Genomic DNA, 72,089 nt, shown 5'->3' with positions numbered 1-72,089 from the left:
TGCCCGTGTTCCCGCATGCTTTGTTTCTGTATATCTTCTTTTGCGCAGAGCAAAAGAACTGAGTTGATATCCACTGCTAGCCCTGTGTGGTCTCTTCGTTGTCCCGTCTCTACCGCGCTATTTTACATTGTTTCACCCCCCCCCCCTCCCAGGATGCGCCAGCTGGGGCTGCCTTCGCGCTCCGTTGAGGTGCTCTTTAAAACCGCTTGCTTTTCTAGTGAATAGAAGTTTGAGCTTGGCAATGCTACAAAGAAATGCGTATAAATGTAACTGGGTTCATGCAGTAGGTCACCAACCTTGCTAACGAGCTCAGTCACGTTTTCATTTTCTTCTCGGACAAGCCCTTTGATCTCAAGATTCGACCTTCGCGAGTACTGCTCGCATTGAGCAACTCGCCTCTGCAGTTCCTCTATGACCGAACCATTTTTATTGCACTTGCTACGCAACTGTTCGTTTTCTTGCTTAAGTTCATCACGCTCGACGCGTGCCTCATCAAGCTGCTTTTTCATCTCCTCATATTTCGCGTTGAAAAAATTCATGCTTTCTTTCATCTGTCGAACTTCGGTCCGAAGCTCTCGAAGGTCGCTACGGTTATCTCGGTCCGTCACAGCTGTTGGCTGAGTCATACTCTCAGCCAAAGGAAGTGGAGGGTTTGCAACAGAGTGGTTCACCAAGAATCATCAATGAACTGTTCGGCAGCAGCGACAGCAATACAACATACAAGACCGTTTGGCAAAGAATATACACCAGTCTGCAGTGCGAAAATGCAGATTACGCGATGCGTCGAGTGTGCTGTCACAGCTGTCGAAAGCTGGCGCCTAGGACCGACCGACACATCCGCCCTGGTGTCGCAGGCCTGTCTCTGCGTCGCTTCCGGTGCTGTGTCGCTTCCGACGCAGAGGTCTCGCGCAGAAGGGTTTCCACGTGCAGGCTGTACTGTTGCCGATCACGCAGGTCCGGCCAGATTCCCTGCAGTGCGAAAATGCAGATTACGCGATGCGTCGACTGTGCTGTCACTGCTTCCTAGGCGGTTTCTGTTGACAGACAGATTTCCGGCCCAACCCGCAGGCATTTCAGGCAAAACCGCCTTCAGGCGGGGTAGTCCTGATAATTGGGCGTGAACGGAAGTGGCTGTTTCCGTTCATTAGCGACGGCCACCAGGAAAGGACAATAATTTTTCTTAACGCCCCAGCAGACGGGTGCCCATGTCACATGAATGAAATTTACTCCTCGCGTTCCTCCTCTGTACAGCTATATATATACATAGACCATATGGGTGTGGAAGTGCAAGTAGACGTAATAAAATAACGTCGCTTATCCACTGGGTTTCAGAAATGTGTCATGCAAAGCATCAACTATGTCCTCAAAAATTTCAGATTGCGTGTTTCCGCGATCGAAGGAGCGCGCTCGGATCGTATACCCATACCGGAGATTTCTGCACCTACATTCGGGATTGCCTTTCGGCTTCGCCTTGTCCTCCTCTAAAAAAACACCTTATTGTGCAAATAAAATTACCATTATTATTATTGGTTGACGGTTGTTTTGTCTCTCACTCAAGTAAAGCACCGTTCAGTGAAAGTATAACAGCACACGTAAACAAGACCCCAGTGATACGCTAGGCATGGTAAAATGTTTCGTACATTTGTTTGTTTTTAATTTACGAATTATATACGCTCAAAAGAGCCGATCTGCCCAGCAATGTCTCGCGTAAAATATGATCGACTGACTAAGCATACGAGGCAAAACATATATCTACGAAGCGGTATCCGATTCCGTGATCGAACAGAAACCATAGCAGCCACAGCTGGCTTCCAAGCTTCCCACCACATCGCCCTTATTTGTACGCAAAAACCGCACCCCTACTTACAATTACGCATCAATTTTACTTGCGAACGTCCGAAGCTATCTTCCCAAAAGGGCAGCTTTTGAGGCCATCTTGGAGGGTAATGCCTCCGACATTGCAATACTAACGGAAACATGGCTAACTACTTTGATTAAAGACGAAGATCTACTGCAGGATAACACATCATTCCACGTGTACAGCCTTGACCAGACCGGGCGTACGGGTGGTGGTGTCCTAATCTTCGTCAAAAGTGATTTGCCTTCGTTCCATGTTAAAATTGACACTAATCATGAAACTCTTTGCGTAAATATATCCTTTCCTTCTAGTACAAACATTCTTATAGCGTGTTACCGAGCTCCTGACTCCGATATCTCGTTTATTTACGACCTTCACTCCGTCATGCTTGATGTTTACTGTCGCTTTCCTCGTGCCATTTACTTCCTATGCGGTGATTTTAATTTTCCTGACATCGACTGGAATAACCTTTCCGCACCATCCCGTCATTCAAAAGTTTTTTACTGGATTTCATGCTAATGTTGAATTTTACCCAAGCAGTCAACATGCCGAAAAGTGGCATTAACACTCTGGATTTGGTTTTTTCTTCGAAGCCTGATCAAATTCAATCGTTATCGTGCATAAATGTGCTAAGGGACCACAAAACTGTTTTGTTCGACGTGGGCATACTGATTCTTTTTCGATTACCTTGTAACAAATATATTCGGGATTACAACAAAGCAAACTTTTGTGGCATCAACACCGATCTTGAAAACTTCTACAGCTTTTTTAAGGTTTCCGCCCCTCAGAGGACAGTCGAACAAAATTGGCTACTTTACAAACATAAAATTGAACAGCTAATCGAAAAGTATGTGTCCCTTATTAGTATTCGCGGCGATTCCAATCAACCATCGTATTTTAATGCCTTAAAAAAACTTTCGCAAAGGAAGACACGCCTCTTTCAAGAGGCAAAACGCCGCACTACTGCAGCCAAGTGGATAAATACTTCAAGTGCCTGCACGAATACACGCGTCTTCTGCGACGCTCGAAAGAAAAGTTTTATCACCATGACATGTTAAACATTTTACGCGTTAACCCCCGTAAATTCTGGAATCTCCTAACTCCGAAGAACAACCACACACATACAAGTTCTTTGAGGAATTCCGACGGTTCGGATGTACCCCAAGACCAACGCTCTGACGTCGTGAATACATATTTCCTGTCCGTTTTCTCCCGTTAAAATGACTTTTATAGCCCCGCTTTACCCGTTCAACATTTCTCCCAAATGCTTCCGATTTGCATCACTGCCTCGGGTATCGCTAAACATAGAGAAAAACAAAAAAAAATATCTTGTGCCCCGGGACCAGACAAAATCACAGCTAAAATACTTAAAGGTACGCTAACGGTTTCCAGCAAAATATTAAAAATAATATTCACGCAAACGATAAAAGACAGTACGATTCCGCATGAATGGAAGCTAAGCAGCATATCTGTAATATTTAAAATGGGTAATCGGTCGGATCCTTCAAATTATCGTCCAATTTTTTAACTTCTATACCTTTTAAGCTGCTTGAGCACATAATGTACTTTAGCATGGCAACCCATCTTGAAAACAACTCCTTCTTTTTTTAAAAATCAGCATGGCTTTCGCCCAGGTTTTTCCTGTGAATCACAACTTTTTGTGTTTACGACGGACCTCCACTTAAACCTCGACTCTTCATTTTAAACTGATCTCATCTTCCTCGGTTTTTCTAAGGCGTTCGATCGCGTTCCTCATCAACGACTTATGTTTAAACTTTCCTCCCTTAACCTCAACCCGCTCATACTGTCATGGATACAAGCCTTTCTCAGTAATCGATCCCAATACAGAGTCATCGGAGATCGCCGTTCCTCGACTACAAATGTAATATCTGGAGTACCTCAAGATTGCGTCCTTGGCCCTGTCCTCTTTCTAATTTTTATAATGACCTTCCCTCAAGTGTTACATCTTCCATACGTCTTTTTGCAGACGGTTGTGTCGTTTACCGCCGTATACGTGGCAGCTCTGATCAATTTGCCCTCTAAAATAAACGTAATTGAAAATTGCTGTTCTATGGGGATGATGCAACTTGATATTTTTAAATGTAAATATATGCACGTTTCCCTTAAGTGTTCCAACATAAATTATACTTATTCCCTGCAGTCTCACCATCTCGCTCTAGTAGAATCGCACCGATGCCTGGGCGTACTCATCAACAGCAAACTAACATGGACCGACCATATCGCACAGCTTACGGCCGATGCCTCCAAAACATTAGGTTTCATCAGAAGGTCCCTGCCCTGCTCACTGGTCTCAGTTCTTAATTTCGCCTACGAAAGCTACGTCCGTCGTAAACTCAAATATGCTTCTCCAATTTGGAATCCACACCAATCCTATTTAATCGATGAAAAGGTGTCGGCCCTCAAGGTAGTCCGCTATCTATGCGTATAACTTGCCCCCAAAGCCATGATCTTCAAGAGGAGCAATAATTGCTGTGTGGAGGACTGAATCAAACGTGGCCTTATGTCCAGGAAAATTGCGGTTGGTGTGCATCCAGAACTAAGTGATTCTTCGAGTGAGGACACTACAGCAATGATATGGTCTATCGCTGATCTGTTCTGACGAAAGCCATTCATTTCCTATAAGCCTTTCTGCTCTCCTCTCGAGAAACCATGTCATCTTGGTATGTATCCTATTTTACGCTTACCGATACAGCTGAGCAAGGCGATAGGTCGGAAGAATGCATAGCTGGTTGGCGCTTTCCCAGGTTTTAAAAGCGGCACAATTTTTCCAAGCTTCCACTCGGCGGGCACTTTACCTTTTTGCCATGTTGAATTGTAGGATTCCAGCAGACGTAGTTTAGAGGGCCGAGATAGATGGGCCATTACCACTCCGGAAGGCTCAACTTCGCATTACGCCGTAGAAAAACGTATAATACAAGGTGCCGTACTAAGTCTGTTGCTGTTCAACCTGGCCCTCATTTCACTCGAAAGAATCCTTCCCCGTGGAGTGAAGATCACGCTGTACGCAGATGATATCTGTGTGTGGTGTGCTTCTCATTCATGACGATGTACGCAGCAGCGAATACAGAGAACCCTGTACAACATTTCTAACTACCTTGCAGCCCAGATAAGAGCCCAGATAAGAGCGTGGCTCTGGCCTTCACAAGAAAAAATATGGATCGCTATTCATTGATACTGGGCGGGTGCATAGTTTCGTATGCACGAGTTCAACATTTTCTAAGAGTTTTAATAGACCGCAACTTGACCTGGTCACTCGAAGTCAAACGGATACGGAGCCGCATTTCATCGGCCGCTCAGGTCTTTAAATATCTTGCAGGTCTGCGATGAACAGTGATTTCCATTCAATAGTTATGCTGCACAAGAGCTCTGTGGATGGAGTGCTGCGTTACAGCCTCCCTATCCTTCATAAAATATCTGAGACAAGCAAGAAAAACCTTGAGGCAGCCAGAAACAGCAACCTACGCACCTGTCTTGGACTTCCCAAGGGATCTTCGAGCGTTGGAACCGTGGCAGAGGCACGTTGTTTGCCTTTTGAAGTTATTAGACAACAGGAGACCCTTCCAGTGCACTTGAGGCACCTCTACACGCAAGATATCATTTCCTACGTCGTGGCCCCTCAAACTGCAGCAGCTCCGGATTCGCCCAGACCATTCATAACATACCACTGTCTGTTCCAACCCAGCCCTCACCAATAATTCCGCCGCATTTCCCTCGGTGGAACCTTGCTCCTCTACAAATTGAATGTGGTATCGCAGGAATTGTCCTCAAAAAGGCATCCCTCACTCAGAAATCTTCCACATCGTTTTAGACTACATGTATAAGGCGCATGCAGCTAGAACATTCATATTCACCGATGGTTCATCAGCCATGCAAAGCTCTTCTTCTGGTCTATACATACCACAACCTGGTGAAATGCTTTGATTTCGTCTGGAGCGACAAACATCTTCGTCAGCAGCTGAGCTCTACGCTCTGATGGAGGCAATCGTTTACATCCTGCGCCATGAGCCGCACCAATGGAGTATCTTCACGTACTCCAATGCAGCTCTGCAAATTCTATGTAGGAGAAGCAGATTCCCTCCCCCCTTCCCCACTAAATCGCAGCCTGTGATATATCATACCTTCCCCATCGTGCCTGGTCTGCTGGACACAACATTAAAATGAAGTGGATACCTGGACACAGTGGCATCAAAGTTAACCAAAAAGCCGGCGAAGCTCCCCGTAAAGACCTTCTTTACCGAAAATACCGCAAGGTGTATTTCACAAAAACAGAAGCTTCTGCCATGGCTCACCACATTGCGGTGACTGAAAAAGCCGTGTATGGAGCAACTTACAAAATAATCGCTGCTTTTTGCACAGTATTGACCCAGAATTAAAGTCAAGACTCCCGACACAGCTTCGTCGTAACCTGGAAACGTTGTACCATCCTCTACAGCTGAACTGTGCCTACACAAATAGCTACCTATTTCGTATTGGAGCGACGCCAAATCCGCACTGCGACAATTGTGCTTGTTTCGAAACAACTGAACACATTTTACTAGAATGTGCGGCCTACATGGAACCAAGATCCCACTTCCTTGAAAACATTGAACGTCTAGAACAGGGGCCAATTACTCTCAGAATTATTTTAGGACCTTGGATTCACCCGTCAAAGCAGCGCCAAGCTCAGCGGAGTTTTTTCTCTTATTTGGATGAAATTGGCGTAATTTTAAAATTGTAAATTATGTGGCCCTCGCACAGAACACAAATATGCATGTAAGTCTGTTACCACGCCAAGTCGACGAAAGTTTTTTTTTTCTTTTTCGTTTCTGCCAAGTTCTTTCTTGGGCCTTTTAAACCCCATCCCCAACCCATAGAAGAGAAGCATGTAGGCGTCTGTAAATGCCAGCAAACCTCTCTACTTTTACAATAAAGAGCCTTCTGTCTCTCTCTCTTATTTAATCGACGCCCTTGAAGCCATTCAGAATCGCGCGGCTCGATTCATAACCTGCCAATACAATTTCCGCACAAGTGTTACTACTATAAAATTATCACAGTCTCTCAACTCCTTGGATCTTCGACGAAAAACAGCACGCCTCTCTTTGTTTCACAAACTGTATTTCAGTTTTGCTTACTTACATGGCTTCCTGCTTCTTCCACCAATTCGAAGTTCGCGCCGTCGTTTTAATTCTTTTAGTGTCCAAAATTTAAGGTTCAACTAACGCTTTCAACAAATCTTTTCTTCCACCCGCCGCGGTGGCTCAGTGGCTAAGGCGTTGTGCTGCTGAGCACGAGGTCGCGGGTTCGATTCCTGGCCGCGGCGGCCGCTTTTCTGATGGAGGCGAAAAGCAAAAACGCCCGTTTGTAGGAGATTTCGGCGCACGCTAAAGATCCCCAGGTCGTCAGAATTAATCCGGAGACCTCCACTACGGCGCGCCTCATCGCCTGCGTTGCGTAGGCGCGTTAAACCCTACAATCAAACAATCAAAATCTTTTCTTCCGTTAGCAGTTGAGGATTGTAATCGGCATCCAAATGCAATAGCCAATTAGTGTAAAACTCTAAAGTTTAAACCTTTACTCGAAACTCATTTGACAACCGCACGGTCGTAATTTCTGTGTATTATTTTGGTAAGCAGTTGCTTTTTTCACATTTTTATGCCACTTTGAATCGTGCTATTAGTTGTGTAATGAGTTTTTCTATTATTATTGCCCTGTAATTCCAACTCTTGAATTGTATCCTACTTTATGTTCTTGGTCTGCAATTGCCTTTGTGTAGGCTTGTTCGACCCACCCCCCTTATGTAATACCCCGTCAGGGGCCCTTAAGGGTAAATAAATGATAATGATAATGAAAAGTAGGCCGGCTGCCACGCGTACCCGTCCTGCCAATGGCCGCTTTAGCGATATTCTGATATATGCAATAAAAACAAAGGATCTAGTGCTCACTCTTGCAATGCATAAAGGATCTTTTTGTTTTCCGAGGGAAGCCTATTTTACACGTGTGCGCTGATCCTGTGCGTCACATGACAACCCAAATGATTACTGCTGGCTGTCACGTTCGCTGCTACACCACGACTTTATTGCCTGCCAGCTGCGAGCTGGCGGACGTTCATTGGCTGAGCGCCGTCACTTTTGTCAGTTGGATTGTGATCTAGGTGAGTCGCATCGATGTCCTTTCGATGAGCTGCAGAAACTTCGCGTCCGAGGTCATAGATGTTTGCCATCAGCCATTTACGAGTGACCGTAAATACGGAGCCATATGGGTGAACGCTGTCCAGCGTGAAAATTGAGCACCAATTAAACAAGAACGCCTTCATTTCTTGGCAACAGCACTTTCACGTGGTAGCATACCATTTAGGGATTAAACAATAACTCTTGAAACAATAACGTGCATAGCAAACGGTAACAAATAGGCGACTACCGCGCTTGGTGAGCTAGTACAAGGTTTTACAAAAAGTAAGCGTGCACTTGTTGTAAAGTGTTTGCTCAGAACACGTTGTCTACTCTGCCTACACAAAATGAAAAGAAAAAGCGGTCTTAATCGGACATCACCAGCATACGAAATCCTTTAGATGTGCTGTTTTGTAAAAAAAAAAAACGCGTTCATTCGAAATTCTCGTAAACACCACTCGAGTGTATATACTTTATTGAAATAACGTTCTTACGTACACTTATGTAATGTTCTTTTTTATCGTGTGTGCCCCAGGTTACTTCCATCTAAATTGTTCGCACTTTCATGAGCCGTACCACAAAAACTAGCAGTTCGGGGCAAGTGTTCCCTGAATTAATTATGTGCTCCTTACTTTTTGCAATGACAGAAAGGCATTTTGCGATGGTATGCGGGACATTCGGAGTTAAAAATGGTTTGAAAATGCGACGCCAAAAATTTGAAAACAAAAAATTGGTCGCCATTAAGCCCTGCAAAAGTGGATGTCCAACACAGCTGTTGTACAAATGGTAATGGAGGAAGGTATGAAATGTATCCCGGGCTTGTTGCTTGCGCTCGGCTAGTGTCATTAGATAAGGGTACAGAGTACCCGCACCCTTTCCTCCTATTGTTCACTGCCGCCGCCTTTATGATAAGTCAGTTCGCATTCCGTCACATTTGCTTACGTTGCGACGATTCATGGGCGACGCCATTTTGTTGTTGCGTTTTAGTCGGTCAGCTCTGGTAGGCTTACCTTGCCCTCCCATCTCTGCGGCTGCGCTCGGCTGACGTCATTCTAAATGCGAATTAAAGGTAACGCGTGCAACAGCATTTGAGCAGCAGAAGTCTCTCTAAAGATGCCGTTTTGATACATTCCCGGAAGGGCCGAAGTTAACGGTGCGGCCGTACATGCGGCAATCTCGCGTATCTGATGAACGTGAAAAAGGCCGCTGTTGCTGACTTGCGTGCCTCAGTGGTGGTACTTTAGCCACGGCTAGGTCAGCTGGTATACCCCCCAGGTAACCGATAATTGCGCCACTAGCGCCAATTTGTCCCCTGGTGCTTGGTAGGCCACACTTTCAAACCAAAAAAGCAACAAAAAAATCCCTCATGCTGTTATGGCAACGCTTTCGTTGATGCGTGAGAGGAAACGCCGTGCCGCTTATCGTCTGCTATGGGCTGAACGAGCGCGACAGTCTTTGTGTGCCGCAAGCTTGTACAAACACGACTTGAATTTTGCTTTTCAGCTTGTGTTGCTGCTGCACATTTTGTTTTTGACAGCTTTCAGTTGCTAATTTGCTTGGACTCCCAGCACGTTCACAGAACATTTGTTTGGATATCGTTCTTAGTGGAATACGCGCGAGCCAGCATGCCCTGACGCGTGAGAATTTGTTTAGAGCAGAAAAAGTAGTAGGTGGGAAATGTGGTTTATTCACTGATTTTATTAGCAACGTATAGCTAGCGAAGTTCAATACATGCCACAATAGAACAGAGCTGTGTATCTCGTATAGTAAGTACAAATGTCCCGATTCCGTGTCGGTTACACAAACATAAGAGACATCCTCGTACAATTCATCGTATACAGAAAATTGCTGCAGATGTTACCAGGTTCCTTTGCTGTACGCCACACAATTCTACAGAAACGATGTTTCACAAAAACACGCGTTTGTGAATAATAAAATGATTATGAAGTGAGATGACAAGCTCATTTCGCCACCATTACCATCCGCTCCATATCCTTATTCCCGTAAACTTGCTAGCCGAAAAAAAAACCTTTTATAGGGAGCGAATTTTCTTCGTACTTTGCCATGCGTCACACCTAGTAAATGGAAGAAATACCACCAGGGATATCAATAAAGAACACGTAAACGCGAAACAAATATTGAAAGTGCAAACAAGGTACAAAAAATGTTCCAAGCACAGGTTGAAAAGCGAAGCGCAGCTCGGCCGTCGCGCAGGTAACTCGGACTTCTCGTAACACAGAATGCAAGCGGTCAGCTGCCACGTAAATAATTTTGGGGGCTTCTTTCGTGTTGATAAGCATTCCAAGGTGGTAATGTCATTATAAGAAACTGATCATCGGAACGCTCTAACGCCAAACCAGTTCGTCGAAGAAGCAATTAAGCACATAAGGCGAACATAATTTACAAGGTTTTCTCTGGTGGGAAAAAAATCAAGAGCAACCGCTCACCAAACCGAAACCGAAGCGAAATTTCCGTCTGCGTGTCCGCCGGCATAAATCGGCTAATGAGAAACTGTCGACAAGTAGCTTCACCTGCTTACAACATAACTGACAGAAGCGTTGTACCAAACAAAAAGAAATTCACTGTAAAGCAACATCTGAAGATTTTTTGCTTCTCCCTGCAGCTTTTTCGATAGGGATAGCGCTTGCTTCTTTATAACTTTGACTGAATAAAAAGTGTGCTGACCTGCCGTCCGCTGGGAAGCGGAAAACTTCGCTTTGCTATTTCTTCCCGAATTGTCGCACAGCACAGCATCGAAGGACGCGTTCTGTCCTTTTCACAGTTTCTCTGAGGTTTTGAGCCCGTTCGCACTCGCAGACACAAAAATGTTCACCTTCAAGGCATACTACAAAAGTCTACACCCGCACACAGTGAAAGCGGCAAGAGCAGACGGACAGGATGGCAGCAGAAGAGATAAGAGCGAAAGAGCCGCCCGTCGGCGCAGCGAATGAAGGAACTAAATAAATAAATATGGTGCCAAGAAAGGAAACAGCCAAGAACACATTTTATTTCTACACATAATGGAATCACTTTCCTTTATTGCTGCGTATGTTGAAAAGATAAAGCCACATAGGCAAAATGTGTGGAATTTAGATAACATTGATAACCGTATTTCGCGACTATTAAATGACATGATTGTTGAAAGTGTTAACATAGACAGTATTTCCATATCCGCAATAAAGCAATATTTTATAAATTGCCATTCTTGAATTGTACATAAACATTGTGGTTAAGAGCGTAGTGACACGTGAAGAAATGTATGTGCTTTAATTTTGTTGTGTTTTTGCTCGGTTTTTCATTTCCAATTCATAGCTTTACTTGACTGAGTCGTAGGCTGCTGTCACATTATTTCTCGTTGAACATGACACGGTTCGTATTTCGTACATTATAGTGTTGTCTTATGTTTCAATATTTTGGGCTACTTGATTTTTCTTTTTTTTTTTTGCATACTTCATTTCTTTCTTTCTCTCCTAAATTGTGTCACTGCAGTAATTGTTTTTTTAGAAAAATGCAAGTTATCGTGTTTTTTTTGCATTCCTGTAGTTGATGTTTTCTATCATTGCTGTTTTCAGTAACGTTACACAGTCTGTTACTCTACCAAACAAAGTGTTTTTCATTCCATTAAGTGTTTTTCATTCCTGCCTAGCTCACTGCCTTCTAAGGGGAGATGGGACCCCGTCAAGCTGATATAGCATCAGCTTTCTGTCCCCTCTCCCTGCATATTCTTTGTGCTATGTAAGAAATGCAAATAAACTGAAACTGAAACTGAAACTGAATTTTCGCTTGGCTACCAGCGTCATGGCGGCACTTTATTTTGCGATACCGAAACTAGCCGAAGTGCCCGGTCTCTGCTTTAAAACCTCATCTTCTGACACTACGCTCGGCTTCTCTAGCGGCAAATGCTGGGTCCTGTCTAGACAGACGCATGCGCTCGTCGTCTTGGGCAAGAACTAGACTTGCCTAGCCTTAAAAGATAATCTGCAAACGTAATCTTTACCACTAACACAAGGTGGCGGAGTCTGATTGCTCACAGGCGCCTTACCATCCTTAATGCGGTTTCGATGCTTGTTTTGTGGTTTCCTTAAAGGAGCCATGAAGAGAAAACACAAGTTTGGTTCATTCAAAAGATTGCCTCGTTAGAATCATACTGACACCACTTTTAACGTAAACTTCGCTCAAATAAGCTACATAATTAGGAAAAACGGGAATGGCCATGCGACCCACCAGCTCATTTCCCGCAACAGAACCTATGATGTCATTCGAGCCAGCTCTGCGATTGGTGGAGGCCGGCAGAAGCAGACGCAAATTAGGTAGAGCTAACAAACTAGGCGAACGAGCGATTTACGCTTAAATTTAGGGCATATTCTTTACAAAGCAATAAGAATGATGGAACAAACAGTGGAAGTTACGAAAGCACATGTAAACATTGAAGTACTGATGCGTACTGCTGTTCGTACTGCGCACAGCATGCTTGATTTAGCTGCACAGCACTACGGGGCTTGGGGTTGTCTCAGACGACACTGGCCGATTGACTTAAGCAACGGTGTCTTACGTGACCACATTTGTCGAGCGAGCACTGTTTCAGGGAACGAATATTTTCTCCCAGAACAAAAACAAGCCAGGTTTAAATGAGGGCAAAAACAAACCAAACGCTTACCACGGTATGGTGGCGCCATCTAGGTTCGGGCAACCTAAATAAACGTGGGAACAAACCAACACCGCTGTACAGGGTGGAGACAACCTTTGAACGGTCCCGTGCCGCCGCAATTGGGCCAACGGGCTCAACGCGTTGTTCTTTTCGTTTCCCACGAGACCTAGCGACGCGAAACAGACAATGTGAGTCAAAATTCTTCAGGAAACCGCGTTGCGGCGATAATTTTAGCGTTGTTTTGACACAATGACTTGCTTCGGTGGCGAGCGAGCGACCCAAAATGGCGGCGCCAGCGTATACGTGTCTCTACCCTGTACGGCGGATGCGTGAATGAAGGTATTCTAGGCTGCAGAGCATGGCTGCAGAGCGGTCGGTTCCTGTGATGTCATTGCAGACCCCGAAAACAAACGATTTAGTGGGAAAATCAAAATTTTAACCTAAGTTGTGTAATTTCTCAGTGAATAAAGCATCGTTTGTATCCGGACAAGCGCTGCGGCAGTATAAAACACGAAATCTTTGGAATAAAACCAACTTGCATTTTCTCTTCATGGCTCAAGTATTCTGAGCGCCATGCTCTATGCCTGATTAGCCTGACGCATGCGTGCCGCGTCTTAGGAGTTGGCGCCTTGACGTTCTTGCATACGGAGATGAAATCATTGGGGTTATAGGTATACGGCTTTGCTGTAATAAATCAGTTAAGGTCCGTCAAGGTGTGCTTCGTGTACAGCGGAGCAACCGATGAACGCGCGAAAGGGTTCTGCGCAAAGTACATAATGCTGTGAACACTTTACTGAATGAAGTCGACAGCATGACGGAATCCCGTCTGGCCGGGAGAGTACATTCGGAACTGAAAAGAGACGCCGACCAGTTCGAACAAAACGTACTGACATTTAGGCTTCCATCATGGAAGCCTTGTTCACAATGAATGCATCACCAGAAGTGGGTGGTTTAAGTGGGCTTGGGTACTCGCTGCAAAGAGCATGCGTTTCTTCTGGTTTAGATTTCCGTCGTTACGATTGACTGTCTTAGATGTGGTCTGAATGATTAATGATTCCAGATGTAGCCGTGATGCTGTTATTTTGTCTGTTGCGAGGATTCTTGCGGTGTCTTAAACAATCTTGTGGTCATTCCCGACGGCGTGTTCAGCTAACGCATTGTTGCGGACGCTCTTATTCTTTTTACGTCACGGGCGTGCTGCTGCAGACGATTCTTATAATTCCCTGATTGTCAGATATAAACACTGCTGCAGCAGTCTGCGCAAGGTATGTCGTATACCACACCGGGAAAACGCTCCTTGGGCAAGCGGATCTTGACGCTCAAGAGCTCATGGCGCATCTTTTTGACTGGAACGGGGGCCATCTTCTCCACGTCATATTCCCGAAAGACGTGTGCCAAATATTCGCTTGTTCCTGGAATGTATGTTACAGGAGGTCGCTTCATTGGGGAAGGAGGCGCGTCCAATTGTCCCCGTCAGGTCAGTTGGCGTCCCTTTGCGCTTAGAAAGTGCCTCGGGTAACCGCAGCTAGCCAGGTCGCCCCGTACCTTCGCCTTGGCCACCGCCGCGTCCTCGGGCTTCGAGCACAATCTTGTAGCACGCTGCAGTAGCGTGCTAACAACAACCCTCTTGTGGGAAGCGGCGTGCACGGAGCTGAAGTTCAGGTGGCGCCCTGTGTGTGTTTCCTTACGGAACATGCTGAAACTTAGCCTCCGGCCTGGCCGATACACGAGAACGTCCAGGAAGGGAAGTTTGCCATAGGCCTCCTCTTCTAACGTGAACTGAATGTCACGTTTCATACTGTTGAGGTGGGACAGCAAGCTGTTCGCCGCGTGTTTCTGAGCGACGCAAAAACAATCGTCGACATAACGGAGGAACACTTTCGGGTGAGAGGCAAAGGAGGCTAGCGCCCATGCTTCCAGCGATTTCATGGTCAGGTGTGCCACCGTGACCAAAATAGCGGCACCCATTAAAGTCCCCTGCCTTTTCTTGCAGAAATGGTCCATAAATACGAAGTACGTATTGTTAAGGCAAGAATCCAGAAGCCTCCGTAGGTCTGGCACATCGATCAGGGATCTGTGGGGCAACGTCTCATCAGCCTCAAGAGCAGCGGTGCATACGTTGACAGCCAGGTCAATCGGAACGCTCGTGAAAAGGGAGTTCCCGTCGAAGGACACCATCAATTCGTCTTCCTCGATCACGGTGTTGCGAGTCTCCTCGACAAAATCGAAAGAATTACGAACGTGGGTGGTGAATTGACCGACGAGCGGGGCCAGAACTTGGTGCAGGAACTTCGACAGGCAGTTCAGGGGAGAACGTGTATAATCAAGAATGGGGCGCAATGGGACGTCTGGATTATGGATTTTTGGCAGTCCATAAAGTGCAGGTGCGGATCCATTGTGGCTGAGCAGCTTATAGTAGAGGGCTTTGTGGTTCTGGGAAACGGTGAGGAATACGTCGGCCAGCAGCTTTTGGAATTCTCTTTCTACCTTGAGCGTCGGATCCTTCTTGTGGCGGATATACGTGTCACTGTCATTAAGCCGAAAATGCATCTTCTTCTCGTAGTCGGCCCCATCAAGAAGAATGGTAGCATTGCCTTTGTCGGCTGGGAGGATCGCGATGTAATCGTTTTCACGAAGACTGTTGATTGCTTCACATTGCACACGTGTCAGCGCTGAGCGGGCCGGTCCTCGCTGAGCAGCGTTAAGGACGCCAACCAGGTGCGGGCCGCTTCGCGACGAGTGTTTTCGACATGCCTGATAGCATTTTCCACCCCGCATACTAGTTTCTTCTCGTACGGTGCAGGTCCTAAATTGAAATTGAATCCTAAGCTCAGAACACCTTCCTCGTCTTGGTTTGGCCTGTATGACGAAACGTTATGCACAATGGCTTTAGAAGGCGTCCTCGTTTTTGAACGACTGCTCGGCGAGAAGGCTGGCCAGCTTATCGTCATGGACGAGCTCGCACATCAAACGCTGATGCTCCGAATTCTGGTTAGAGCGCAGCTTTATGCTGGGGATCTCGATGGGGCACTGGTATTCTGGGCGGCGATGGGCAAAGAAGGCATTTTTCTTCCGTTCGCCAATTTTCTCTTTGCAGTCCAGGATACTGGCTTGCAGTAGCAGCCTCTCCACTTTGCCGACCACGCTGTGACCGAAAGGCGTACACACAGGCCTGTTGAGACGCAAAGAGCGGAGAGCTAAGTTGCGGGGAGCTAAGTATTGCCTCGTTTAAAAACCACCTGAAGTTCAACCAACGTTCAAAGCCCGCAACTGCATGCATGTATGCACCGCTGCTCTCGATGTTTATGAGGCGTTGCCCTAGAGATCCCCGATCGATGTGCCAGACCTACGCAGGCTTCTGGATTTTCGCCTTAACAATACGTACTTCGTTTTATTGGGCCATTTCTACAAGCAAAGGCAGGGAACTCCAATGGGTGCCGCTATTTCGGTCACGGCGGCGAACCTGACCATGGAAGCGCTGGAAGCACGGGCGCTAGCCTCCTTCGCCCCTCACCCGAAAGTGTTCCTCCGTTATGTCGACGATTGTTTTTCCGTCGCTCAGAAACACGCGGCGAACAGCTTGCTGTCCCACCTCAACAGTATGAAAAGTGACATTCAGTTCACGTTAGAAGAGGAGGCCTATGGCAAACTTCCCTTCCTGGACGTTCTCGTGTCTCGGCCAGCCCGGAGGCTAAGTTTCAGCATGTACCTAAGGAAACACACACAGGGCGCCACCTGAACTTCAGCTCCGTGCACGCCGCTTCCCACAAGGGGGTTGTTGTTATCACGCTACTTCAGCGTGTTAAAAGATTGTGCTGGAAGCCCGAGGAAGGCGAAGGTACGGGACGACCTGCCTAGCTGCGGTTACCCGAGGCTCTTTATAAGCGCAACGGAACGGCAACTGACCCGACGGGCAAAATTGGACGCGCCTCCTGCCCCGATGAAGCGAGCTCCTGTACCAGACATTCCAGGAACAAGTGAATGTTTGGCACACGTCCTTCGGGACTGACCTGCAGATGGCCCCCATTCCAGTCAAAAATTACACCATATTCTCACGTGAGAACCCTGGGGGGCTGCAAAGCCGTGGAGTAGTAGCGTGTTAATTGGTTGTTAGAGTAAAGACACGTGTAGTAGCGTATTAAATGTCTTCTTTATTTATCGAGTAGTGGGGAACATTTTGCGGCTTCTCGTTCTAGAAGCGAGGAATCCGCTGTTCGACGCTGGCGTTTCGAAACGTTGTCACGTTGCCGAACGCCATCTGAATTAGCTACTCGCCGCTGGCGTTTCAAAGCGGCTTCTCGTTCTCGAAGCGAGGATACCGCTGCTCGGCGCTGCCGTTTACGTTCGGCGTCGCGAGCTCTCCTCTGTGCAGCCTTGTCTTCGGAGGTGCTCGCGGTTCTGACAGTGTGCTGGCTGGCGCAAGTTGAAGGTGTGCCAGCCAGTTCGCTGACGGAATCGTTGGCGTCCATTTGCAGTCATTGGACGGCGCAGTACCGAAGAAGCAAATGAGCGGAGCGGGGACGGGTTTATTTGCAGAGCAGAGGGAGTGGAGAGGAGGAGCAGCGCGCATGCGCGTGATTGGACAGCTGGTGTGCAGACGTGAGAGGTTGAGCAGCGCGCGCTAACGCACAGGTGGTGTGCGGAGGAGGAGGGGGGAGAGAGAGCGGCGTTATCACAGCTGTTGTGGAGAGGAGGAGAGGTGCGGATGCCGGATGACGGAGGGTCGACTAAGAGATGCTTTGCATCTAAAAGATGCGCCATGAGCTCTTGAGCGTCAAGGACCGCTTGCCCAAGGAGCGTGTTCCCGGTGTCGTATACGAGATACCTTGCGCAGACTGCAGCAGTGTTTATATCTAACAAGCAGGGAATTATAAGAATCGCCTGCAGCAGCACGCCCATGACGTAAAGAATACAAGCGTCCGCAACAGTGCTTTAACCGAACACGCCGTCGTGAATGACCACAAGATTGATTGGCAAGAATCATCGCAAAAGAAAAAATGACAGCCTCGCGGCTACATCTGGAATCACTAATCATTCAGACCACATCTAGCAGTCAATCGTAACGACGGAAATCTAAACCCGATCTACGCACGCTCTTTGCAGCAATTACTCAAGCCCACTTAATCGACCCACTCGTGGTGAAGCATTCATTGTGAACATGGCTTCAGTGCTGGAAGCCGAAACGTCAGTACGTTTTGTTTGGACTGGTCGGCGTCTCTTTTTAAATGCGAATGCATTTCTTAGTCGGGGGTTGTCGTGCTCCGTTGGCCGGCGTCCGCACGCAGGTGTTATCTCTCCGCGCCCCTAGCAACAGCTGTGGCGCGCCTAGCAACCGGAGCAGGTAGTAGCTCGGGCGGGAGTAGCGGAGGGCAAGGGGAGAGGAGGAGCGCGCTCGGCGTGTGAGGGCGCTCCCATCGCGGAGCTCGGGCGGAGAGAGAGAGAGCTCGCGCGCGGGCTGGCGTGTTTCCGCGTACCCCTCTCCGCTCGCTGCGCTCGGACATATATATATAAATGCAGTGGAGCGCGCGCCTCTTTCCGTGATGACTGGTGCCTTGAGAGAGAGAGAAGAGAACAAGACTTTATTATCACTATCCGGCGTGTGAGGGAGTGGGTCATGCCGCGCAGGGCTTTGCCACCCCTCTGTCTCGCTAGACCTCTATGTTGCCTGACTCATCATTGGCTACTAGGAGGAGTCTCCGTTCGCCTCTGCCGGGCCAGCGCAGCATCGAGCCGCTGGATAGCTTGGAGTTGCATCGCCTGATGGGGCGACGTGACGCACTGTTCAATGTCCGGTGGAAACGAGTCCCAGGTATTCCCCTGCACGGGAACACCACACCCCCACATCAAGTGGGCTAAGGTAGCCGGTCCGTCCCCGCACGCACTGCACATTACACTCGCAAACAATCCGGGGTTCACATGTCGAGCGAGTGCCGGTGTGAGGACAGTCCTGGTTTGTAGTTGTCGTAGAAGGACACCTTCTCTTCTGCTTAAACCTGGATGAGGCGTGGGTAGTTGTCGGCGGGTCTCCCGGTACCAGCCGAGTATCTCTCCGAATTCCATGAGTGGTTCGAAGTTATCTGTGGTCGTTTCTTCCGCTTCCGAGGGGCGGGGGGGCGTCGTGCGGCACGCGAGCTCACGTTGGTGCCTTGATAGCGATGGAAGTCGGTGAAGTCGAATCCCTCGCGGCTAAGATACCGCAAGCAAGACGTGTAACACAATCCAACCTGAGCATACACCTCTCGCTGGCGGTGACGTAACTGCAGCTGTGACGGGCGTATGCTTTTCAAAGACCCTTTGACCGTGCACTTCAGCGACCATAAGGCGGTGATTGTGGCCGTCAGGTACAACGATAACACAAACAGGTGCTGATGAATGAATAAATGGTTACGTCACACTCTCGTCTCTCTTCATTAAGTACGCCCTTAATAATAATTACTCGCACCGCACTCATCGTTACTCGCACCGCACTCATCGGTGCACCCAATGCATTCGCATTTCCGCACGATCCCCTTCGGGGAGGTGGGGGGATTTTTTTTGTTCCGAATTCCACACGTAACTGAACGACAACAACGCAGCGATATGCAGAAAAAGTAGGGAGGGCTGCGCTCACCACGGAATATATTCGCAGCTGGCTCCAGTTTTCGGTCTCTGTCGAGTGAGTACTGCGCTCAATGTGATGGTTGCTGCAGTAACACTGAAATGAAGATACCTGCATCAACAACATAAACATTCAGGGACGATGACTCGGCAAGCCCACCGTGTATAAATCTCCTTGGGTACACGACGTTTTGCGCAGCTGCAACTCACACCTTTGTGAGGCGCCAGCAAAATAAAACTGGTCAGGCGAAGTTCACATGAACGTAGAAAGGTTGTCTCGTAAGCGAGAAGGAAACATAGGGAAAGCGTAAAGGTGTCCTGTGAAAAAAAAAAAAGTCGCGCCAAAAAAGTGGTGACGCCGGAAATTCTGATGTGTGATTAAGAATGAACCAGGCTATCCCGAAGCGACTGTAGCTTCGCTTTTAAAGCAAATCTTTACTAAACTGGTCGAGCGGTTTCGCCATCGCGGTAAATTTGACAGCAGCTGGGTCGTACCCTTGGCAATGCATCACGTGACTTGCAGGTCCGAGCTCCACCGACGATGGCCGCGTTCTCTGGCCGCTGCCGCCGCCGCCGCTGCCGGGTTGGCGCAAGCGCTCTCCGTAGCTGGTTCGCGCCTGACCACGAGACTTGCGGCGCGCGTGCGAGCTTGGCCATGGATGAGGGCGAGGCCGGGACGTCTTTTCTTAGCGTTGCGCGGGAGCTGGAGGCTCTGAGCCGTCTTCGGCGAGCGGCGTCTGGCCATCCCGCGGATATCGCCTGGTGAGTCGTTCGGCTCGGAAGCGCCGAAAGTGTGACCATAGCCGTGGACAAATCAGAATTTGGACGAATAGTATTGTAATTGGAGTAAATTAAACGTAAACAAGACGTAACCACGCTAAACGAAGGTTTCGCTTTGCATATCCACGGTTAGCTGAGCCAAGCCGGAACCTTTTTTTATACGAAGCTTCTATGACTAGGATCTGGGATTCTATGGCGTCCGCGTGCACGTGGAAAAACGCAGTGTGGGAGTGCCAGCTTACAAAGAGCAAGTCTACCACCAAGATAAAGGAATATTGCCACTCACTCTCGCCTAAAATGTGAGAGTGAAAGCGCCCACTTATCAGAAGTATGCATGTTTCAATATAGACGTAGTGATTGACGCAGTTTGCGCCAGGTGGAGTGACCGAGCGTGAAGCGTTGAAAAGCGAACGTCTGGGTGCGTGATTTATTGGAACGCGGTCGCTGCCATTGCGACGCGCCATTAAAAACGCGATTTCACGTGGTTCCACTTAACATTATTTATTTATTTATTTATTTCCATTTACCGCCAAGGCCAGAGGCGAGTGAAAAGAGGGGAGTGAATACAAAAATACAGGTCAAATACAAGATTGATTGGACGAGTACAGGCTTGTTAGGTTCCTGGATATACAATATTAGCTAGTGCGGTACGAAAAAGTTGGTGGTCGACAATGGTAGCTGTTGGTCCGGGAAGGTGGTTCCATTCTTTTGAAGTGCGTGGTATGAAGGACTGATGGAAAGCTCTTGTTCAGCAGGGCTGGATTCCACCTTTATGAACGTTATCAATTCGTCGGGAACTGTACATTGGTGGACAATGTACAAAATAGACCCACCTAATTCTCTTGTGTTTGCTTGTATTCTGTTTGCGCTTTCGGCCAATTATCGACCATCTTTAGGCGATGCAGATGCCGGACGCTGATTTCCGATTAATACGGTGTTGTAGGTTTTTGCATTTAAAGTGAAAAAAAAAACTCGAACAATGTTCATTGTTTACTTAACAAGTGCATTCACGTGATCGTCTGCCTAATAAAAGTTATAAAATGATCATCCAGAAAAAAAGCGAAATTGTTAACGTTCGTTTATTCCAGGGCCCTCCTACGATCCACTAAAAAGTGCTGAGCCAACCTAGCCATCAGAAGTCGATGACGGGCGAAACATTGAGGTACCGAGCTCCTCCTCCAGCATTCCCCGTCTTCTTTTCCGTCTTCGTAATACCCCTGTTCCGCCCGGCGGTGTACACGTGATAGGCGGGAGTGTTTGCTGCGTGGCCTAGAAGAATTCGTGTCCAAGGATTCCGCACAGTTTACTCTTGCAGACCAACGCTCAGGCGTCCTCTCTTTATCTTGAGCCGCACGAAAGCTGCTGCTTCGGGTTCCTTCTGGTGTTTGATTTACAGTTGAGCTGTTGTACGCTAGGTTTCCGTACATTTTACGCGGCGCTTATATTTATTTATTTTGGTATCTTCATGCCCATGGGGCGTTACAGAAGGGAGGGGTTTTGGCACAAGTAGTGCCAAGAAAAGAACTACATAAAAGGGAAATTGCGCGGAAGAAATCCGAAGCCATTATTAAAAAAACCAAAGACATAACTCACTGAAAATGTATACAAGTACATAGGATAGATAAAAATAACACTCTCAAGCAAGGGCGAGAGTGCCATAAGCTAGGAGAACACGCACCACGACAGTTGTGCAAAATATCAAAAGAAATTGTCAATGCCAGGAGAAGCTAACCTATAGAAACACACAAAGCAATGTATACACGAGAGTACACTACTATAAGGACCGGGCAGCTGCACGGGTGGCGCCACCACTCGGCTCTCCCCTCGTCAGTGGAATGAGCCGGTGCATCGGGCTACACAGCCTCCCGTTGTTTTTGTCGTGTTTGATTCGGTGCTTTGTATGTTTTGGTGGCGTTGTGAGCAGACATGTGAGATTAAACGAAGTCTAAACAGATGTGTTCGGTTCTTAGATGCAGTAATGACTACGTAAACTTGTCGGACGCGTCTAAAGTTGGGTATCGGCTGCAATGGCATAAGCGCTTTTTGCAGCGACCTGCACTTGGCTCCACCCGTTCTGAGTACGAATAAAACTACTATTATTAGTATTATTTTCTTCTTAAATGCACTCACGGCTACGCAAACTTATTGGATGCTTGTAAGGTTGGGGAAGGGCTACATTGACACGAGCGCTTTTGCAGCGCTCTGCGCCTGGCTCCGCGCGATCTGAGTAGGAATCAAACTATTAGCAATATTAGAATTCATTTCTACCACTTTCTTCACTGGTTTCAATGACTACGGTTTCCACGCCAGCCTTAGCGCTGGGATACCTCGATACATGTGCTTTAAATAGAAAGGCACCTGCATATGAGATGGATTACCGTGTAGCCGTAGAAATGTTGCGGTAGTTTACACTTTCTGTAACCGTGAGCTTTGTACCTTCGGTTTTGGTGAGCGACACTGTGACACCATGGGAGCCTGAAAGCCGAAGTGGAAAACCCACGTTTCTGGTGGTCATTTTATCAAGAGCCAAAGTTATTCACCAACTCAACAGCCCAAGCTACCAACCATCCCTCCTGCCCTTCCCGTTTTACCCCCTGCGTAGAATAAAGGCTGGCACCGATAGTTAAAAAATGTGGCAGTGTTAACGTCAGCCGGTGTTTTTTAATGCTTAAGTATTCTTTACAGAGTACCTAAAAAATCGTGTGATGCCTGGTGAAGACACCAAAAACGCGCGATTAGTTGCCTCAAATATGGGTGCATGAGCTCGAGTCCTCCACCACAGACACAGTTCCGACACACCGGAAAAAGTTGATTTGGAGAGGGGGCATGGAAGTTCAAAATTAAACAGCAAAATCATCTAATGATTATGATGGTTGAACACAAAGCTTTCTTCGTGCGAAATCGAATGGGAAATGGTCAATGTCAAAGACGCTGCGACCAAAAGACCAAACTGCGTGCTGGTCAAATTCGACGCTTAACTAGTCAAAGTTTAAATCCAGAAGGCAACCAAGGAAACCCATACGATAGAGCTCAGCGATAAACCATCATCGTCGTTAGACGGAGGTGTGCATGATTTTTCAAGCGTAGGTGGCAGCTTGTAAAGCGACCGCAGCATTCAGGCTGAGTACAGGTTTCGGGTACCCTCCTGTCTTGCGTCCTTCAGTCACGCAGGAATTTGTTTTTGAAAAACAATTTACCAACTAGCCAGAAACCATTGCAATTCTTGTAAAACAATGCTTCTCCACGGCAAGCTATGATGCGGTATTTATTCTATCAACGATTCCCGATGACTGTAGTAAGAGTATTTCTGTGAAATTAAGCACGTTTCAGCCGTAGGTAATGAAGATACGGAAGCGTCATCCGTCACAATTTCTGTTTTGAGGTAAATCTTCGAAGACACCCTCCAACTTTGTCTTTCGCTTGTGCACGACGTCGGCGCCGTTTCGCCATCAACTGCCAAAGGCCTGCGCCGCAGCATTCCTAGATCGGTTTCGCACACCGGCTTTGTGGGAGCATTTAGCGGGAATATGCTCCTCGATTCGCAAAACTGCATGCAGGCATAAAAAAATTGCATGAAGCAACGAATTTTCACTTCCAGCTTGACTTCCAGCTTGGCGCATTGAGCGTCGTCTGCTATTTGTAAATACTGAGTATGGGCGTAAATAACACATGGCATACCTTGTAAACGTCACATCCACACTGAAGATTTACCGATCTGAAAAATGCACGTGTGGTTACGTTCGCTTTGCAAGCCGCACCGCAGAAAAACGACAGAAAGCCATGCATAACTACGCTGCGCTAACCGCCACCGGCATTCCACTGACGAGCGGTTCGCCACGGGCGGCGCTGTTCGCTGAAACGACGGTGCTGCCATACAACGGCCGCCCGGTCCCTATAGCACATTGAACTGTCGTTCAATTGCTGCGCGAAATTCGCGCGAATCAGTGACCGCAGCTATCGTGCTTGGCAGGCGGTTCCAATCGTCCGATGTTTTAGGTATGCAGGAATGGAAACGCAGATTAGTACGACGATGAGGGATGTTCACCTCGAAAGGGCGATCTATGCGCGACGACATGTATGACGAACGGAAAAGAAGTTCATTTCGCAGCTGTGGATTGAAGTGATAGGTTGAATTACATAGGTTGAGCCGTGACAGTTTTCTGCGAGGGGAAAGAGGCAGGTATTTGGTTTGTTTTATTGAAGATATACTCGCCTTGAGAGCGTATTAGGTAGGATAAAGCGTGCACTGCGGTTTTGTACAGATCTAAGGCGTAATAAAGTAGTCGTGCGCTGGGTCTTACACTGAACACGCATTTTCGAGTTTAGGGTGGATTAGTGTCTGGTAAAGGACTATATTTAAGTCAGATGGAGCCATAAAAATTACGTCGCAGATATGTTCAGCTTGCATTTCTGATAATATAATTAACATGTGTTTCCCAGGATAAGTTGTTAGATATCTGTACTCCTAAATACTTGTCAGTTACTTTTTCAAGTTGTCCCTTAATCTTGTATAGTTCTCTATAGTCCTGTATAGTGTCGGTAATGTTCCAGCAAGATTAGTTCGTCGCGAAATTTGTATCATTTACGTGCCAGTTGTCACACCAATTTGCTACTTCATTAAGGCCAGACTGTTGTCTGACTGCAGACTGCCGTGTTGATGATTCAGGTCAGACTGCAGTGTTGATGATTCAGCCCTAGAAGAAATTACTCCGTACAAAACGCAGTCGTATACAAATATTCTGATGTGAATTGTTAGGCAGGTCGTTCATGCAAATTGATGCAAATAAAAAACAAGAGTGGGCCGAGCACCCAACCTTCGGGACCCAGGAGGTGGCTGGACAGAATGATAAATCATAATCATTGGCGGTAACAAACTGTAATCTGTCGGTTAAAAAGTTTTCAATCCAGGCAAGAATACGGGGGTCGATGTGCAAGTTACGCAATTTTTGACACAGGAGGAGAGACGAGGGCAAACGTTTTGGAAAAGTAAAAAATTTCAATCAATAAAACGCGAATCAAGAGTGCAGAAAAAGTCATTTGTGGAAGAAATTAACTGAGTTTCGCAAGAAAACCATTTTCGAAATTCGTGTTGACATGGTGAAAAAAAGGAGTTATTTTTAAGAAACGTACCCAGGCTTGAGTAAATGATATGTCCAAACAGCTTGCAAGGGACGCTGGTCAAGGATATAGGGCGCTACTTAAGAGGTTTGTGTGCATCACCAGACTTGAAGAATGGCACCACTTTGCCAATTTTCGAATCGTCAAATAATACACAACAATTAAGTGAATTAACAAAGTTGCAGCAAAAGTTATGGAACAATAAATGTCTGTGCGTTTCAAGAATTTTGAATTTATTCTCTTTACCCCTGACGATGAACAAAACTTTATCTTGGTGATTAGCCGTGTTATTCTCACCCCGTCTACTACTAGGTATCGCAGTTATGAATGAGGATGTGGCTGACGCAGTAGGAAAACTTTTTTGAATGCTTCATTAGGCAGAATGCAGCTTTCAGATTGGGGTACAACTCGTCCTTTTTGTCAACAAGAGATATTAAATTTGTTTTCGTGCCACCAACTATGCTCCAGCACCTTCTGGTGGTCTGTACAAGCAAAGAAGGAAGGTTATCATTGAAAAAGACACGTTTTGCACTTCGAATAGCTTTTCGAAATTCCATGTGGCAGCTACGATACGCGGACCACGTTGTGTTGTTATTGCTCTGTCTTGCCTTGCGGAACAAACTTTTCATTTAGCAGATGTTTGAGGGTAATGTAGAACCACGCGAACCGATAATTGTAAGAAATGTCTCGTAAAAGTATATACGTTTTGATTGAAGACTGTACTTTGTCTTTGTACAGAACCCAACCAAGTTGTTGCGACAGCTCGTGCAGAAAATGCGGTCATAAAATCATAACAAAACACCTCAAAGTCCCCACTAATAGATAAAAAGACAGCTTTTCGGTAATCGCTAACGTACTTTGCCTCACCACGTGTTCTGTTTGCGCTCGCCTTAATAGAAAAAGTGAATGAAATAGTGGTCACTAAGGCCTGGAGTGCAAGCGAGTGAGCAAACAAGATCTGAGAAAGTGGTAAGCGCTAGATCTAGCACATTGGCGCTCGTTATTGACATGCGAATCGGTTAAGTCACAAGTTGGGAAAAATTAAAGGTTGAACACAAATCAAGAAACTCCGAGTTTCTCGTGACGAGGCTGAAACTCCAGGACAGCTTGGCGTCCAAACTATTTTGAGGTAATGAAAATCCCGCAAAAGAAAAAAAAGTAACGATTTGGGAAATACTATTCTAAAGTTATTAAGCACGTCATGAACATCATACAAAATGATGATGGGTGTTTGGTTGTCTGTAGCAAACACAAAATATTGTGTCACGGTGTGTTATGCAAACAGCTGCCCAAGCCCAAACTATTTCCAATGAGATAAAAAAACGCCACCCCTTCGGAAAGCGTCGTTTCTAGGTCCGAAAGCACTTCCCGAATTTTATTTTCGGATTCAGTCTGATGGAGGCGAAAAGCAAAAACGCTCTTGTGTGCTTGTGTGCGAGATTTCGGCGCACGTTAAAGATCCCCCGGTGGTCAAAACTAATCTGGAGCCACTGCCTGCGTTGTGTCGGTGCGTTAAACCCTTCAACCAATCAATCCATTTTCGGATTCCGCCCATGGCTCAGTTTGACCATCGGGTAGCCCATGAAAAATTAAAGGGACACTGAAGTGAATTTGTCAAGCTCCCGTTTTTGCTTGCACTGTGTAGACTGGCTCAAATTAGCACACTTTTCATCGTTTTTACGATTGACAAATCGGTAATTAATTTACAAAGCGCGAAAGAAGAAAAACTACCATGCGCGGTTTGCGGCGGCCGCACCAACTAAAGCTGTGACGTTAGGAGGAGCGGGCACCGTGATTGGACGATGCCCAAGGTGAGCAACCAAACAAGTTTCGGTTTCGGTTCTTTAAAACACAACCGGTGGCGTTGTTGGATGGGCATTCTCAATGACTCAGTAATCATCGTACCGCGCTTCTGCCATGTTGTCAGCTGTAAAAATGCATAAAGATAAGCCTCCTAGTACGGCTTGGAATCGTAGCATTCACTAGCCGAAACCTACGCAGTGCATGAACGCCCTCCGCGTACCCGTAGACGCCCAAATGTCATGCGCTTTTCCCCCATAATTGGAGCTTGCCTCCCTCATGCCTGTATCGTAAAAAGCGTGTTCGCACCAGGCCAAGGGTCTGTTCATTCTGGCCTGTGCCCACTGCCTGCAAGCAGTCGGTGCTTATGGCAACAGCACGCCAACGAGAACTCGCTAGCGCGCCATGCATGTGCCAGCCTGCGCGCGTTTTGTGAACTAGTTCGTGTAGCCTTGAACGTTGCAGCCCAAAAAAAGGTGAACTCAATATAGAAAACATCGGCGGAAAACAAAAAAGTTAACTTACAAAAAAAAAAAAGCACGTACCCGCGGGGATTCGAACTCGTGACTTGCAAAACATTTACGGTGACATACCCAGCTCCCCAGACTACTGCGCCACGGAGCGGGACGCGGAGGCCTTGCTAATATAGGGTATACGCCTCGAGATTCGCGATCGCTGCGCCGCCTGCCGCCGCTTCTCCGCGGCGTTTGCGGGATTAGCGCTGCGTGGCTGATAGGTGGTCATGCAGTGTTTTGGTTCTTTTTCGCTTCTCTTTGCATTTCCGCGCACTAAACAACTTGTTAAGGTGACGTCTGTAAGCTAACTGCACCTTTAGGGCGCTTAAAAAAAACAGCGGCGTCTTGGTAGAGCGCTCGAACGCCAACAAGAGCTACCCGGGGAGGCGGTTCTGCGCGCTTCTTGGCCGCTCTTGCGGGCGTCGGCGACGGCAGCGGCATATCACCGCTGTCACCTTCAAACACGTCAGCACAAGCGAATTCTGTTTATTGTCACCTCGTTTAGACCTGATATTGGCACCGTAAGAGGTTGGTTCGTTTTGCAGCGCAGACAACAAATGCCGCTTTATTTGCTTCGAATGTACGTCGTAGAAAAATATGTAAAAACTTGTACCTTTTATGGGAATATAAGCCACGCGAAAATGTTAAGTACACTCAAAGGCTGCGCATTGTCAGATATGTGCCCACTCATGCCTTATGGTAAGAACCAAGGTATATGTTAATGACCACGGGAAAATGAATGTTCTGCAAGTCAGGAGCAATAAATAGAATAGTCGTACGGGAATAAAAATAAAAAAAAACCCGAGTGCAGCTTCTGAAATGCTAAAGACGTTTGTTTGAGCAAGGTAGTATTCACCAGACCAACTAGATGCGAAATGCGAAATGCACTGATATTTCGCTAGACATGGGGGGGGGGGGGGGGTGAGGAGGAGGACGCTCAACTGTCGTTGTTTACAAATGCGGAGCGTAATCAACAAATGAACGTTTTATTAATCACACACACAAGCTGCGTGTTCACTTTTCGTTTGTTTTTCGCCTTCAACGAACGGCTGATCATTCGGCGGACGCATTTTTTGAAGAATACAGGGTAAGCAGTTCACAAGAAATACGAGGTGTCGTTGAAAGAGTTGATTGATTGATTGATTGCAAGGTTCAACGCGCCGACGCAACGGAGACGATGAGGCACGACGTAGTGGAGGGCTCCGGATTAATTTTGACCACCTGGAGATCCTTAACGTGCGCCGAAATCTCGTACACACGGGCTCGTTGGAAGAGTGTCGTATCTGATAAGGGTCTCTGATTTCGGTTTATGCTAGATTCTGTAGTCTCCCAGTGTCATACGACGATGTTCCGAAGAAGAGTTTGGTCGCGGACGCGGATTACTCTATAAGCCCGTCTTCGCGCTTCTCGTGGAGGATAAATGTAACAGATGAATCTTAGCGAGCGCTCACGTCGGGACAAGACAACCCAGCATTAAATTTGCCGCCGTGTGCTGACTCCGGAGTGTAATTTTGCATTATCCATCGTACTTCTTTGGTACAATGTTTGCGAAATTTACGCCGCATTGGCTTGTTCAGGGTACTGACCAATATCTGATATGTGATATTGGCAGGCGTAACTTGCGTGCTGTCAGGTATGAGTGCTCCGCTGGATTTTGTAGTGCACAAAGTCGATTTACATCATAGTGTGTATGGCCGCAACATGACCATCGGAGGAAACACTGCTTATGTAGACACTGCCACTAAATTTCAGGGCAGCGGAATTGCAATCAGCTGCATGCAAATGCTGGCTTCGGGACGCCGGCCTGTGACACACGCCCGGCGCTCATATAGATCTTTCTAAGATCGCGTCATAAACGTTTATACTCTCGTGAACACACCAGGCTTGCAAACAGAGTGCCTGCTCCACGTTATTCGGTATTTCGAACGCGGACAAACGGTAAATCGATGTCTTGAACGAGCCCCAAAAGCAACGGCGACAGGGGGGAGCGGGCCGGGGACTCCCGCGCCTGCTTTCGAAACGGGCCGCTAGGGGGATTTCAGTGGCGCCCCTACAGGCCGCGCTCGAGGCGTATATATTGTACAACCGGCTTACACTTTTATTTAGTTTTGGCATTTCAAACAGCTTAGGTGACTATTTGTTGTACTGCGATCGTGCAGTAAGCGTCGCCCGAGTTTCCACAGTAGCTCACGTCTAGCAATTGCATTTCGTAGACGGAAAAGCGTTCGCAGATGCGTAGTCGTGCTGCTGACCGCTGTGCTTGTTCGCCCAGCGCAAAAAAGTGCTTCCCGCGCCCTAGTTTTACGCTGTACGGTAAAAATATCAGTTGATTTTATTTCCTTAGTACCTATATTGACTTCGCTGACTCTTCTCCCGCCTTCAAGAGGACTTATATTTTCCTACTGGCGTACCAGTCAGCGAAGCGTCGCATGTGCGCTTGTGCAGCACTTGTGTGAAGCGAACTTGACTTGGAGCTAGATACAGTGTACAAACAAACCAAGTAAAGAAAGGCACATTCTTCCATTCACAAACGTGTCCTGGCTTCGTTTCAACTAAGCGAACGAATTGCGACCAAGCAATTTTTTTTTAACCTCCTTGATTGCGAAGACCTGCCGGCGGCCGGCGGACGAAACGCTGGGCCGACTGACTCTGTCGGCCGGGGAGCCGTGCAGTAGCGCAGCCGTGGCGCAGCCAATTGCCAGCTCATCCCCTCCTGACGACACACGAAAACGCCACAGAAAATGGGCGAGCGTAAAGAGAGGAGGACAGCATTTTCGAATTAGTTTTTCTACTAAATAAAATCGCGTAAACGCGCCTAGAGTGGTCGAAACATGGCCTGGGGACTCCGGACTACAATTTGCGCTAGTAATCCCGCAATGTTTACATCTCACTTCAGTGTCCCTTTAAGTTTTCACAACGTGGCCTATTGTTGAGTTCTTCAAGGCGACGCGTCAGAAAATCGGCTTCACAGCGTACTGCTCCTGCGACTGAACCAGAAACGTCGGGCGGTGGGCATCCTTCAGACACAGCCATTTTTTTTTTAACTGCAAGAGGTCTTTTGTTGATGCCCTTAAATCCTTTTTTGAAGGTGTAAGTGATTTTTCTTCAACTCGTTGAGTCGCGAAAGCACTTCAACATGATTGTTATCGATTTTGGCTTTTATCGACTTTAGCAGAGACAGAACGTCACTATTCTCACTCGAACCATCAGGGGGGACAGTTTCAGTAACATCGTTAAGAGGGCCAGGATTTGCCTCGATATCGCCGCCTGAGAGTGGCTGCTTCACAAACAAAATGCATTCTCAAACAATGTCACATACAGTTCCGTGGCTTGGGAGAAGCAGCAAGTTGACATTGCAGAGCGTTTAGCAAAACAAAGAAGGTCGATGACTAACCTATGCAAAATAGAGCAAGACTTGAGGCAACCATATGGCAGCTGCTCTCCCAAGACCACTGAAGAAGTGCGCAGTAGGGCCGTCCTTATATGGGCGTCGAAGCACCAATGTCGATGACGAGGGGGGTTGTACCGGAGCAGTCGCAGAAAGCAGAAGGTCGTCGTAAAAATAAGCGGGTGGCTCCGGCATCGCTCCTGCGCCACTTGTCGAGGAAATGAGCGCCCAGAATCCAGTGACACATCGTAGAACCTCTACAACTGTAGGCACGTGCCGGTAATTGACAAGACCTGTGCAAAGCAAAGCACAACTTGAGGCAGCCGCATGGCAGCTGCTCTCCCAAGCCCACTCCAACCCAAGCCCACTATGCCTTGGTTTACAAAATTCGTTATGTCCGAGAACAGTCACTACGGAGCACCCCGTCGTTTTGAAGCACGGGACAGTGGAGAATAAACTTCGCAATGTGTCTGTGCTAGTAGAACGAAATCACATCTTAAGTCCCACGCCGTTACGAACATAATTTGGACACCATTACGCGCCTCAACTCTGGAAATGCATCTTCAGCCGATAAGTTAAGTACACGTACCTATGGCAAGATCAAAAAATGATTTAGGCCTGAAGCGCTTGATGCCTCGTCACTTGGGTACGCATTTTGAGTTGATTAGACATCAATAGGCAGTATGTTCAAGATAAGTAGTGTGAAAACAAAGCGTGTGCGTGTATGTATACGACTTTGTCAAGGATACCACCCTAGCTGTCAAGCGAAAAAATTTCCCCATACTCTCCACACAAGTTCTGTATCACGTCTACAAAAAAGTTGCTGGTCATCCACCCTCACAGAGAGGAATGCTTCAAGGTTTCTCGTTACAGTGGGTTTTCATTACCCGCTTATACTACCGACCACTGCGCTCTGAAATTTCGCTGCACTTTACGTAGCTTCCCAGTGGCTAAAACGTTATAAGGCAAGACAATTACAAAGCCAATGCACATCTGTCCTCTGCTCGTACTTCCCACGATAGAAACTGGCTGAAGCCTCAGTTCTTTCTTGTATGTACCTCTGGAAACAGCACGCTTCACCCTTCTATTTTTAGCATTTTTCCCTGTTTTTTATGGTAGACGATGCTGCAGTATTATTTCTTACTTATTTATAGACATGGCTTAAAGACCCAATATGAGGAATGTCAAATGAGCGGCAGGGTACTTCCCCACCGAGTGGTGACCGGTGCGCGTTGGTATGATATCATTCTAACAACAGTGCGAAAGAGGCTGGGGCAAAGGAAGTGGACGAGGCGAGCGCTGACTCCCACCTGGTTTATTCATAGAATGCGCGCGGTATATAAACGACGGCATCAGCAGAAGAAAGGAGAGAGAACACAGCATTCCACTCGAACAAACTTCCTCGGCACCTCCCCCCACATTGTGAAGACTCGTAAAGCCTTTTACTTGCAAACGTGAAGCTCCGACAACAAACCACTGACAGGTTGATAACAGAGATGAGGCATAAAGGACGACAAGCAAGGCTAATGCCGCACTCATGTCTCGCGGCAATGAGCTGTATAAGAACGCCGACTCTTTGTCACTGGGGGGTAATTTACTGAGGGAAGGTTTGTTACCCGGTTTGTTTTAGGATTCAAGAATTGCAAGGATTTTGTTGGTGCACTTTTTGGTGCATACACGTCGCACGTAGTTATTAGTACAAAAGGAGGTCCCAAAGTAAAACTGTCGGGGGGAGCTTCCGTTAATAAATTAGAAAATATTGTTAAAAATATATAGGCAATCTAGGTATGGGTCAATCTAACACGCTAAAGGAATATGCAAACACTAGGACAAGACATTATACAATATTAAATCTGTAAAAACAGGTTTAAGTACTATAAACAGGGGAAAGTACAAAAAATTATTATTCAGACAAAAATGTTAAGCAAGAATGGTCTTAAACTACTTTACAATGTAGAAGCAATATACTGTAGAAGTGCTAAAATATCGCTGTTAGGTACGGGTAATGCATTTCATATTTGAATGCCTGTGAAAATGGCTGCTTGTTTCCTGTAATTAGTGTTCACGTTAGTCAGCAGTAAGTTAAGGCCTTGTGCAAATATTGTGGGGTTGGTGTTTGTTAGGTTGGCATCTTAATAATCTACTAATGATAATGTCGTGTGTGCGAGCCCTAAAAAATGATACCGGCCAGTTTTAGTTGAAAAGCAAATTTTAGCAGTAGGATGTTCAGACTGGTATAGATGGGAAGCGCCGATGCGTTCTAAGCGCTGAATGTAATTAGGCGAGCTGCTTGGTTTTGTAAATGATGGAGGCATGACAAATGAGTAGAATACGTGTTTCCCCATGACGAGAAGCAGTAATTAAGATTGCCACGAGCAAAGGCATAATAAAGAGATATCATGATATATTTCTGAAAATAGCTTCGAGATCTGACTAGTTTGCCAAAAACAATTTTTTTGTAAGTGAATTCACGTGGAGGTTAAATTTTAGATGAGGGTCGAGTAGAAGTCCCAGGAATGTTACTGTGCTTGACACAGGAATGGCGTTGCGCTCAAAGCAAAATCTTTTAACTGAATCTGGATTCCTATTAGAGGTATTAAATATCAAATATTTTGTTTTTGTGGGGTTCATATGAAGGGCGTTTTTATTACATCATGCTCCAACATTTTTGAGGTTCTTATTTAGCCGTGCAGTTAGGGCGTCTAGATTAGGATTGTGGTGTCATCGGCATAAAGAATGCAAGTAGTGTTATTTAGGCACGTAGGCAAGCCATTTATATGTACTAAAAAGGGAAGTGGACCCAGAATTCACCCTTGCGGTACACCTTGATTCACAGTTATAGGTTCATAGGTTGCAACTAAAAGGCGTACCACTTGGGTCCTGTCTGCAAAACAGCTCCGCAAAAGTGCTGGAGGTGGCTCACAAATACCTAGTGATTCTAATGTAGAAAAACAATTATGATTAATGGTATCGAAAGCTATATTTATTTATTTATTTATTTAACTCTCAAGGCCAACGGCATTACAGAGGGGAGTGGGGGCTCATGTAGGGGGACCAATACTTGAAAGAAATCAAAACAAGGTGTGGCAGCAACCACAGCTAGACACACTTAACATCTGTTACATTGTTAGTAATGCAGTGCGGAAGCGTTCGTTATCTTGGATGCCAGCAGTTGGCCCGGGAAAGTGGTTTCATTAATTCGATGTACGAGGAATGAATGACTGAAAACAAGTGTTAGTTAGGCATGTCATATAGCCTACTTTTACCACCAGAACCAACCTGCTTGCGGGTGCCTCACTAACACCCAAGACATAACGGCAGCAGAAGAGGCAGCCATCGCCTTGGCTCTCGCTCAACCATGGGTTCGGAAGGTAGTCATCGATTACCAACAAGCCCAGCAGAACTTCCAGTCAGGGTGGGTGTCCCGAGCTGCACTGCGTGTGCTAAAAAAAACACTGCCCAACCGGTTCTATTCAGCTCATCTAGACACCTGCTCGCGCTTCTATAGAAGGCAACGAATACGCCCACCAACTGTCCTGCACTTTTACCTTTTACCCCCTGCCGCCCCCCCCCCCTGCTATGGAGCTGCACGAGGACAGTCACCAGCTTGTCACGTTCAGGGACATAACCCAGCATTATCGCCTTCAGAGACATACCCTACCCTCGTCGCACCCTGAACTTTACACGAAACAACTACCCTCGGCTCACCATCCGACGCGTCTTCACTCAATGCAGCCGAATCGCTACGACGCTCAATGTAAATTTTGCTCAGAAGTAGAAACACTCCGCCACATAATCGGGATGTAAGACTTTATCCCTGAACACCCTCCTCTCTTCCATTCAGCTACCCAACAACAGCAATGGGAGGTTTTGCTGTCCAACTCTCTCTGCCTACCCAGCTCCAGCTTCAGGACAGAGCACAGGAGGCGCGGACTGAATATGGGCTACAGTGAAGAAGGAACCACTCTCCTGGCCCGCCCTCTGGGCCGTTGAGAAATCTGAATAAAAGTATTTCCTTCTCCTGCTGCTCCATCTCTCGCCGATTTCGTCGCCTCTGTCGGCGGCAGAGACGGAGAAGTGAGATCGTCTAACACCGGGCTTGGGCTTCCTTTAAAGGAGTATTGACACGAAATTTCTCGCTTTCAGGTTTTATGCTGTAAGGAATACCTATTGGCCGAGTAATTACGAAAATCGAACCGAAAGCCGTCAGTCGCCAGCATAGAATGAAATATAGCACGTTTATTGCAACCAGTTTCAAATTCGGTCGCCGCGCGGGAAAATGGCCGTTCGAAGGCCAATCTGCAAGCGGGCAAGCCTTACTCACGGCCTCACCCGTGACGTCACGGACGTTCGCTGCATCGTCTGCAACGATTGCACATGGTCCGCACTCGCCCGCGGAGTCGAGATGTCGTCTGAATCGTCAGACTTGGATGAGTCGCTGCCACCCGACAGACTGAACAACTTCATTTGGCCAGGCGATTAGGCCGGTGATGTCTTCGCCGTCGTCCATTTTTTAATATCACTGCGGCTCGAACCGGCGCATACCATGATGGCAACAGCTTGTCGCCACTCTTATACATTGATTGTAGGGTTTAACGCGCCCACGCAACGAAGGCGATGATGCGCGCCGTAGTGGAGGGCTCCGGATTAATTTTGACCACCTGGGGATCTTTAACGTGCGCCGAAATCTCGTACACACGGGCGTTTTTGCTTTTCGCCTCCATCAGAAAAGCGGCCGCCGCGGCCGGGAATCGAACCCACGACCTCGTGCTCAGCAGCGCAACGCCTTAGCCACTGAGCCACCACGGCGGGTATGTCGCCACTCTTATAATCAATCTGATCGCGAAAAAGAAGTTTCACATGCGAGAAAGTAGATGTTAGTGTGGTGAAAAATTGTTCTAGGGGTTGTTATCAGTGTTGAATTTAAAAGCGGAGTTCAGATATATGCCGCGATAGTAAGCCTACGCTGACCGGCAGCGGAGGATCGGCGCTCTGACCCAGCACTGCCGGCACCACGGTGCGGCAAGCGGCCGGAAGATGGCGCCACCTGCGCGCTAGAATCAAAATAGGCAATGGCAGATGTCTTGATTACCGATCGCTGAAACGGCAATTATCGCCAAAATAAAGCTCCATATCTGAAAAAGGGGATGATAGTGAGGTGAAATGTTGTGTAAGGCATGGCCATTCGCAGTTGTACAGATACCGGCGATCAAATATTCGCCACGATACTAAGCCTAAAGTTCCCAACACCCAAGCTGAACCCAGCAACGCCGAGCCCGTTGGCTTGGGTGACAGTTCTTGCGGCCGCCGCCGCGCGCGAACTCTGTCCACGTTTAGCGCTTCATGCCGTCGCGTGGAAAATAATGCATCTTGGCGTCGTCGTCGATTTGCTCGGAGAGGCTTCCACGACCAGTACTTCGCATTCCGCGAGCTTGACATAGCACTACTTTGGCGAGCTCGGCGACGTGCACCGCACGTCGACATCGCGCACCGCGCGGTGCCGGCACCGCGCAGTTTTCGGCATCAGTGCAAGGCAACACCATGCGCCGGCCACGAACTGAAGAGCAAAGACGTCGAACACGCCAAGTGTGCAAAGTTTACAAGCATTGCTCACACAGCTACACCCACGTCTCCTGCCCAAACGAATACCACCGACAACAGCAGGGCAGGATATCGTTTCCGGTTCCGAAAACGACTATATGACGTCACCCTGAACCTGCCAGATGCGTCGGCCGATGTTTCGTCACGCCGAAAGCGATTTCACAAGTGCTGCCGATTTGTGGAAGCTCGCGGCCGGGACAATCAAACTCGATTTTAGATGTGATTGCGGCCTCGGATCGCTGCAAATATTTCTGTGAGGCATCTGTACAAACTACTGAAGCCAATTATATCATTTTTAGGCGTCAAATTTTGGTGTCAGTACTCTTTAATATTATAAAAAAGTTTCCACTCACGTGCTTCCGCAATACAACTCAACCAAACGCCATTCATGAATCATGCATTGATTTAACCTTAGCAAGGAATATCTTTGATGTAATAAATGGTTGAATGAATTTCACTTGTCTCTGCTTTCACTATTTGTAGAGCCATGTGAGTGAAATTAAGTTATGTCGCATGGTGATCATTGTGGGTGCCCCTCACAGCTTTGCTTTCCCAGCACGTTCACAGGGTGGATTGGCCTGCATTTTTTTGTTTCTAGATTTAATTTGTTTAAGATTTGTTCAAGTTCTTTGCAGAACTTCCATCCAGACCGATTCAATTTTTGCTGTGCTAAAAGTTATGCCATTGCGACGTATGTAAGATAATGCGTTTGAAATGAATTTAGCGTAACTGCCATGATGGTCATTCGGCCGGTCAATAAAGTCAGCATGGTGATTCGGCAAAGAAAATAGCCTGTCAACACTTGACCATAACCAGGTTTCCAACAGGCAAAGCAAGTAGGCGGTGAGAGAGAGAGAGAAAAACATCTTTATTTGCCCTTCTATAAAGGCTTCTGCATTGCTGGGGGAAGGAGCTGCTGTTACCAGTCGCCCCCAAGAACTGCCTCAATGTGTTGGAGGAGGGCCTCCCAGTGCTCCTCTTCTGTCAGTCGTAATGAGGTGACAATTGGATGATGTAGCAGTACTGCACTGCATCAGCAGAAACGCCGTTCCTATGCGTTTTTTTTTTGCACAGAAAATGAACAGGGGTGGGCATAGGTATGAGCAACAGCCAGATATTAACTTTTAAGTGCTTAATTCAGTACGTACAATGACGAGGTAGAACGATAGCATTGTTCAAGTGCCTTGCATGGCAAAACTCAGGAAACAAAGTATTGTGAATTTGCGACTACATGAGATTGAGATTAAAGTTTTGTGGGACCAGTATAAGAATGGTCTGAATAGATGTATCAGGGTTGCACAATTCTGGATGGATTTAAGTGTTGTGATAAAAGAAAGCCGGCGGGGATGGCAGACGTATGCATTGTTCAGCTTCGGGTAGTTTGGTTTAAATAAATTAAAAAATAAATAGAGGGAGTAGGCATGTTTTGAGATAGCCAAGTTGATTTTGTGAGAAGAATGGGCCAGTTCCAGAGTCAAATTAATGTCGAGGTATTTGCATAAGTGATCTGGAGAAGTTTCAGAAAAAAATGGAAAATTTTACGGGTGAATAACACTGCTCGTGGCCGTCTACTTCACCGGTACCTATAATGAAATTTTGTGTGCAAATTTCATGATGTCTAGCGTATTTTCTGTTCTTTTCGATGTTTCTTTACGATAATGTCCCGCCTCAGTGTTTCAATTCGCGCTTTTTTTTAATAAAGCTCAGTTGAAAGTTAGCGCTTCTGCCCGTCGCCTCCCTGTGTCCTCTGTCGTTGTTTTGTGCTCCAGGAATCATCATATCTCACGGCCTCTTACATTACTCTCATGGAGATTAATGGGAGAGGCTTTTTCCTTGTTGTGGACGCAGATTGGCTGCTGATGCTCAAGTCATGTTAAAAAACGACGCGTCTTTTACGTTCAGGGAAAGGATCCATTTTTGCGCCATGTTTGAACCAATGACCAATTAGCTTGCAGGAATTACAGTGTTGCTGGCATGGTGGGTGGATCGATAAATGACGTAACCATCGTTTGAAAGGATAAATATTCGAATATATGTTATCAGGGAGGTCATTAACACAAATAAACGTAAAGTGCCAAGCGGAAGTTGCGGAAGTTATAGCAGATGGGAGAGCAACGATTTTCCGGATAAGCTTATTATTGACGGTTAGTCAAGAAGTTACATATCTAAATAAAAAAGAACACTAAGACCAAGCCACAAAACCTTAGAAATATTCGTTTATAGAAAACTTTGTGAAACGCTTTTAATAAATAAAAAAATGGCGTGTACGAAGCGTTGTCATCGATACTACAATTCTAGCGGGGAATAAACAAGGCAACTTGGGTGTCATGTAAGAGTCCTTTTGGAGAGTAACTTTGGATTGAGGCAAAGGAATTATACCAAAGGTGAATATTGCCACGAACCATTAATTCGATTTACTTATTTATGTTTTTGCTTTTATCGCCCGGCTGAGTCGAGGCTGTGTTATCTGTCCCCCGAGTGAAGCGCATGTTCCATTCCTTCTTTCTTATGCCGCACAGATTATCTCATTTGATTGGGAGGATGTTTCGGCCTAATGCCACTAGCCTAGAATAGTCTTCTTTTATCTACAGTGCTCTCGATGTAATTCGATGGTTCGAGAAGCACCCGCGCCGGATGATAAATGCCCGCAGAGCAGACGCGTGCGGTATTTGATTCGCCGACACTCCCCTGGACACGTCACTTTGTTGACTGCTGCTTCGTCGCCTGTACATTCTTTGAGTTATTAGGGGAACACAAGTTCGCTCCAATAGGCCGAACTTTTGTCAACTTCGTTGCATCCAGGTTTAACTGCATAACATCCATATTGTTCGTTATTGTTTCATTCTCATCCCGGCATGCATGCAATATCTTTTTGCCAATTGCAAGTTTCCTCCTAGTCGCTTCCAGGCTTGTTCCGTGTTGCTGCGTGTTTAATGTAGTGAGTGAGGGCCCCTACCTACAAATTTGTGGAGCTTATCTGATTAAAGGAACACACAACCGATTTTTGTCGCGTTTATGTTCTCTAGCTCATATGAAAGCCAGCGTTTTATATAGCCCGGTGACCACAAGCAATTTCTAAACACATTGGCCGAAATAATTTTAATTTGGCAGCAAACTTCCTGAAATCGGAAGGGTGGCGGTTCGTAGTGTCGAAACTTGACACTACAATATGTGTCCCTGTCACGTGACCTGCAAACCTAGCAGCTACTGTAACTGCTGAAACATTTATTTACGTATTAAAAACCTTTAACACAAGTATTTGTACAAGGTTAAATTGTATATGTATTTCTAAACATCATTGTGAAAATTTTAAAGACACGACGCCCGCCGTCGCTGGGTGGCTCTCAGTGTGGCTAACTGAACCTCCATGCCCAGAATCAACGGCAGCGTTCAGTAAACAGACCCAGCAAAGGAGCTTTGACGATTCTGCCTGAGTCAGGGGCCTTTGTTCTGCCAAAATATTTGATTTCAGTTTCCAAATACGCCAACGGCAGCCTAAAAAAACGTTGCGCCCGGGGAGAATCGAACTTGTCGCTTCCACAACGTGAAGCCAGATTCTACCTATTGTCTATCCCAACAGATGGCGCATTCGTGCAAAATATACCGTTGCATTAACAAAATACATTAGGAACAGAAAAGCCTGCGATTCAAACTTTTTTAGCTGGGGACAAGTTTTTAAATATCGTTTTTTATTTCGCATACAGACAACAGTTTGTAGCCGAGCCACTCTATGTCATGGTTGCCAGCATTATTTTTGGGAGGGACACATACGGCTCGTAGATCTAAAAATTTCGATTTAAAAAGTTCTAGGTCGATATGACCAATACCGTTTCTCGTCAAGGTGCTTTAATTGATGCCCTTTCATTTGGGATAGAGAATATATACTCGACGAAAATCGGTTGTCTGTCCCATTAAGGAAAATTGGAAGGTCACGCAAACAACAGACGTTTAACAGGGCGTTTGGAATTTTATCACATGCTGCCATGATTTTAATCTGGCGTGCACACTTTTACTTTCATTCCTCCACGCAGAATGCCCTTGACCTGACGGCACGAGCGCGCGCCGGTGCCTGATATCTGTACGGTGCAGCTCAGCGGAAAGTGGGAACGCACATTCTGCCCGGCCGTCCGAGAGGCGCATCAGAAAAAAAAATACTAATCCCCCCCCCCCCCCCAAAAGATGTAATGGTAAAGTTCATAGGCACACTCACCGGCTGTGGATTTCCCTCCACGGACAAGAGTCTTCAAAATAACTCAACGCTGCTGTCGGGCGAGCGAGCGAAGCATCACGGCAAACGTTGTTGCCCGCGCACAGTTTTCAGTCAGCTCGCACGGCCGAAAGACATGCAGCTGGCTACGCTCCTGCTCGTTCTTCAGGTGGGCCAGCTTAATGGACAGCCGCCGGGGGCAGCCAATGGGTGAGCATCCCACTGATGGTTTGAGGATCGTAAAACGTTTTTAGAAGCAAAAAGGCAGCCCTCTTTACTGAATTCATAATGACGTTGTGTTGCGTTTCTCACTGCAGTGAGACAGATGTTTTACCGAACCGGTAGCCTACGAACCGAGACGGCTGAATAATCAATGGAAGTCGCAGCAGAAGTTTCACCTGTAAATGTCTAGCATAAACTTTTTTTTAACTCACCTGAATGGACTGTATCTCTTATATTTGGAGAATGTCGAGAAAATGGGGATGCGAGTGACAGTAAATTGAATCGGGCTCTGGTATTTTATCGCGCAGTTCGAGATATTACTAGGCAGACAGAAGATTTAGTTAGTCAATTTCGGTGAAGAGCTTGATGGTAGCTCATTTGATAGAAATTACGCAAAAGCGTTGAAAATATTCCAGGGGAAAGAAATTGCGACTGTCTAACCAATTGGCTTTGTTGGTACGCTTTTGCTAAGCTAACATCCACGAGCACAACAATATCTGACTGTTCGAAATTTGTATTTTTAAATTGTACGTGTACAGCGGTCAGGGGCGTGGTCCACCGCCGGGACTCCCATTATCACAAGGCCCCGTCAGCAGGTCGGTTTGTCTTCACGAACCTTTCTAAGTAGCAGGAAAATAAGAAAATTTGCGTCTAATATTTCCGTTAATACTTTGCTTGTCCACTGCACCTGCTTGTAAACTTGCCGTAATTACACGTACAAAGCTGCCATGCTCGCAGACGTAGTGGCAAAGGCCACTACGTGTACGCACAATATTCACACACGCGAATTAGGCTTGCTTGATGTAATGGTGAACTGCAATCTCTGGAAATTTACTGCTGCCGCTTTTCCCCCAGCAATTTGTAATCTATGTACCAAACAAAACAAGACAACTGCCTCCCGAAATGCAGCAAGTGGTATTCTCGATAGCTATTTCGGAACTTGAACCGCTAGCAGAAAATATCATGCAAAGTAACTACTCAGCCACATGACGGTCTGTAAAGGCTCTTTTATTAATCATCAATTAAATTTCAAACACTTTCAGATTTAAAATGTAAAAAAAAATAAAGAAAACTATCCTCCAAAAGAAACAAACACAAATCACAGCGTATTTCAAAAAACATGGCTAGGAAAATGTCAACTTCTTTAGAAAAAGACAGCAGCTTAGAACATGCGAGAATTCCTAAAAACATCTTTCTCTGCGCGAAAATTCTTCAGTCATTAGAAATAGTGCCCATGGAATAATTATTTACAACATAATGTCAGCTTTATTTTTTTGCAATTGCTTGATGCTGTTTTAGAACTTCGTTTCTAAAATTGCGAACGGGAAATCGTTCTAACAAATAAGTAGCTATATTTCCTCACTCAGTCAATTTTGCAGCATACAACTTGAGTTTAACGATAGTTTCCACTGTCGACACCACCTACACTTCAATGCTAAGTATAAGAAAATATTTGGCAGTTCTGTAGCTTCAGCGTACCAACCTGCATATTTTTAGATAATCAATGAGCTTATCGACTTCCTGTATCGTTTAGTTAGCTGCGAAAAAATGAGAACATTCCGCGCTTTTTGCATGCGGTACCTGAAGGTAAGGCGCCGGAGACAGTACGGACGGCGTCATTGTATTCCTTCAGGGAAATGTGACGATGATTTTAAATACGCACGCAGAGCATAGCGGAAATAAGGTTTTCTCTATTTCATTTTTGTTGTTGCACGTGAGTACAGTTGAGTGGCCTTGAGTGACGACAGAGTGCCTTTTCTACATTGAACTCCGTTCAAGAGGGCCTTAAGTTGCAAGCTTCGTTCATGGTCTCGTGGATATATGGCATAAATTGGGCGCCTTCGGTGACTCACGAGTCCAATTTAGTGCAAGCAAAGCCAGGGCTCTTTTTTCCTCTCTGCTGAGTGAAATAAAATGCCCCATGGGCTTCATGTTCACACAAAAAGGCAGGGGCAACAATGAAAGCCAAAAGGTAAACCCTTTTATAATTGATTCGTGCTTACTCCGGCTAAAGCGCAGCTGCTATGGCGCATTTTTGACGCATGAATAATAAATACAGTTGGGACGCATTTGAGCGTACGTAGAACTCTCATTGATTGAATAATTGTAGGGTTTAACGCGCCGACGCAACAAAGGCGATGAGGCGCGCCGTAGTGGAGGGCTCCGGATTAATTTTGACCACCTGTGGAACCTTAACGTGGGCCGAAATGTTGTACACAAGGGCGTTTCTGCTTTTCGCCTCCATCAGAAAAGCGGCCGCCGCGGCTGGGAGTCCAACCCGCGTCCTTGGGCTCAGCAGCACAACGCCTTAGCCGCTGAGTCACCGCGGTGGGTGCAGAGCCCTACTAAACACCCACGTAATTCAATGCTGCTAAGCCCAGCCGACACAAGACCAGGAGAACACGTTGAACGAAATCAGTGTAGAGCGGATGATCCATAGTTTGGGTCATGCGACGCGAGAAGGCACGCACCTACGTCCCTGTGGTATTTGCGACTTTAACATTTATTTGCTATGAAAAATACCGCAACTCGAGTGCGGCCCTACTGATGACAGGTATTAAGAGCCGCACTTGATACAAGAAGCTAATCTTATCACTCCGTTGGGCTGGAGTAGCCCCTTCTCGTAGGGAACGAAAAGAAAACAGACTTCGAACACCTAGAACTTGAGGTAATAACATCCAAAGGGCCCATAATTAATCCAAATTCCCTTTCCCACTTATTTGTTGGAATGTCTGCCGTTCCTAGTAGAATTTTTTCTGCAAGTAGATTGTTTGTTCGTTATCGATCGACACTTTCAAGTTCAATTTAAATTTTATTTTCATTTTTCAGTAACATAGGCCCGTGCAGAATTAATAAACCTAGTGCATGTGAGAAAACTGGAGTGTGTAGGATGAATTTGTACGGATTTTCTTACGACATCCATATGTTTAACTACCGCCTACACTGCAGGGCTACAGGAGAAGCAGTCACTCAAGGAGGCGCCGTACCTAATGAGAGTGGGTCAGGTGAGGCATCTATGAACTTTCTGCTTATGTATGTATGCAAAGCACGTGTAAACCAAATTGTGAAAAACGAAGAAGCCGGTGTTGTTTTTGCCGCAAGCAAAAACAAAAATCAGTGCGTGAACACCAGCACAGTTGCTATATGCTTTGATTGTTGTGTGTAATGAAAGCAACTACTTATGAGTTGCCTGTAATTGGGAATCGTTCGCCCATTAAATTGGGGAGACACATCTAAACTAACTTTGCCGCCCCAACACTGAAGCTACATTTCTGTCGTGATTGGCTTTTCAGATGCACATGCTGAATACTTAGGCCTTATTGAGACCTTTCTTCTGATCGGAAATCAAGCGTAAAGTGTAGTTCTTGACTGTCGCACCTTCAGCCACAAAAACCAAACTACAAAGTGGCATTGCTGCACATACTAGGAGCTGTCGCTTTGCGTGCCTAGCGCTAGGCCGTAAATGAAGGTAATAAATTAAGCCAGGGTGAATATAGAGAATCCCCATGTCTAGATGGCGCCACACAGAAGCTCACCAAACCTGAAAGGGCTTGCGTAACTATTGTAACGATCCGGAGCTGTTTACTAGGCACTATCCGTATTCCGTTCCTCATCCTTCTCTTCTTCCACTGCCCCCTAATCCTGACTTCGTCTCACTTGGTCTCCACTCTCTCCGTCGCCCTGTTTTAGTCCTTCCTCTGTGTGTATGGAAGCACGTTCTTTATGTCCGCGATTTGCGCAGTCCGGTTACCCGTCATGTACCCCAGGCGTTTCAAAACACCACTGGTGGATGCTGTATTTATGGCTTCGAAGGGCCCGGCTGGCACATTCTTTTCGCACCAAGACCAAATCACCTGGAGAAACAGCAGAAATACTCATGCTGTGACAACTGTCGAAGAAACGTTTCATCGTATCCCTGTACTGTACTGCGTTTCACCCTCAACTGTCCTTTTCGCTTCTTCAAGGATACGCTTTGTCGTCAGACCAGGGATCTGGTCTGCGGGCAGTTAAGGTGGCTTGCCAAAGGCTGCATACTGAGGGCTGCACCATAGTGCACTTGTGTGCGACCGGTTGTGATGCGTGACCGTCGCCTGCAGACAGCCGTTCCTACCGCGGGAAAGTTAGGATACAAGTGAATCTACTGTTTAATGTCTCTAATAGCCCGTTCTTCAAGGTCATCAGTCGCCCGGTAATATACAATACAATTCTACAGAAACGATGTTTATAGTAGCACACGTTCGTGAATAATAAAATGATCACGAAGTGTATGTGACCAGCACATTTCGCAGACCATTAACAGCCGCTTTTTTTCTTATTCTTGAAAACTTGTTCGCCAAAAAAAAAAACATTCGCAAGCTAGCAACTTTTCTGCGTGATTCAGCCGAGCATCACATCTAGAAAATGGCAGAAATACCACCATGGATATCAATAAACACCAAGTAAAAGTGAAACAAATATTGAGGGTTGAAAGTTTGTAGGAAAATTTTGTCCCTGCACAGGTTGAAGAACGAAGCGCAGCTCGGCCGTCGTGCAGGTAACTCCAACTCCTAGGAACACTGAATGCAAGTGGTCAGCTGATACGTAAATGATTTCGGGCTTTCGTGTTACTAAATATTCAAAGGTGGTAATGTGAATATAAGAAACGGGTCGTCCGAACGCTCTAAAGCCAAGCCAGTTCGTCAAAGACGCATTTAAGCATATTCGGCCAACACAATTTGCAAGCATTCCCCTAGTAAAAAAATGAACAGCAACCGCTCACCAAACCGATACTGAAGCGAAATTTCCGTCGTCGCATCCGCTGCTGCCAATCGGAAAAATGAGAAGCTGTCAACAAGTAGCTTCACATGCTTACAACATTGCTGAAAAATGCGTTGCACTAAACGAAAAGAATTCCACTGTAAAGCTAGAGCGGGAGATTTTTTGGTCCGCCCAGCAGCTTTTTGATAAGGATAGTTATTGCTTCTTCATCATTTTGACCGAATGAAGAGTGTGCTTACCTGCCCGCCGCTGGGAAGCGGAAAAATTTCACTGTGCTGTCCCTCCCCGAGTTGTCGCACCACCCAGAAGCGCAGCAGCCCTTGTGTCCTTTTCTCGATTTATGTGACATTTTGAGCCCGTTCGCACTCACAGACACCAAAATTTTAACCTTCAAGTCATACTACAAAACTTGTACACGTGCACACATTGAAAGCGGCTGGAGCAGACGAACAGGACGGCAGCAGAGGAGACAAGAGCGAAACCGCCGTACAAAGGCGCAACAAATGAAGAGAATAAATAAATAAATGGGGGGTCAAAAAAAGGAAATAGCCAAGAACACGTTTTATTTCTGCTCACAATAGCAGCACTTTACTTTATTGCTGCGTATGTTGGAAAGATAACGCCACATATGCAAAAGTTGCTGAATTTTCGCTTGACTATTAGCGTCATGCGACATTTTATTTCCAATACCGAAACTATCCGGAGTGTCCGGCCCCTAGTTTAACGCGCCAACGCCTCACAGGCGATGAGGCGCGCCGTAGCAGACGGCTCCAGGTTAATTTTGACCACATGGGGATCTTTCACCTGTGCGAGAATCTAGAACAAAGGGGAGTTTTCGATTATCGTCTCTATCAGAGAGCCGGCTGCCGCGGCCGGGGACCCAATCCTTGTCCTTGGGCTCAGCAGCACAACGCCTTAGCCACTGAGCAACAGCGGCGGGTCGGACACTACTGGTGTTTGAAATAATGCTCTTCCGACAGATAATGTCTTTTGCGCCCAACAAGCGCTAAAGAAGTATGTTGTCTAATAAAAAATGACATGATAGCACAGCTGTAGGAATAGATTTTCACCAAAACCAATCAAATTTGTGGCCACCCTCGTAAGTGAAGTTTAGCGCAATTAATAAACCTAACATTAAGCAGAGGTAATTTTCCTGCGGGATTAAAAGTCACCCAAGTGGCGCCGGTCTACAAAGGTGGGAAAGGGGAAGCAAGTAATAATTACAATAAGACTAATAGTTATCATCAGATCTAAAAATAAATCACTTAACTTGCAAAGTAACATAATTCATGAGGATAAAGTTACTGACATGTATAGACGAACACAAGATTCTAAGAGTTACATTTTCTGCCCACTGAAGTTGACATACACAAATAGATAACCATTGTAATAAACTGTCACCGGAATATTATCGCGATGCCGGGATTTCTTCCTGCCCAGGTCAAAGTGCAAATATATAACGCATAATTTGGTTGATTGATCATAGGGTTTGACGCGCCGACGCAACGCAGGCGATGAGGCGGGCCGTAGTGGAGGGCTCCAGATTAATTTTGGCCACGTGGGGATATTTTACGTGCGCCGAAATCTCGTACACACGGGGTTTTTTGCTTTTCGCCTCCTTCAAAAAAGCGACCGCCGCGGCCGGGAATCGAACCCGTGAACTCATGCTCAGCTGCGCAACGCCTTAGCCAAACGCATTATTTTCGTCTCATGTTTACCACTGGCAATGGCAGGAGTCAGTGGTGTGCCAGGCCCACTGTATTGGGTATTCAACGCCCATGGGAGCTTAAGCAACTCCCAGGCACTCTGAGGGCAAGTGCCTTCCAAGAACACCGATGCGTGATGCGGACGCAGGCCCGCACAGCCTGGGTGGCTACCGAGGTTGGTGCTTGGAATGGTAATTCGAACAAAATTTGCGGTCGCAAATTTCTGTGGATCAACTATGATTCTCTTTGGCCGGGGGTGGTAACGCGCCCCTGTAATCCAGTGTGGTGGAGGCCGGGGGGTCAATGTTGCGAAGTGCAACTGCACCAAGCGGTACAGTTTGTGTTATAGTGGCGCACGGTTGCTGAAGCAATGTGAGCGCTGCTATGAGGCCGGGGGAGTGGCGAGCCCCTGTAACCGCAGCTAGGAAGGGGCCTATAAACACGAACCGATCTGCTCGCCGAGGGAGGTGACGAGCCCTTGTAACCCAAGTCATAGGGGTACATGCGGTACAGTTCGTTTTATCGTGCCATGCTGAAGCATGGGTACACACAATGAGGCCGGGGGTGTAGCGAACCTCTGTAACCGGAGCATGGAAGGGGCCTTTAATGCGAACTGGTCTGCTGACCGAGGGAACTTGATGAGCCCTTGTAACCTTCAGTCTTGGGGGCGAGTGTGCAGAGCCACAGGAAGTTCCTCAGAGGATCCCTTGTATCCCGAAAGATGGTATTTGTGGAGCAACTATGACTCTCTTGGCTAGGGGAAGTAGCGAGCCCCTGTAATCCAGTGTGGGAGGAGGCCAAAGGCTGGGGGTGGTAACGCGCCCCTGTAATCCAGCGTGAGAGGAAGCCAGCGGGTCAATGTTGCAACGTAATCACTGCGCTCAAGCGGTACAGTTCGCACGTAGTGTTGGCGTACCATTGCTGAAGCAATGGGTAGACCACTACCGAGCCGGGGGCGTGCACACCCCTGTAACCATAGCTTGGGGCTCGTTCTGTTGAACTTGCGAACTGGTCTGCAGGCCGGGGGTTGTGACAAACCCTTGTAACCTAATGTCATAGGGGCCAGAGCGTGGAAGTACGGTAATTCCACGAGACCTCCTCGAGGAATCGGGGGGGGCCGCACAATCCCTGCCCTGGGAGCGTGCAAAAAGGCCGCCAGTGCGGAGGTTCCTGGTACAACTGGAATCAGGTCCTACGCGGAGGTCGGGCGGTCGGGTGTCAACCCGGCACTTGGGGATGCGATTGAAGCAGGAAAGCGGATCGAGATCGATCAACTATGACTTTCTTTGGCTGGGGGAAAATGGCGAACCCCTGTAATCCAGTGTGGGAGGAGGCCGGGGAGTCAAGTTGCGAAAGTAGCAAGTGCTGCAAGCATACAGTCGTTGCATTGGGAATACCGAGTAAATTCGGGAAACCGTTGCAGGCCAGGGGACTGGCGACCCTTGTAACCGCAAGCTTTGGCGGGGCCAGCGACCTGATCGCTATAAGTCGGGGGGAATGACATACCCCTGTAACCAAATGTCATGGGGCCAGATGTTGTACAATCCGTATGAGGCCGGGGGGGGGGGGGTCGCGCCCCTCTGTAACCTTGCTGTGAGGGGCCTATAGATTGATCTTCTCTGGCTGCCACGGGACGTGCTACCACGAGCTACTGGGTGTTCCGCACGGGGAAAACGAGGAAAGGTGCGGTTAGTACACCGACCGGGGAAACTCTCCTGGCTTAGTAACGGCTAGTAGGCCCGGACCGATCTCCTCTGCAGAGCCGCTACACCACGGCAATGCCAAAAGACTCTTGTTCCATTGAGCGAAAGAGTAGGCACAGAGGAGGACATAAGAAAAGGGCTCGCAGACCCAGTGGGACCCTTACGAACGTGTGTTGGCTTGCCAACATGGGTTTCAGTTCACGTTCGCATACAAACTTCCGGTGTCCGGAGACCGTGAAAAGCAGGTGTTGCAAGTACCCGTGTATAGTGGAAAGTTTCACTGGTGATTCATGAGTACCTTGTGCGGGACAGTTGATCGAGGACGTTAGTACGCATCGGCCGCAGAGCTGGGGGTCGGGGGGGGGGGGGACCTGGCCGTCGCCACTAAATAGGGTACTTCCTGTCTCCGACAGTTGGGGCCCAGTTATCGGAGCCTATGGGTGAGCGGTAACCCGTGGCAGGGACCGCACATTTGGCAATTGGCACTGTCTGATGCCCTCGCTGAGCAATCAGTCTTGGAAGAGAGTCAGACAAAAGGATTGGAGCAAAATTGCTTCCCTCATTCCCACCCTTTTCCCATAACCCATCCCGATGTCCAAGTTCCCGTTCCCAGCAACCCACCCTATCCGGCTTTTTCCTAGGGGGGACAGGAGGGGTCCCCCCGGGCTCGTCCCCCTGGCGGTGGGTCGCAAGAAAGTCTTTCCCGTTAATTTCTCTCCACCTTCGTGTGGACAAAATTCTCTTTGCCGGTTGGCCCTATTTTTGTACTGTTACAATTGGGTATAACCGGTTATACTTCGTGTGGTGCCGGGGAGCTATTGAAAGCTCCATTTACTCATGTAGCCTTGTGTGGGCTACGACAAATAAGAAAATAAAATAAAAGTCGACGGTGGCAAAAGAAAACGATCCAGAACGTCGCTAATACTCCGTATTTCGCATCAACACAAATTTATTTCCCAAATTTTAACTTGAAAGTAAACTATTGTACAGGTTTCATATTTTAAGCTCATTTGTTTCAGCATGAAACACTAAAAAGCGTTTTAGTATCAGCCTCATCCCTAACAGCAAGGGATGCTTATTCACGCACGTACAGCAGGCGCAGAACAATGGGTAGTGCCGAAATTCCACACTAATTGTAAATATGAGGCTCTACACTTCAACATTTCGACTATTCTAAATGAGCAGAGACATACAGGTTACCATTCCCGCAAACAGTTGCTGCAATATTTCGTGAACTTCTAGTTTCCATCACTGTTACAATCATTGCTGGTGTTGTGTATTTATGTGCTATTGATGTTGTTATATGTCTTCCAGTGTGTAGAACTGCCTTTGTGCATTCATTTGTACCGATTGAAAATTTTTAAACCGTAACTCTTGTGTAAATTTTCGAATTCAGCTTATTGTATTGTGTAACTACGTACCAAGGATGTACGCTTTCATCTGCTTTTGTTATGAGTGATGTCTTTTTCGTTGATCCCTGCCAAGTGATGGTTTCCGGGCCACTGTTAAGCTGTCTTTAGCAGCTTTTAACCTGGACGACCTTCCAGTTTCTTCTGGCGAAAATAAAGATGATCTTATCTTACCTTAACACAAGCTTACAAAATACAAGCCAGTAGCGGTTCTTCCCGTGCTCTCTAAAATATTTGAGGATGTAATCCTTGATACGTTGTCGAATTTCTTTGCACGCCATAATATTATCAGCAAAGCACAATATGGCTTCCAAATGGGCGGTCATGTGTAAAAGATAAAATAATAAAAACATTGTTGATAACTTGCTATTAGGGGTTATTTCTAGAACCGAGGAAAGCTGTTGATTCAATTACCCACACAATATTGTTGGAAAAACTAAGGAAATATGGAATCAGAGGCGGAGCCAACAAATTGATAGAAAGTTACTGAAACGTCCGAAAACATCTTGTACGCCTTAGCAAGGCTACGGCAGCTTTTATAACAATTCAGCGCGGTGCTCCTCAGGGGTAAAAATTGGAGACCCTGCTACATCAGTTCTGTTCTGCATTTACCAGTGCTAATAAAGTCTGCAGATGACACCGATGCCTTTTTTACATCAAAAATTGTAATTGAGATAACAAAAACGTTAAACGGTATCTTTCATTGTTTTTTTGTGGCTTCGGCAAAATGAAGTGAAAATAAATTCTGCCGAGACAAAATACGTAGTATTTCAAACAATAAACAAGCCAATAATACAGAGCCAACATCGACGTTTTACGCGACCATAATCTACACGACAAGGGAGGAAAAAGTTCTAGGATCAACGAAAATTTAACTTGGAACATCCACATTACACAATTAGGCAATGAACCTGCTCGAACTGCTGTAATGTTGTACCGAATCGCGCACCTCATTCTACTGTGTTTCAAAAAAAAAACATCTGTGTGACACCCCGTTTTACTCCAAGCTTTTCTATGGTTCATTATGGTCAAAATTACAAAAAAGTATTACCTTGCACAAAGGAATGCTAAGGAATTACGTTAATTACAAAGGCTGCCTCAGTGAGCGGCGAACGGCTCCACAATTCGGTAAATACTGCATGCTTCGAGCGGACCACATTTATTGTTCTCGACTGCTACAATTCATTCATAAAAATAAGGCACAGCTCGTATACAATAACGCTGACGGAAAGTCCTATTCCCTAAGAAATTCATATTGGCATACCCCCAGAACCAGAACCAATTATGGAAAACAAGTGTTATCATACCAAACCATTACAGTCCTAAGCAAGCTATCTGATCAGATCAACTTTATTGTCTCCAATAAAAAATTTACAAGTCAAATAAGATGCCTAGTCCTAAGAAAGAACCTGCGTTTTTCTTGAGTTCTTGAGTCCAAAATACCGTTTACATGCATGACGTTTTTCTCTTTGCATTTTTTCATTTCTCTAATTTTTTTCTTTTTTCAAGAATACCAAAATGAGTTCTACAAATAAAACAATTCAGTAGTCACTTCGCTGAACTTGCTATATAAGTCAGTTGTTACCTGGACCCTGTCGTGTGGTTTTGACAGATTTTACAATACAATCCCTGCCGCTTTGACCCCCTTTGTAAACCTTGCGTCCTTTTTCTCTATTATTTCGGAGATCTTGCTGGCGCAGGGTGTTCCATGCCATTCCTATTCTGCTTGTCTAACTGTAGTGTAGATGAGTCTATGTTATACCACGAAATTGCTTGCACATGTTTTCAATGTGCTGTACGCCTGCTAACGTGAGGGCCAGCGGTTACGTCAAGCTGTGAGTGTGTCGTATGGTGTAAGAGTTGCTTGCCCATGTTTTCAATGCCCTGTCTACCTGCCAACGTGTTGACCTGCAGCTCCGCCAGGCTGTTTTTCCCCAGCTTTTTCCGCAGGCTCCAGCATCATTCCCCCCGTGATGCGAAATAAACGATTCTATTCGCAGAGACATATGCTCATGTAATTCTTTAGCTTGCTTATTTGTTTTGTACTTGGAAGCGTTGCCGCGCTAGTCGGGTAGTACGAATTTTAAAAAATCTATAAACAGTAATGTCAGCGATCATAGGAAATGGTACCAAACGGGCGGACCCCCCTGTTACTGTGAATAATTTCCTTAGAGCGCCCACCTGTAGAACATTGATCTTTGTGTGTTTAAGAAACGTCCGCACTTCATTGTTCTTTACCTGCATCAGTCTAACAAAAAGTGCACTGTTTATGGTCTTTTACGCAATGAAACAGCCATGTCGTGACATTTTATAAAATTTGCCATCAGTAATGAAGCGGGAATTGACAGCTGGTGCGAGTGCAGCATGATGTTTTTCGCTTTTACTGGCATGTGTTCAAATGTACAGCTGTGGCCATCAAGAGCCTGCCAGTATTAGAGTGCTCAGTTATTAGTGTGCATGCTCAGCAGCATTCCCGCTTGCCAACGTGGTGTGTTGCAGTACTCCAGCATACTCGAAAGTGGCAAAAATTATGTAGGATTTATGCTCACATTGGTTAGTGATGGAACACTGTAAATGAAAGACATTGCCTCGGTCTACAAAAGATATCTCGATCCAGGGCAATAAGTGGCTCCACGCGTCAAAAAAAGGGTCAACATTGCAGACCAGCCACATTAAGCGATGCGATGGACAACTGAATCACATTGGGCAGCGGATTGCGAACATTTGAAAGACTTATAAGGGCTACGCAGAAGTAGGCGTCATGATTGAAAATATTGCTTTACTTGCGTACAAAAATTTCTTTCAAAGGACACCATGATTGTTACATACCAAAGATACAACGTTAACCCAAAGATATCGTTAAGGATTGCCAAATTTACCTAAGAATTCAACAACAAAGATATGACAGTGACTGCGTGTTTGAAGAACGCACGTCACACCGGAGACCGATGAGGGTAAAAGAATATACATGCATTGGAACAAGTATGAAAAGCTGACCATAAATGAGGGTCCTTTGATTCTAGTTATCGTATTCCAATAGCGCAGTTACAAATTTTCTGGAGATGGACACGTCGAATTCTGCGTAAGTATGAAGTGGCGGGCATTTCGCCCACCTAGAATATCGAACGCAAGAAAAACCATTTAAAATTAAAATTGACGCAGCTAATAATATCGCTGCGAAGAAAATGTCCTACATGAATGCATTACCTCATGTGTTTACAGTCAACCAAATTTTATTTTAGGCTGGTTTGTTTCGGCAGCTTCAGATTTGCTTCTAAGTCTACGTGGTCATCTTGTGCAAATCCTAGTACCCAGCGCCCACATTCACACACTCAATGGCATTGAGGGTGCCCGTTACTGAAGTGTCCTTCACTGAAAAAATGTACAGCACCGTCGTAAATGTTCTTTATTGCATTAGGCCATGCACGGGCTTTTCCCTCTGCACGCGTGAATTCAAATGGAGCGTGGGTGGCATGACCCCAAGAGTCCTTTCCCTCCACAGAAGACGCGCTGTTCCTAACGCCACTCCTCGAGGAGGGTCTTATCGACGAAGCAAAAGAGCAGAGCAGAGTCGGACCCATAGGCGCAGACGTGGAAGTGCCTGGATACGCGGGATTCATTACCGTCAACAAACAGTTCAACAGCAACCTCTTCTTCTGGTTCGTGCCCTCTCTTGTGAGTGTAAATTTACTTTCTTCCCGAGACTAAAGGCACACCCAAGAGTCGATGGTTTCTCCGCTTAGCATGCAAAAGACTGTTGAAAGAACATAAGAAATTTATTTTTTTCCTATTTTCGTAAGTTTTCCAAGAGCAATGCCGAAGCCAATACAGGAATTTACTTTCGGAATCTGAAAAACAGCATTAATATTTTAGCGTGGGAAATAGCTGTGTTTAGCATATAGTGTAATTATTAAACAATATTTTGTATGTTTTAAAATAGTTGCTGTGTTTATTGATTGCAATCACTCGATCCCCATTAGCGCTTTGAGTACATCGGCAAAACGACGCCGCTTTCTAGCAGTACGTTGCCAGATTTACGGCCTTTTACGACTTTTCGTGCCCAAGCGGCCTCAATAAAACTTTGTAAGCGTAAAAGGCTCGTGTTGCCTCCACAATGTCACCCACAAGTATTTATATATATGCGAATCGGCCGTTTTTTCTGTTCCATTCATGCGCATAATAAAACCATTTGGCTCCTGTAGATTGAATAGAAGTTGCTGCGCTGCCTGTTATACTTACCTGTGCTTTAAGAGCCATTTGTTCTCGAAGGGAAGTAATTACAAAGTTACCGAAAACAGTAGTTGCGATTACTAAGTGGTTCCTAAGAAACGGGCTCACATGGAGGAAACAGCATAATTTTCACTCGCGACTTTTCTCGCAACCTACCAGCTGCAGAAGAAAAATACTTGATTAATCGACGAGGTTAAAGGGAAATTCCCAAGGTGGAGTACGTTTCTGCCAAGGAAAGTTTGGTGTTTGTGGTGTTTCTTGCTTAGTGTTTGTTGCGGCGCTTGTAGGCGTATTATTCCCTTCAATAGTGGTATACCTCGCACCGTCTCTTCACTGTATTGTACACACGGCGCCCACTCTAGCAGATATAGCGGGAAACCTGTGCATTAATACTGCAACATTTTGCGGTAATGCAAAGGAAACTGACTGGCACGTCGGGAATTTTACAATAAACATGCGTTGAAAAACAATCTATTAAAAATAAAGAGGTTAGAAACTTTGGTCGCCAATAATTTTGTTGTGGGGGTATATTGTAGCTTCTGTATTTGTAGGTTTGGTTAAGTCAAAAAATGAATTGACGACAAGAATTATCACCTTCGTTTTTGCCTGCGGGACTGAAAATTTGTGGCAAAACTAATGTTGAAAAATTATACGTGGTGATATTTCTAGCTTTGGAATGCACTGCTTTGAGCATCGTAAATTTAAATGGTTGTCGGTTTATTATAACTTCATTTATTCAACACCTTTGTCACGAAAAGGAACTCACACGTTTTGTTATTTTAACCACTTGATTGATTGATTGTAGGGTTTAACGAGCCAACGCAACGCAGGCAATGAGGCGCGCCGTAGTGGAGGGCTCCGGATTAATTTTGACAACCTGGGGATCTTTAACATCCGCCGAAATCTCGCACACACGGGTATTTTTGCTTTTCGTCTCCATAACAAATATTTTAACCACTCCTGACATTACACCATGCTTTCTGCATTGAAGATGTGGGTTGGTGTTTCAAGTCTTGTTTCTGTCAATGTCAGCAGGACTCATGGTCGCTTCCTTTTTTGGCACTTCGAATGACAAAGGCTAGTAAAAAAAACACGACCACTCTGCTACTCGTGATCACCAGCCGGCGTACTTATTTATGCAAGTCACCCAATGCTCTCACTGCCGCAGCGCTTATTGTGGGTACAATTAAAACAAATGCTTCCATTTTGAGCCCTGAGACGTAGCAATTTTTAAAACCATTCCGATAACAAAAAACGTCAGTCACTGCTAAGAAGATGCATACACCTATGAAGACATCTGTCAGCATATCGCGTCATTGTATGAAGGCGTCTCTAAGTCTGAGCACAAAAAGAAACTATCACCTTGGTTGAGAAAGTGGGATATGGATAGCGGAAGGCCGCAAACAAGTAGTCTTCCTTTGAAATAAGCCAAGTGTAGTCTGCATTGCATTTATTGACCATCAGTATAAAAACAGTAGTTTGCTCTCAATAAAATCTGTTACCTTTACCACTGTATTATAATACGTCAGTTCGTGCGGATATCCGATTGACCTTGGTTTTGGGACATCAGAAAATCACACTGGCTATCTGTAAGGTTCTTCAAGAAAACAAACCGCCCATGCTGACTTCAACCTTTTGGAAGTGAACATCAGCTTGTGGTTGCCTTCTTGTGCCCCTGAGCAGTTTTAGCAGATAACAAAATTTCTGCTGGACAAGATGGTGTATAGTACTCGCAATAAAAGTTAGCGCGGGACCGACAACACAAAAGAGACAAACGGGACTTATAAAGCTGTGCATGCTACTAGATTATTTCTTTGTCGGGGCTACAATGACAGCTGCTTTATAAGCGCCAAATTTGGCGCCATATAATGTCCGCTAATCATGTAAATTCAACGCAGGTGTTGTAAACATGAAGCCTCCGTTGCAAAGGAGCTGTAACCACTGAACTGCTGAATAAGCAACTGTATTCTGCTCTTCAAAGCTTTACGATCGCCCTCTCAACCGCTAAATATCTATTAAAAGTTATCGTCCCTCCATCTGGTCTGTTAATAGCGGGAGAAACTGTCTTACACGCAGTCAAGATTAAGCAATGCATAGAATTTACCAGGGATGAGTACTAGCCCCTTGAGATTGTACTCAAGATTTTGTGTTGACAATCCCCCAAAATCTATACCTGTCGCGATGTTACAATCAGGCACAGTATGCCCCTGTGATTTGGCGCATTTTAAATGCCACTGGCAAGTTTTGCATAAAAAAGGAATCACAGCCTATATACACGGTGTCCCAGCTATCATGCACTAAGATTTTTACAAAGAGCAATGGCGTTACTCGTAGAAAACCTAGTGCATAATGTTTCCAGTACAGTGAAGCGTGGACCAGTGATTTTTTCGTTTATGAGATCTAATTAATTAATTATAAATAATATTCTAACTCGAGCAGTATTATCCTGATAATTAAAGTGTCAATGAGGCCCTTGTAGGTATCCATGAAAGGCGTCTAACTGCGGTATTTTCACCGACGAACTAATTGCGTACTTGTTTATTTATACTGTTAAAGAAACAAGAAAAAAATACCTCATGACGGCGCTCCCACACGCATCGTAAAGCAATGCCCTCAAACAGGCTCCCTCCGTTAGCGCGAATGAAAAAGCAAAAAAAGGAGAAATCGTGATCGACTTTTTGCCTTTCCTGCCATAGAGTTTCTTAATTATAGAGAGGAAGCTGCACCTATTAATCCATGTCGTCGTAGGGTGGTTATAGGAAGACCACAGTTTCTGGCTTGAGCTTGGCATGACAAGTGGATTCTTAAGCGGTTTTTTGGATATGCTTTCTTCACGATGCACTAACACGTCTACGAGGTACGAGATAGCCGAAATCTTTCGTTCTGTGGTAGACGTGAACATTGGCAACTGTGTGCTCGGTGAAAGAGCAGACAGTGCGTGATCGTACCTAACCTTGTTCATGCCGGAATCAAAGGAACGTATGACCAGAGTCTTTCAATGCTTTTCTGGTCACGAAACTCCAGCCGAAGTTTCATTCAGGGACAAAAGCTGCCGCTAGGATCGCCCCTGTTAACGTGAAGGCTTCGCCGGCGGTCGACGACGCTTGCTGGCCGGCTGTTTGTCCGTCGGCACGCGCCTACTTTCATCTGCTCTTCATTTCCACCAGTAAAAATGCGAGCGAAGTTTTTGAGTCAGTTTTTGAGTCAGTCAGTTCTTGTTTTTGAGTCAGTTGTTGTCCCGTAGCTCAACTGTGAAACTGAGGCAATACCACGGGTATTACTGAGGCGCATATGTTGCAGTGTTCGTTCGTTCCGGCAAGCACCGCTACGTTCTCGCTTCGAAAAGGCGGACATCTGGCGTTTTCAATTTTTGGCTAGCCTTTGCAGCCGCCGGCATGATTTGAGTGAACTAGCGCCAGAATTAAATCTATTCAGCCCTGGGCGCGACATGCTGCGCTGAGCAAATAGGTGTGCAAACGTACAGCACGTTGGGTTAGCGCTCTGTTTGCGCTATTTTATAGCGCAAATGTAATGTAAAAGGATAATCGAATAAAAGCAAATAATGTAAAACAATAATCGAGATTCGGAAAGTTAGCGTACAACAGGGAAAAAAACGCTCACGAAATGGAAGCAGAATAATGGGCGCGCGGAGGGGCCAGGGTAGGAGTTTTGAGCTACTTTCTCGGCTGTTCTCATAGGCATAGGGTGTCAACAGATAAAAATTCGCCCGCTCAGTGCCTGTCACACCCCTCCCACCCAACGGCAAGTTAAAAAACATTGATTGATTGATTATGGTGTTTAACGTGCCGACGCTACACAGGCAATGGGGCGCGCGCCGTAGTGTAGCGCTCCGGATTAATTTTAACCACTATCTTCAACTTGCGCCGAAATCTCGAACACACAAGGGTTTTCTCTTTTTGCCTCCATCAGAAAAGCGGCTGAGAACCCGCGTCCTTGGGCTTATCAGCACAACGCCGTAGCCCCTGGGCAAGCGCGGCGGGCAAGTAAAAAAAATATATATATGAAGGCAAAGATAGCCATGCTCCGCTTTCCAAATTACAAATATCTGGTTGGATAACCAAAATCGCAGTAGCTGTAGTCCGATCTTTGTGCGGCGACGAAACGCGACGACGTTTAGCAGATGGATTTTCTCGTTGTGAGCGCGATCGTGGCTTGGGCTTCGTAAGATACGCCGGCAGGTTTTCAAATATCCGGGGCGACGCGGAGCTTGATCTTCTCGCGCTGCAGAAACACAGGTTTCCCACTTATTTTGAACTCATCGGCTCGAATAATGTCCGTGGGGTCGAAATATTTCCCGAAAACACGAACGGCCTTCGACTCGAAGCTGAAAGCGTCCGTCTCCTGTCGTGGAATGGCTCGCTTCCACCTGTCGCGTTGTTCTTGGTCGCTTGGGAGGGAAAACAACGAAGCCTTTTCCGTTTTATTCCGATAGCCAGAGCGGCAGCCAGTTACACAGCACGTCGGAGGCATAATAGTTCACATAATTTGCCCTTCGTTATGAGTTCAGAAAGCTATATTACACAACAAACACCAGCAAGCTCGCGCTCCAACGCACTGCAAATACGGCCGCCGCCGTCCAAGCCGCCTTCACCAGACTCGTAGCGCCACCGCGCGGGAGCGTTGGTCCCCATATGAAGCTCTCCCATAGCGTTACGGAGAAGTTTCGTGACCAGAAAAGCATTGAAGGACTCTGGTATGACTGAGCGGGCAGTATTCCGCCGCGAAAGCTGTATCTGACGAAAAAAAAAGAAGCAAAACATACTTCGACGAAGGCAAGATACGACAGATACGGGCGGCTGTATCCGTCCTATCTTGTCTTGGTCCAGGACTGTTTATGGCAACGTTTTATTTTTTCTTCAAGTATGAACCAACTCGCTCGGCAACAGATTTTGTTAAACTGTAGCTGGCAGTCGGTTCGCCGCTTCACCCCGAAGGCGACGTTTTCATTGGCACGCTCAAAGACATTTCTAAGCTATGCAAACGACTTATTATTTAAAACAATGGTAAAATTACTAAAATTGGATTGTCTAATGAGTTTACGTATTTATATATCTATTTAATACATACCGCGGACCACACTTCGGTCCAAGCCGGACGGCATCGCTCAATGCAGGGAGCAATACAATAAAACGTACAGAAGAAACAATGCACAGTTACCCAGTATCGGAAGGACGTGATTCGTTTTCCTGGGCCCGGTCTGAAATAATGTGCGGGAAAAACGAGAATTCGAACGTTCCCGTTCTGGTGTAGTACGGAGTTAGTACGTTTGACTGGTGCTGTCTTGTCGGTCTTGTGTTTAAAGTTAACATTGCTAAAAAAATGACATTCTTGTTACCTACCACCTTGACCTGCAAAATAGTAGGCACAACCGTTCCAGCAAAAATACGCTTTACTTTCTTTTTCCTTAGCTTTAAAACAGTCTGTTTTATTTTCCGCTTATATAATGACACACAATTTTTGTGTTTTTGTGCCACTACCTGTGTTTGAATACACGGTCATAAAACGTTTAAATCTAAGGCAATGACGAAACTAAGGCAAGCGCACAGTATAAAAACTGCCCATGACGACACAGGCGGCCTTGATATGATCCGCTTAGACTCTGTGGTGTATATAGTAAGAAACTCTCGGTTATCCGCCACAAGTGCCCGTAAAGCTTGGTGTTGCTGCTCCTTCCATACACGCCATTGTCAAGGTGATGCGTTGTGTCTGTGGCCGGGTGACAAGCAAGGCAGTGTCTTTCAATAAAATTATTTGAAACGGCTGCTTTATGAAGCAAGTGGGAGCGCCGTGAGGTGGTATGTTTCATATTTCGCGGGCTTTGTTTATCATTCAAAATAAATGAGTACGGAATTAGTACGTCGCTGAAAATATCGCAGTTATATGCCTCTTATCGGTACCTACAAGTGCCTCATTGGAAGTTTAATGATTACGACAGTACTTATCGAGTTACTTGCCTCCCTAGAGAAGGCAAGCGTTGCAGGGGGCGACGGAAAGTTAGATGGGCAGATCAAGAAGTTTGCGGGGATAAATTGGTCGCACTTCGCGCAGGACCGGGATAATTGGAGAATAATGGGAGAGGCCTTTGCCCTGCACTGGGCGTAGATAGGCTGATGATGATGATGATATCGAGTCAGAGAATTAATTGCGAATAATAATTATATCTCATTACCAAAAATGCAGGCCAAAGCTGCACTGTATTTAAAACATTATGCCCCTGGTTTTGTTCGAGTGACTCCATTGCTCTTTGTTAAAATCTTGGTGCATGATAGCTGGGACACCCTTAAATTCACGACCAGCTGAAGCAGTTTACTGCACATAATGTTCGCAACTTAACGGGAAAATGTTTACTTTTCAACATCGAGGGTATCCGTAGAACTATGTAGTTAAGGTGTACTTTACAGGTATAAAGCGCTATACATTTCGGCCCACGAAAGCCAAAAGGAAAAGTTCAGTTGAATAATTGCTATCCCTTTAGATTTTTAAGCCGCCATTGGTGTGGCGACCTCTAGTGTTCTGCTGTTTATTGGTTACTAGAAATGGAAGTATAAAAGGCATTCCTGAATGCTTTTACCTTTACTCTCATGCTTCAGAATGATCCCGACAACGACCCAATCATCATGTGGATGCAAGGAGGTCCTGGCACATCTTCGATGCTGGGTCTCTTCAGCGAGCACGGGCCGTACTCTCTGTCCGTGGAAGGCACTGATCCGAAGTTTCGCGAGCTGACGTGGGCGCAGCGGTACTCGATGCTGTACGTGGACCAACCTGTGGGGACGGGCTACAGCTTCACCGAGAGCCCGGCTGGCTACGCCAAGAACCAGACCGACGTGGGTCGTGACCTGCTGGAGTTCGTGCAGCAGTTCTTCACGCTTTTCGGCGAGCTGGCCGAGAACGAGTTTTACATCGCGGGAGAATCCTACGCTGGTGCGGAATCTATTTTTGATGGCTGACAATTGGTGGGAGCACAGCGTGGGTACATCGGTCAAAAGGAGATTCCTGGATTTGTTTTGAGGTCCTTGAGCTCAAGTTAGTTAGGTACAAAATTTGCGAGATGTCATTCATAAAAAAAATCACTAGGATGAAAACTCGGATGCAAAAAAGTTTGATTACGTTATAGGGCTACATATCCATCGTAATTTTAAGTCCTTGGGCAACTACGCCACATCCCGAGACACTTGGGTTTATTGCAGCTGTACCATTCTTCTGTAAGGAACGAGGGGCGAGGCCAGACTTCCTCGCAATAATACAGTTATTGAGGCATGCGCCTGAGCAATATTTTCGACATTCTTTCCTACCAGATCCAGTTTCCAGTTATTGAGAAATCGGCATTTATTTATTCACGGGCAATAACATACTGCTCACCTGCTTGACATGTAAAAGCGCTATTGCGATGACAACTGCTTTTTCGGCTGCAACTCTCTGATGAAGCGGTCGTATTCGCTAAGCAGCGTGAGTGGGTGATATTCATTTATTCAATTCAACAATGACACAAGCCATATATAATGCCCCTTGCAGTCGGGGGTGTGGGACTGTAGATTCTAGGTAGTTGTGTTACCGCCGCAGCCGACTGGGAATCGGTAAATAGGCGCTTAGCTTCTCAAGACGGATGCCATTTCCATTTGCATTCCCTTCAGTGGGTGGGGTGTGCGAGTAGTCCGAAAATCATTCTGAACTGTGTATTGATTGATTGTAGGGTTTAACGCGCCGACGCAGCTCAGGCGATGAGGCACGCCGTAGTGGAGGGCTCCGGATTAATTTTGACCACCTGGGGATCTTTAACGTGCGCCGAAATCTCGTACACACGGGCGTTTTTGCTTTTCGCCTCCATCAGAAAAGCGGCCGCCGCGGCCGGGAATAGAACCCGCGACCTCTTGCTCAGCAGCGCAACGCCTTAGCCACTTAGCCACCGCGGCTAAGTGTGTATTGAATTCAATACTGTGTGTATTCAATACTGAACTGTGTATTGAAAAGCTGCGAGCGCGCACGCACACACACAGACACACACACACACACACACGCACGCACGCACACACGCACACACACACACACACACGCACGCACGCACGCACGCACGCACGCGCACGCACGCACGCACGCATGCACGCACACGCACGCACGCACACGCACGCACACACGCACGCACGCACACGCGCACGCACACGCGCACACGCACACACGCACGCACACACGCACACGCACACACACGCGCACACACGCGCACATATGCATGGCTCGATGAAACTTCAGCTTCTTCAACTGACGGAGCCTGTCATGTCATTGGTCAATTTCTTCAGTGTGTATGTGACCAACCCGAAGACATTACTTAATAAGTACGTACTGAGAAGCTTTCTGGAATGAGCCTCAAACACAATCGATGTAGCCGCAAACTTTCACCATGGGGAATTACATAGCTTCCAAATTAAAAGCACGTCAGCGTACGTAATCCTACTTCGAAAGACGTGCTTTGTGTGGCGTATATGCATAGTGAGTACAAGCGATGTAGCAAACACAAGCGATGTAGCAGCGAACTTTCACCATGGGGAGTTACATAGCTTCCAAATTAAATCACGTCAGCATACGTAATCGTACTTCGAAAGACGTGCTTTGTGTGGCGTATATGCATAATGAGTATGTTACGAATAGTCCCAAGTTGGATTCAAGCTTCTGATACGTTTCTTTGTGCTCTAAAGAAAACACATAAAATATTCGCGTTATCCTCTGGTGACAAAGCCGGGTTTTTTTTTTTTTTTTTGCTTCATAGGGTGCGTAAAGCTTTTGCACAAAACAGAAATGTACGATCTAGCGGGTGCCAAAACCGTGGCGTAAAAAAACTCCCGGGCGATCTCCACCAAAGTGAAACCTGGGAAGGGGAGAAACATGCAGTGTATGAGTGTATTCTTGGCGCCTTGGTGTTTTTGTCGACGGAGATGAAACCGGGGGGGTTAGAGGTATACAGCTTTGCTGTAAAGGTCTCTTAGAGAGTCTTTGAAGCGCGAAGCGCTCCAGCGTGAGGCGTAAACGAGAGTCGCGATATTTTTTTAGTGCGCGTTAAGTTGTAGCGCAAGGCGTAAAGTAGTTTCCCGGTGTGTTATTACCGTGACTGCATGCGACGACGGACGACAGGAGACGCCAACAGCCCCGGCCCCTATGAGGCTTCGCCCCTAAACCGATGGTATAAAACTTAGTGTGAAGACAAATTGATTGCAAAATGACAATGTGCACCCACCCACTCATGCCTGCCTAAGAAAAAAATGCCTCGCGAATGAGAATAACAGGGATTTAACTCCTATCGTTTCATAAATGCATTTTTTTGCAGGCAAGTACGTGCCAACACTCGGTGCAGCACTTCATGAAAACGCCGAAACAATGCGAGTCAAAATCAACTTCCGGGGCATCGCATTTGGCAACGGCATCACTGACCCTGTCAACATGTTGCATTTCGGAGAGTTCCTATACGGCATTGGACTAATGAGCCGCGCTCAGGCCGACTACATGATGCGCGCTGCCGATGAAGCTGTCCTCCACATCCGCGCCGGACGCATGATGGAAGCATCCGTGCTCATGGACGCTCTCTTCTTCGGCGTGCTAACCGAGAATACTTACTTCAAGAACGTCACGGGCTTCGACTACTACTACAACTACCTCATTGACAAAGAGCCCGAGGGACAGTTGTCGTACAAAAGCTTTGCTCAAAGGCCTGAAATCCGACAGGCCCTTCATGTCGGCGACCGGCCATTCGCCACCTCGCGCACCACTGTGGCCTTTAACTTTATGGAAGACATCCTGCGCTCAGCAGCACCGCAGTTCACGACCGTTCTTGCGAACGGCTACAAGGTACTAGTGTACAGCGGCCACCTTGACATATGCGTGCCTACGACGCAGACGGAGCGCTGGTTGTCTCTGCTGGCGTGGTCTCATAGCGACGAGTGGGCCCATGCACCGCAACACATCTGGTGGAGCGCCGATGGCAAGGTGCCCTACGGCTACAAGAAGACTGTCGCCAACCTAAACTTCGTGATGGTGCGCAATGGTGGCCACGTGCTGCCTTTCGATCAGCCGGAAGTAACGTTTGAGCTCATTACGGCATTTATTGACGGTACCCCTCCATTTGAAAGTTAGCTCGTATTCTCTTTGTGGGGATGCGACAGCGGCTCCAGCCTTCGAGCCAATTCGTAACACCGCTTGTAGCACAACGTCGACTCTTACTTTACCATTTATTAAAGCGGAATACGAAACAATTCATGCTTACGAGTGCAAACGAAAGTGGTAGCAGGAACCTTTTGATACGCGTTTAAATATGGCTATTTACTATAACCAATTATGTTGACAATAGCATAGATTAACTCTTCCTACGGGACTTATATTTCTGTAGCACCTGCAAAAAAACGAAATAAAGTGCATACCAAGAAAAACTGTGGAAAATTTTCTCGCGCGCATAAATACGAGTCCGCCGATTTTACATGCGTTATTTTAAAGCCTCTCGATGCACCATGTGCAGGTACCACCCAGACAAGCTATGTACTCGGTTATGACACTACATTCAGACTGATCAGTGCCTGGAAGAATACCAGGAAGAATAAGATGAACTCCTTTCAAACTAAACCATTCAATTCGGTTTTTGCTTCGTCGCTTACGGAATGGATTGATATCCCTACAGACTGAGTTGCATAACCTGATTTCTAACTGCAAAATAAGGCGCATTATTACTGGACAACGCTTGGAAGATCAATGGACCGAGAAAAGTGGCAACAGTGCCAATGTCGTTGCTACTTTTTCTGGTCCTTCGTATTGTAATAGCTGGTCAGTGTGAGTGCCTTCCAACTTGTGCCACCTTGTTATGCAAGTGCGCACGCATTGAGACCCTTTCATTCCGAAAACGGTAAAACAAGGCGAACTGTGAATGCGTGGGTATTACGGAAGGTTTGGTTCAAGGGATTAAGTGGAGTGGGGTTTCTCTACGATGGGACATGTGTGATAAAAGTTGAACACGTATATATTGGTGGCTGTTTAAATAGGGTACTGGGATTGGTCTACTTGGCTTGCTACACGCTGGAATGGGACACGTTTCTTTGCATTTTACAAGCTTACTTCACATTTTCCCGGCCTTCTACCATTCAAGAAAATGTATGAATGCATTTATATTATTCTGCATCGCCTCTAATTTTACCATTTGTACTGTTGGTGACGTATTTTTAAAATAATTATCTACAGACGGTCAAATGTTCGCGGAAAAGTGTTTCTTACAGGAAGCGTAATATGCCTACGTAGCTACTGTGTGGAATATCTAGTGTGGAATTTGTAAGTGGAACTGAATTGCTCATATATTTGGGGTGTTGGTAAAGAAATAAAAAATAAGCTATCAAGAATATTCAGCGGGTATACAAGTAGCCTTTAAACTTCCTTAAGGAGAATGTAGCGGAGATACGAAATAATAATTAAAAACATGGTTTGTGCTAAAATTCATGTCTTGGAATGCTCGTTAATTGGGAAGTATAACATTTTCCTGCCATATCAAAGGCTTTCATGAAACAATGTTATAAATAAAACTATTGTGTGCAACATCGCCACATATAGTAGATGGGATGCCATGCTCCACTATTTTAGATGCAGGTGTGTAACGGGTATTTTCATTTCTTTAAATACGAACAACCTTGTCATAAACTAAAAAAATGAATGTAACGGTCAGAATGGGAGTGACTGCCCGACAACGCAAAAGGTTGCATTACTGAAGATGATTGCAGCTTTTATTTTTATATTGATGCTTAGCCCGCAAGATGAAGTGAAGCGTCCATCACAGACAATACGGCTGCCAAACTCCGATTATGTTTATAGCTCGGAAAGGCGCCGGTGAATGTCCCCCACAGGCCGTTATCGTTCTTCTTTAAAATGTAAAATCCAACTTCACTTTAATTTTCCGCTTTAGTGACAATAGCTCTACATTTTTATCGACCCAATGACGCAAAACAAGCTGCACTCAAAACGGGAAAAAGGCACTCAAAACGCGTTTGCATTCAGCTGCACGTTTGCATTCAACTGCGTTCGCATTCAGCTGCTTCCCGTTCCAACGGCCGTTTATTTTTCCGCAGTGCGGGATCCCTAGTAGCTCGCTAATATTTAATGCATACCCGAACACGTCTTACGCGGCTGAAACTGCAGGAAAGGCAACAATATTCAACCACCTGCTAGGAATAAAAAAGATACCTTGTCATTTTTATTTATGAGTGGAAGCAAATGCAGTAGGTACATTTTCGCAGGGACATATCTACAACCCCCACAAAAGTGATCAAGTGAAGCCATCGAAAACCAAGTGCTGCGGCAGTAGCTGGCTTTATTAATAACAAAGGAAATAAACTAATTATTTAACCAATGTTTTCCAAACATTTTTATTTTTGATAGGTAAAACTTTGGTTTCTTAAAAGAAATAACGATGTTTTCCGTGCTATTCTTTTTCGTTGGTTTGCAAATCTGATGGAGCTGTCTGTTAGGGTCACAGAAAATTTCATTTGTCTTCTCATAGCTCGCGCATGACCATTATTTTTTAAGCGATTAGCTTGATAGCTTTTCCGTTGAGCCATCGTTTACGCTGTCTACCTAAGTTTTTCGGCGTAGATATTTCCCGTTAGTTTCTTTTTGAAACCTACAGATAGGCAACACATCTCAGTTTTGGATATTCATATTCGTTGATTAAGAAGTCTAACGCGCCCACGCTACACATGCAATTAGGCGCCGTAGTGGAGGGCCCCGGATTGATTTTGGCCACGTAGGGGATCTTTAACGTGCGCCGAAATCTCGAACACACGGGCGTTCTGGCTTTCCACTTTTATCAGAAAACCGGCCACCGCGGCCGGGACTCGAACCCGGGTCCCGGCGGCCAGCAACAAGACGCCTTAGTCTCTGCGCCGGGGAGGGTAAAATTTTTGATCTGACAGCACCGTGCATTTGTTGTGTCACACACAATGCCCTTTCATGGCTGTTGTTGCGGATGAAATACCTGGAAACAAGTAAAATTTGCTCCGAGGGCTCATCTTTAGGGCAACAATGTAGTGAATAAACGTTGCTACATTCTTGTGGCTTGTCAGCTGAGGGTGAATATTCCCATTTTTTGCGCTGTAGCCGCACGGCGGGACAAGCACACCTCTTGAACTGACTTCAACCGACAAGTTTTGCCCGACTATACTACACCCTTATCAATCAGCGCAATGCCGGCACTCTTCGAGCTTATAAAAGATAACCTGAGTGGGCGAAGCCTTCACACTCTACAATTTAAATGTTGGAGTTTTCTGTATTCCTGCATAAACGCGAACCACAGCACACTTCCCAACGTACGTGCTGACTTCGTCGCATTCAACACTACCCACACCGTCACTTGCGCCAGTTTTGTCGCACAAAGTCCCGTCATTTTGGCAGGATGCAACGTGTGTGGGAACCACTGTGCTACCTTTGGGTGGTTTTCTGCATGACTTTGGCGTCTTTGGTGCCGACAGATGCTCAGGTACGTTAGGGAAAATACAGCGCACCGGGCTCTCCCTCAGGCTCCACCTGCCTCGCGGTTACCTACAGGTTGACCATGCACGACGTGTTCGTAACCGTTGACGATGTGTGAAGGCTCAACAATGAATGTAACAGACGTATGTTTATGACGTAATCTTGAAGTTTCTCCTCGGAATCGCGCATTCCCACGCCTTAAGTCCGTCAAGATCCTGGCGCCTTGAAGAAATGCCGCAGCACGGACTCTGAAGAAATGTCGCAGCACGGAATGACGCGGCACCCCGAATGGCAGCGCGCCGCTCAGCACGTCAACAAACCGCACCGACGCTTCAGAGATCCACAAAAATATATATGAACGATGACAGCGCAGAGTTAATACGTTAATACAGGCGTGCGAACAGGGGAGCACCAACAGCACAGCGAAAACACATGGCCAGGGCGAGCCTCACTCCTCAAACTAGATCGATGATGCTCATGAAGATGCTTAGCGGCTTCCCCTCTGTAACGTGGTGGCGTTGCACAGCGACCTTAGTCGAAAGCCACTGTGCAATCACCTCACAAAAAAAAATAGAAAAAAGTCCTTCATTGATTTTTTGTGCCAATCTGATTTCTTTGTTCGCATGTCTTCCCAGATTCTTCTCGGCTCTGTTCCCACCAACATTGTAACCTTATTTTGCTAATCTCTACTGCTGTCTAATTCACTTTCCCGTTAACTTTATATCCAAGAGCTTCCGGAAGCTGGATGACTTCCTCACTGAGGACTGGACGGATACCTTTGCACCCCGCTACAATATGTCGCATGTGAAGGAAAGTTTGACATCCACCTAAATGCAGCCATACGGCTACAAAGAAAAGCTATACAGCTTTCTCAGAAACTTCAGTTGAAGAAAAATTCGTCCTGGTCCAGGATTCGAACCCGGGACCACTGCCTAACCGAAGCAGTCGCTCTACCAACTGAGCTAACCAGGATCCTGGTTAGCTCAGTTGGTAGAGCGACTGCTTCGGCTAAGCAGTTGTCCCAGCTCAGTTGGTAGAGCGACTGCTTCGGTTAAGCAGTGGTCCCGGGTTCGAATCCTGGACCAGAACGAATTTTTCTTCAACTGCGAAGTTTCTGAGAAAGCTGTATAGCTTTCCTTTGTAGCCGTATGGCTGCATTTAGGTGAATGTCAAACTTTCCTTCACAGAAACTTACTCCACCTTGGGGATTTCCCCTAAATCTGGTCGATTAATATGTCGCATGGTTTCTGGCTCCCGGCCTGCCGCAACCTGGGCCCATTTCTTCCTGCACCGACTCACGGATAAGCGTTTTTGTCCGCAAGCAGCCCACCCGGGTTTCAAAAAACAATGCCCTTCATTTTGTATTTTCAAATAACTTTTCCGTCGCGATTTCCCACTTCCCAATTCAGTAGTTATATACGGACTTCTTTGCGTTCATCCTCTCTTTTCAAGTCGTCTTCTCCGATTCTTTCACTTCATTTTTATTGCCTTGGTCGCTTCCTCTGGGCTTCCAGGTTTTATAAACTTTGTCCTGAGCCTTGTGGTTCGTTTCCTCTACTGTGTTCTACGTTTTTCGTGTAGAGATACCGTAACACTGTGGCCGCCCATTTCTGGTCACCAATATTTCTAAGTCGTTCTTCAAAACGTATTCTGCTCTCTCCTTCTCTCACTTGAAAGGAGGCCCATCCCATGTCTCCCTGCACTGCCTCATTTGTTGTTTTGCTGTGTGCTCCTACTGCCAATCGACCAACCGTCCTCTTATTTACTTGTAACCCGGATTGAATCTCTGATCTGACACACTAAGTACTGCTTTTGAGAAGGTGACCGCCGGTACTATTACGCCCTTCCAGATTCATCTCACTACTTCGTATTTGTAATATCCCCATAGTGTTCTGTGCTTCATGATAGAGGCGTTTCATTATCGTTTCATCCTTAATTGCTCCTCATGAGTTTTTAGATAGGCCTGACCTTCGTTTTCCGTATGCCCAGATATTTGTACTTCGTTACCCACTGTATTGCTGCTTGTTGAACGAACATCGATTCGTTACGGGCGTCGTCATAAAAAACCACAACTCCCGACTTTCCAGTGCGAAACTCTTACCCCACATCATTGGCTGCGTCCCCGCATATATCTGAGAGCTGGTGCATGGACTGTTTGCTATCGGCTAGTAGTGCTATGTCATCTGCATATATCAGTCGCGCGATATGTTGTTCCACTTCCTGTCCTTCGCGGCTGTAACACAGATTGAAACGTAGTTTACTGTTTTCAAGCTTTCTTTGTAGTCTTGCCGTGTACACAAGGAGGTGTACAGCATGTACAGCATGAACAGCAATGGCGACAGAGGACAACCCTGTTTCAAACCTCTATTTGTGACTACCGGTTCGGTGCACTTTTGGTACTCCCAGGTAATTTGCATCTCGCCGTCATTGTAAATTCCCTGCAGCAGCTGTATGAAGACCTGGCGTAAACTCGTCCGCTCAAGTAGGCTTCGTAGAAGTTCGCTATCTACATTGTCGTAAGCCCCTTTAAATCCAGAAATTCGGTCGCTTTTAAGCCATTGACACCTCTATGCGTTGGGTTAGGACAAATAGTCCTTTAAGCTGTCCCGTCTGAATCTATTTCGTAGTTCTCCCAGTATGCCGCCGCCTCCCTCTATCCACGCTTGTAGTTCCGCTTTTATGGTTTGCATTGGCCGCCGGCACGCAATTGAGACAACTGTTGGAGGCCTGTACGAGTTGCCATAAGCCCTGTCTCCTTTACCTTTATAAATAAGATTCATTCCACATTTACGCCAATCGTCCGGTACTTGCTTAGTTTTCATTCCTTTTTCGATTGCACGAAACAGTTGTGCTTTAGCTTTTGGGCCCGCTGCGTTGACCAGGCGTATAGGAATACCATCCGACCCTGTTGCCGTGTTATAGCGGGAACATTTTCTTCGGCTTGATGATGATGATCATCATCATTGTGGCCGGGAACACTTTGTATCGGGTAGACACTGAAGTGTGCAAGCCGGATTAAAAATTTAACAAAATACATATAAAAGCAAAAATAAAAGAAGAAAAAAAGTGGCTGACTGTCTGCAGTAACTGCACCGTTACCACCAACGAGAAGACTGAAGGTAGCAGTTGCGCTGTAGTCTTGTGTATATGGTACACTGCATGTGTATGTGTATCGTCCATAACATGTCCCGATTCACTGCAATTCACTCGTGCGTTCGCTGCACCATCACCACGGCTGTGACGACCCGAACCAATCGCTGCCATTGTTGCAGTCGCTATTTTGTCGTGCGTACATCTGTGGCGCTGTTGATGTCATCCTCGAACCTCAAAGCCTGTCGTACAATGGCGCTGACTCTTGAGGAAGGGAGTAGCTTCTGGCAGTGTAGCACCAGGTGGTCGAGGCTTTCTACGTGTTCGCCGCACTCCATGAACTTCGCGGCTTGTATTTCCAGCGTGTTGTCGTAGTGCCGTCTGTACTACATTCCGGCGGAAGTTACAGATCCCCAGGGGGTCAAACTTAAGCCGGAGCTCTCCACTACAGCGTGCCTCATCGCCTGTGAAGAGTTGGCACGTTAAACCTCATAATAAAACAATACAAAATACCGGAATCAGTGGAGGCTGTTTATTCAGTCCAAAAAGGAAGCCTGCTCCTGTGCGAGGGGAGGAAGGAATGGCCACACTGCTATGTCAATGGGGAACAATTTTTCACTGCGCTTGGCGTCACCCTCCACTTTGAAAAAGGGTACCTCGGAAGGATAAATCTTGAGCCGAAAAAGTGACAGGAATGCTTCCCTGGCCTTGTGCTGCTTGACGCCCTTGCAATTCCGCTGCGCTCATTTTGTACAGTTCGCCGTAGTCATCGCCCCCAGGGAGCGC

At 46.3% G+C, this 72,089-nt stretch overlaps 1 protein-coding gene across 2 annotated transcripts; it reads left to right on the top strand.

The window, feature by feature from the left end:
- The first annotated feature begins 40,693 nt into the window (after positions 1 to 40,693).
- On the top strand, positions 40,694 to 65,140 carry LOC144179547 (putative serine carboxypeptidase CPVL). 2 transcript variants are annotated; one of them, XM_077707937.1, is made up of 6 exons: positions 40,694 to 40,889; positions 41,441 to 41,497; positions 43,851 to 43,906; positions 53,980 to 54,152; positions 61,319 to 61,652; positions 64,045 to 65,140. In XM_077707937.1, exons 1-6 carry the CDS (start codon positions 40,816 to 40,818, stop codon positions 64,845 to 64,847), a joined length of 1,497 nt encoding a protein of 498 aa, XP_077564063.1. In that variant the 5' UTR covers positions 40,694 to 40,815; the 3' UTR covers positions 64,848 to 65,140. The 2 variants fall into 2 exon arrangements, with proteins under 2 accessions (XP_077564063.1, XP_077564064.1); XM_077707938.1 differs by lacking the exon at positions 41,441 to 41,497 and having other exon boundaries at positions 40,695 to 40,889.
- Positions 65,141 to 72,089: the final 6,949 nt, after the last annotated feature.

This window comes from Haemaphysalis longicornis, unplaced genomic scaffold (assembly GCF_048455015.1).
Source record: "Haemaphysalis longicornis isolate Haplotype H1 unplaced genomic scaffold, Haemaphysalis longicornis Haplotype H1 scaffold_4, whole genome shotgun sequence".
In the NCBI taxonomy this organism is placed as follows: domain Eukaryota; kingdom Metazoa; phylum Arthropoda; class Arachnida; order Ixodida; family Ixodidae; genus Haemaphysalis; species Haemaphysalis longicornis.
The sequence above is the reverse complement of the archived record's forward strand: the minus strand, read 5'-3'. Positions and strand labels throughout refer to the sequence as shown.

What these genes read in the sequence shown, in the direction of transcription:
- LOC144179547 (XM_077707937.1), top strand. Translation starts at nt 40,816, where the DNA reads ATGCAGCTGGCTACGCTCCTGCTCGTTCTTCAGGTGGGCCAGCTTAAT. An exon ending in TCACAAGGCCCCGTCAGCAG is followed by an intron (nt 41,498 to 43,850) that starts GTCGGTTTGTCT and finishes CCTACACTGCAG; the next exon opens with GGCTACAGGAGAAGCAGTCA. An exon ending in TCTGGTTCGTGCCCTCTCTT is followed by an intron (nt 54,153 to 61,318) that starts GTGAGTGTAAAT and finishes CTCATGCTTCAG; the next exon opens with AATGATCCCGACAACGACCC.